This window comes from Neomonachus schauinslandi, chromosome 9 (assembly GCF_002201575.2).
Source record: "Neomonachus schauinslandi chromosome 9, ASM220157v2, whole genome shotgun sequence".
In the NCBI taxonomy this organism is placed as follows: Eukaryota; Metazoa; Chordata; class Mammalia; order Carnivora; family Phocidae; genus Neomonachus; species Neomonachus schauinslandi.
Window position 1 is genome coordinate 73,286,935 of NC_058411.1, and position 68,673 is coordinate 73,355,607.

A 68,673-nucleotide genomic window follows, 5' to 3' on the forward strand; every position below is an offset into this window, starting at 1 on the left:
AGAAAGGGGAAAACATTCAGAATCTGTAGTAAGACATACTGATAAGTAAGACATATGCAGACCTTCTTGAATTCATACTGATCTTCTCAGGTGAGATACTGTGTTATGTAGGAGAATGTCCTTATTCTTAGAAATGCATGCTGATGGGGGCACCTGGGTGGCTCAGTCGGTTAAGCGTCAGACTCTTGGTTTTGGCTCAGGTCATGATCCCAGGGTCCTGGGATCGAGCCCCGCATCGGGCTCCCTGCTCGGCGGGAAGCCTGCTTCTCCCTCTCCCACTCCCCTTGCTTGTGTTCCCTCTCTCGCTGTGTCTCTCTCTGTCAAATAAATAAATAAAATCTTAAAAAAAAAAAAACAAAAAACAATTGATGGTAGAAGGTACACTAGTTTTCATCACATTGTTCTTTCGACTTCTCTACAGGTTTGAAGGTTTTCAAAGTAAAAAGTTAGGGACAAAGTAGTCGTTAAAATTTCCAAAAAATATACCAAATCCATTGTAATATACCAAACTGATAACAGTGCCTATCTTGGCTGAAGGGTTCTTTTTTTTTCTTTCTTTCTTGTTGCTCTTTATATTGTCCAATTGTTCTACATAAATATGTATTGTTTTGGTAATCATGTAAGATTTTTATTTTATTTATTTTTATCTAAAATTTATTTTTAGGGCGCCTGGGTGGCTCAGTTGGTTAAGCAACTGCCTTCGGCTCAGGTCATGATCCTGGAGTCCCTGGATGGAGTCCCTCATCGGGCTCCCTGCTCGGCGGGGAGCCTGCTTCTCCCTCTGACCCTCCCCCCTCTCATGTACTCTCTCTCATTCTCACTCTCTCAAATAAATAAATAAATCTTTAAAAAAAAATAAAATAAAATTTATTTTTAGGGGTACCTGGGTGGCTTGGTTGGCTGAGCGGCGGACTTTTGATTTCAGCTCAGGTCATGATCTCAGGGTCCTGGGATCGAGCCCTGCAATGGGCTCCACACTCAGTGCAAAGTCTGCTTGTCCCTCCCTTGCGTCTCTCTCTCTCTCCCTCTCTAATAAATAAATAAAATCTTCATAAAATTTATTTTCAATAATAAAGATTAAAAATAAAATAAATTTATTTTAAAACTGTATCTGTTTTTGTTGTTTTTTACACAGGGCTTGAACTCATGACCCCATGATCAAGACCTGAGCTGAGGTCAAGAGCTTCACACTCGGAGCGCCTGGGTGGCTCAGTCGTTAAGCGTCAGCCTTCGGCTCAGGTCATGGTCCCAGGGTCCTGTATGGAGCCCCACATCAGGCTCTCTGTTTGGCAGGAAGACTGCTTCTCCTTCTCCCCACCCCCCGCCCCCCTCTTGTGTTCCCTCTCTCGCTATGTCTCTCTCTGTCAAATAAATAAATAAAATCTTAAAAAAAAAAAAAAAAAGAGCTCACACTCAACCGACTGAGCCACCCAGGTGCCCCAGAACTGTCTATTTGTAAAGGCCACAGCAAGGACTCTTCCTTCTGCCCCTGTGGCCCCTCTCACTGCCCCAGACCCCCGGCTCAGCCGCCCCAAACCCAGACCCAGCCAAGCAAGCTCCCTACAAACCATGTTTCTCACTAGTGCTCCCATGCATATCACTAGCTCCATAACCTTCTTCCCCACAAACACTTTACCTCATAAGCGAAGGCCCACACAAACAAAATCTCTCTAAATTGCTCTCCTGGAACAAATAGCTTCTTTCTCCTCTGACGGCTCCTCTACCCATAAACCAGTCCATCCCCAAGGTTCCTGTGTCACCCTTCCCCCACCTATCCTCTCTGAGTCAGGCCCCTGGTGAATTCCTCCCGCTGTGTTGCCAAGGGTTTCTCAATTGCTGAGACAAAGAGTTGCCCTTCCCTGCCCAGAGCAGTGAATTGCTTCCACTTTTGTCTGGGATCAGTCACAGCTCCCTCCTCTTCCTGAGCTAGCCTCCCAACTGCTCAGCTCCCATCCCAATTGGGAGTAGGTCAAGCAGAAATGGACATGCGTGGTGTATACTTATTGCAGCATGAAGGCACAGTGTAACATCCCATCTTCCTTTCAGGGAACTGGAGTGTTGGGAAAGCGTACTACTGTTACTCAAGCTTTTTGCAAACAAGCCCTAAATGTTTCCAGAGACTTCATTTGAATAGAATGTTAGAGGTTGTAACGTCAAAGAGTTCCCTCTGCAGCCTTGTCAAATAGTCTGCTAGCCCCTGCTTCAACACTTCAAGAATACAACTCGACAATTTCTTTTTTATGGAGGTCCTCACAAACTGAGTGGAATCTCTCTCTCTGTTCTAGTCTTAACTCTCCAAAGCTGCACAGAAAAAATTTGATTCTTCTACATCGGTATCAACAACCCTATTCAGACAGAGGACTGCTCCTCACTGCCCCATTTCATCTCCATTTGCCATCAAGCTTAAGCCCCTTCATACCTTTCATATTCGATCTAAACATGTGATGTGTTTCCACACAATAACCCCCACAAGTCACTCTCTGTAGATGCAAAGGTACAGAGATGAAAGTCCTGAATCTGAGCCCTGGATTAGCCATTCCTTAGCTGTGTGATGGTGGAAAAGTCAGGTGACCTTTCTCTAAGCCTCTCCTTTTTCATCCGAAAAGTGAAAATGAGAATAACATCAGTGATATTTACTCAATGGTCTCTATAAATATCAAATGGAAAAAAGACAAAGACTGTGAAATCTTTTGTGGGCTGGAAGATCCTGTGTACATGTTCCAGGCTGTGGTTATTCACATTCAAGGTCAGTCAGAGCTGGGTGTCTTCCTCCCTCCACCATAATTAGGTCTTTCTCTACTTGGCTTTTTTTTTCTTTTCTTAAAATTTGGCCACACAGGGGCGCCTGGGTGGCTCAGTTGGTTAAGCGACTGCCTTCGGCTCAGGTCATGATCCTGGAGTCCCGGGATCGAGTCCCGCATCGGGCTCCCTGCTCGGCAGGGAGTCTGCTTCTCCCTCTGACCCTCCCCCCTCTTATGCTCGCTCTATCTCATTCTCTCTCTCAAATAAATAAAGAAAATCTTTAAAAAAAAAATTTGGCCACACATTTTGTACATCAGCATCAGTGTTTCTTTTGGAATGATTGTGGCAGTGATTACTCCAGGGGAATCAGTCTATTTCTAATAACGATGGTCCAGCCTCAATTTATAAAAAAATGCTTCACCATAATAGCTACAACTTCCCTCTGTACTGGCCATTCTTCCACGCTCAGTCAGCTTTATCATTGCTTCCTTCCCTCCACATCTCAAAGCCTGGCCACATTTTTCTCAAGTATGCCCCAAAGTCTGGAGACTGTGGGGTCTCTAAACTGGATTTGAGTGTTGAGGTTCCGAGGAGGACAGGTTGCATTCCCTTGAGTATCTTTGAAGACTATGTGACAGAGTCATTACCTTCCAGGGACCACCTTGCAGAACCTTCTCTGCTGCCCTCTTATGGACAGCTATGAAGTCAAGCCAAGCTCCCAGGGTGGACTCGTTTCCTTTCACTATCAAGGGACCCTATTGTACAATCCAGTTGTAACTGTACTGTCGTGTAACTGTAGCAAGTCATAAGGCACTGTATCAATAATCAAGTAAAGGTCCCATTTAACTCCCAGACAATAGTACAACCCATCTTGTTGCCTCCCTCATCATACCCAAGGCCCATTGGGTTCTTTCCATTTCAAGATGTCTCCCATCATTAAAAATATAATTTAAAAAAAAATTTTAAGCCCCTTGCCTTGACCCCCACATCCTTCCTCCAGCTAACCACTTCCCTACATTGCAAAATTTCTCAAAGGGGTTGTACATGTTGTCTCTACTTCCTCATCTCTCATTCTTTCTGATGGCCCCTCCAACCAAGATGTCATCCTTGTTGCTGCACTGAGACTACTTGTCAAGCAGTGACCTTGACCACTCTCTTCACTTGCCCTCTAAGATATCCTGCTTCTGATTTTCCTACTACCTCACTAATGGTCATTCTCAGCTCCTTTGCTGGATCCTTCCCCTCATCCTGATTTCTGTCCCTATATGATATCCAGATCATTTGCTTTAATGCCATCTATATGCTAATGACTTCCAAGTTTATATGTCTAGCTTACATCTTTCTTTGATTCCAGACTCATTTATCCAACTGCATACTCCTCATGTCCACCTGGAGGTCTAGACTTTTCAAACTTCACAGCCGTAAAAACAAATTCTGCCTAATATAGCAGGCCAAAAATTTAGGAGCAATTCTTGATTCTTCTCTTTGTATCACACCCAATTCCCAATAAACTAGCAAGTCCTATCTGCTCCATCTCCAAAATATCTCCAGAATCTGACCTCTTCTTACCACCTTCATCATTACCACTGGCACAAGCCCAAACTAACTTTTGGCCTTGTCTACTGCAGTTAGTCCCCTATCTGATCTCCCTACTTCCATTTTTGCCCCATACAATTGATTTTTTAAAAAATATTTTATTTATTTATTTGAGAGAGAGAGCATGAGCTGAGAGGAGGGGCAGACGGAGAGGGAGAAGCAGACTCCCCACTGAGCAGAGAGCCCAACCAGCACTGAAGGCAGTTGCTTAGCTGACTGAGCCACCCAGGCACCCCTTAATGGTCATTGATTTTCTTTTCTTTTTTTTTTTTTTAAAGATTTTATTTATTTATTTGAGAGAGAGAATGAGAGAGAGAGAGCATGAGAAGGGGGAGGGTCAAAGGGAGAAGCAGACTCCCTGCTGAGCAGGGAGCCCGATGCAGGACTTGATCCCGGGACTCCAGGATCATGACCTGAGCTGAAGGCAGTGGCTTAACCAACTGAGCCACCCAGGCGCCCTCATTGATTTTCTACAAAGTAGGCAGTGAGGGTTTTGTTTTTGTTTTTTAAGGTAAACCAGTTAAAAATCCTTTCGGTAGACTTCATGCTCAAAATAAAACCCAAACTTCTTACCATGCCCTACAACACCTGCTTACATCTTCAACCTTACTTCCCACAATTTTGTTGTTCACTCCACTTTAATACCATGGCCTTCTTGATGCTCCTAAATTGCTAAGTCTCTTTGGATCTTTATGCTAGTTGTACTTTCTGCTTCTACACTCTTCCCTAATCATTGCATTGCTCACTCCCTCATTCATCCAGGCCTCTGGTCAAATGCCAGCTCCTCAGGAAGGCCTTCCCTGCACTAACCCACTTGAAATATCTCGCCCTTTTATTACTTTCTTTTTTTAAAAAAAAAATAACCTTCTGAGTTTATTTGACATATCATAAAATTCACCCATTTCAAGCGTACAATTCAATGACTTTTAGTAAGTCATTGTAGTAACTCAGTGATGCACCCATCACCATAAATCAGTTCTGGAATATTTTCACCCCCTAAATAAGATCCCTTATGCCCATTTCATTTCCATTTTCACTCTGAGCCCCAGGAAACCACGATCTACTTTCTGTCTCTACAAGTCTGTCTTTTCTGGACATTTCATATAAATAGAATCATAGAATACATGTTCTTTTGTATCTGAATTATTTTACTCAGTAGGTTCTTGAGGTTCATCCATGACATAACAGTGTTTGTAGTTTGTTTCTTTTTATAGCTGAATAGTATTCCATTGTATGGATATATATATTTTGTTCACCATTTGTTTCATTTTTTGGTTATTGTAAGTAATGTTGCTGTGAACATTTGTGTGTAAGTCTTTGTGTGGATACAGTTTTTTTTTTTAACATTTTATCTTATTTTATTTAAAGATTTCATTTATTTATTTGACACAGAAAGAGACAATGAGAGAGGGAACACAAGCAGAGGGAGTGGGAGAGGGAGAAGCAGGCTTCCCGCTGAGCCGGGAGCCCGATGCAGGGCTCGATCCCAGGACCCTGGTATCATGACCTGAGCCGAAGGCAGATGCCTAACGACTGAGCCACCCAGGTGCCCCTTGGATATAGGGTTTTTTTTTTTTAATTTCTTAAGATTTTATTTTTAAGGAATCTCTACACTCAACGTGGGGTTTGAAGTCACAACCCCAAGATCAACCTCTACCGACTGAGCCAGCCAGGCATCCCTGGGTGGATATGTTTTTATTTCTCTTTGGTAGATACCTAGAAGTGAAATTGCTGGGTCATATGGTAGTTTTATGCTCAACTTTTTGAGAAACTGCCAAACTGTTTATTTAAAGTGGCAACACCATTTTACGTTCCCACCAGCGATGCATGAGGTTTCTTGTTTCTCTGCCTCCTTGCCAACATTGGTTAACATCTGCCTTATTATAGACATTCTGCTGAGTGTGAAATGGTATCTCACTGTAGTTTTAACTTGCCTTTCCTTCCTCTATTGCTATCCATTCCCTTACTTTATTTTTTCTTAACACTTACCATTTCCTTAGATTTTTTTACATTTGTATTTATTTGTAAATTGACTCCCCCAATTTAATGTGAACTCCATGAAGACAGGAACATTGTCTTGTTTTTCTCTGTTCCCCAATTCCTGGAACATTTATTAAGTGAATGAATAAACATACCTTCCTCATGTGTTCATCTTTTCCCCTGCTGAACAGCCCAGAAAAATACATTTGAAGAGTGCCCTGTCTGAGACAGTGGAAAGCTTCAAGCTTCTTCAAGGTTTCATGGGCAGACAAGAGTTTATAAGTTGATAATTTTGGTTTTTTGCAGACATATGCATATATGCACACACGTGCACACATGCACACACACACATGCATATCCCAGCATCTCTGGCTTAATACATCTGATTATAAAGGGACAAAGTTCCAAATAAATGGAGAAAAAATGGACAAACAAATGCAATCCAGGGTTGTCAGGTAAAAGTTATGGTTATCTGAGTGGCCATTACGTTGATACATGTCAAACCTAGATGCAGATTAATGACAAGACCGGACACAGACATCCCTTGAATAAAAACCAAGCAGGATTATTTATCCAAAGGGCACGAAATAGCTCAATCAGAGAGATGAACACATTCTCCAACTCAGACAGGACCACAAACATCTTGACTCCAATTCCTTTACCAGAAGAGTGCATTGTTACTGAAAACTCTAAGTAAGTGAGGGTCACATGGGAGTCTATAGAAATATAGCAGTCTCTCAGTCCAGCCTAGTTGTATGCATAAACAAGTGTGACTATGCCCAGAGCCCCTCCTTGGATGGAGGCAGCTCATGTGTCTAAGGGTTATACAATACACAATACTGCTGCAGGACATGGTTTGGTTCTGTAAAGCATCTCTCAGATTCTCCAAACTAGTAGATCCTGGTCTAAGAACATTTCTGAATCGAGTATTGTGGAACCATAACGGGATCAGTTTCCTAGATCTTTGGGAATCCTGCTATCAAGTCCTTAGACCAGCCATAGAGGTATCTTGAAGTGGAGAGTCACTAGGTAGGAGATATTTTAAAAGCTGGACAACCAGGGCGCCTGGGTGGCTCAGTTGGTTAAGCGACTGCCTTCGGCTCAGGTCATGATCCTGGAGTCCCGGGATCGAGTCCCGCATCGGGCTCCCTGCTCGGCAGGGAGTCTGCTTCTCCCTCTGACCCTCCTCCCTCTCATGCTGTCTCTCATTCTCGCTCTCAAAAAAAAAAAAATAAATAAAATCTTTAAAAAAAAAAAAAAATAAAATAAAAGCTGGACAACCATAAAGAATGACAGATTAGCAGAAAATATCCAGAATTACTCCTACCATAATTCCATTCTTGTTTTTTTAAACACTAGTGGTTCTTTTTTTTTTTTTCAGAAACAGACTCTTTTTTTTTTATTCTTATGTTAATCCCCATACATTACATCATTAGTTTTAGATGAAGTGTTCCATGATTCATTGTTTGTGCATAACACCCAGTGCTCCATGCAGAATGTGCCCTCCTCAATACCCACCACCAGGCTAACCCATCCTCCCACCCCCCTCCCCTCCAGAACCCTGTTTGTTTTTCAGAGTCCATCGTCTCTCATGGTTCGTCTACCCCTCCGATTTCCCCCGCTTCATTCTTCCCCTCCCGCTACCTTCTTCTTCTTCTTTTTTTTTTTCTTCACATATATTGCATTATTTGTTTCAGAGGTACAGATCTGAGATTCAACAGTCTTGCACAATTCACAGCGCTTACCAGAGCACATACCCTCCCCAGTGTCTATCACCCAGTCACCCCATCCTTCCCACCCCACCCCCCACTCCAGCAACCCTCAGTTTGTTTCCTGCGATTAAGAATTCCTCATATCAGTGAGGTCATATGATACATGTCTTTCTCTGTTTGACTTATTTCACTCAACATAATACCCTCCAGTTCCATCCACGTCGTTGTAAATGGCAAGATCTCATTCCTTTTGATGGCTGCATAATATTCCATTGTATATATATACCACATCTTCTTTATCCATTCATCTGTTGATGGACATCTTGGCTCTTTCCACAGTTTGGCTATTGTGGACATTGCTGCTATAAACATCGGGGTGCACGTACCCTTTCGGATCCCTACTTTTGTATCTTTGGGGTAAATACCCAGTAGTAAACACTAGTGGTTCTTATCCATTTGTGAGGGAGGTGAGAGAGTTGGCAGAGTAAGCATCCAAGGAAATGACTTTCTCCTGGGCCCCAAATTCAGATGCTCACATAATTTTGCATTTCCAGGGCTTCGCGGGCTCCCTCAGATCCTATCCATGGATGTCCAGAGTGAGAACTTTTCCACTCCAAAACACGTTTATCAAAAACAACCACTGTGCTAAGTATCAAACTTTATCCGTGACAGTAATTCAATTATTTTCATACTTTGCTTGATGGGCTTGGTGGAATACTAACAATGATGGTAACTGTATATTATTATGGGGGGGGGAGGGGAGCAGTGAGATATTGTGAGCTGGAATTGACCTTAAACAACTTTTGATGGTTGCACTGATAGAACTAGAACAGGTCAGGCTGCACATAGAGTAGTACTATGTTCCTACTAATGTTTTGTGGGGGTTTTTTTGAGGGGGGGGGGGGCAGAGGGAGAGAGGAAATCTTAAGCAGGCTCCCTGCCTCGCACAGAGCCCAACACAGGGCTTGATCTCACAACCCTGAGATCATGACCTGAGCCAAAATCAAGAGTCAGACGCTTAACGGACTGAGCCACCCAGGCACCCCAATTCCTACTAATCTTTTATTGTAAAATTATTAGCAGGAGTTCAGATAGAAATAGTCCAAAATAAAATAGGAAAATGGAAGGCTAAGGCCAAAATCAAATAGCCAACAGACAAAATGGTATAAAAAACATGAATAACAGAGAAGACAAAGAAAAAAGAAAAAAAGAGAGATTGGCAGTTGAGACAGTAAGCTTCCTATAATGAAAAAACTCAGAATGGAAGTGAATATGAAAACGAAATGGAAGGGGTGGGGGAGATCTTTGACCTAAATACCAGGGAATAAGGATTCCTTCCAAACAATATCAAATCTAATTGAGTCCAAAACTAAAAATCTGGGGAAAAGGTTAAGGACTGGAAATTTTCCATTTTCATTAAAGTCCAAATCTACAATAACAGAAACACCAGGTAGAGAGCCAGTGTTTTTTCAAAAGATATCCTTTAGAAACACAAAGTAGTTATGAAAAGCAGATGCGGGTTTACAAAGAAAAAAGGAATGCAAATCAAAACCAAATCAGATTTAGACAGAGGGCACAGCACAGAAAGAACAGTTCTGTTCTCCCCCACCTTCTTGTTTTAAAGGGATGTCAGGTGGTGTTATCTCTGGCTCCTAATGGCAATCAACAAATGGATTGGGCAGTGGCTAAAGAACATCAAGGCCATGGTCTTCCTTTGCTTCTAAAAAACTTGAGGTGACAGATGTGTATCCTTGACAGAGCTGACCTAAGTCATCAAGAAAGCACACTAATATATGATGCAAAACGTCTCCAAGACATAAAAGAAAGTCACAATCTCTCTCTCTGACAAATAAATAAAATCTTAAGAAAAAAAAAGAAAATGGCAAGATGCAGGATAACACATTTAATGCATTAACTTCCATGAATAATAAGAGGCAAAAATAAGAACATGTATTTGCATTTATTTTTTTTTTATAAATCCTGGAGGAATGCACAAGAAACTATTAAGTGGTTGCCAGTGAGGTGGGGAAGGAAAGACGGACAGATGGAGGACAGGATGCGAGGGGAACTTCACTGTACGCATCTTACGGTGCTTACGTTTTTAACTATGTGCTCAAAGTTTTGCTTCTACCATCAGAACAGCCCTTTCTGCTTCCAGTTTGGTTTCTATCCATCAAAACAGTAGCATGATTTTCACCCATCAGTCCCTACTTAAAAAGCCTTCAATGGCTGGCCATTTTGCCTAAAGAAGGTTCTCACTCCTCAGCTTGGGATCAGACCCTTGAACAATCTAGCCCCGTTCCACCCTGTCTCCCACGGCTCCCATTCAAGATTTCTTCAATTTTGCCATTTTGTTCTGTTCAGTGATCAAACATTCCTCAATTTGCCTGCATGGAGTGCCTTCCGCTGTATCCCCTTTACCTATTTTTGCTGTGAGGCCTAACTCAAGTCTCACCGCCCCTGCCCACTCCCCATCCCCTGCTGGTTCTCTTTGAATCCCTGTAGCACGTTTTATCATTGGCACTTAGCATATGCTACTTTTCACACATTATTCCTTTTTCAAAAATGTTCCAAACGGTGACAACATAGGAAAAGACTAAAAGCAGGTGTAGAGGGCACAACTGATTCACCTTTTCTTTTATGCATGTATCCTGTCTCCCATTTAGATTGGAAGCCGTTTGTCTTTTTAATAATTTATTTTATGGTTTTTAGGACAATACAAAGTCTAGGATATACAAAGTACATGACTAATAAACATTATTGGCATTGATAAAGATGACCATGATAAGGCCAGGGCAGAAAGCCTGCCTTGAAGTGTATGTTTTGACACCTATCCTGAGATCAAAGAGAATCCATTTTTGGGGGGTGCCTGGGTGGCTCAGTCGGTTAAGCATCTGCCTCCGGCTCAGGTCATGATCCCAGGTCCTGGGATTCCTGGTATCGGGCCCTGTGTCTGCGAGCCCCGTATCTGGGTTCCTTGCTCAGCAGGGAGTCTGCTTCTCCCTCTCCCTCTGCCCCCCACCCACTTCTGCTCTCTCTCTCAAATAAATAAATAAATAAAGTCTTTTTTTTTTTTTTTTTTATCCATTTTGCAGGACCCTCTAGAGAGCAATAGTCTCATCACAGGCTGTTTTCAAGAATTACCCTTCTCTGGGTACTCTTCCCAGACCTATCTCCTTTGACTTGCTTTTATTTTCTTGCTCACCTAAACTGATACATTCAGTTTGGGTTGAGTTGGTTGGCATTTTGAAGATACTTGATAAAATGCAGTATATCCATGCAATGGAATATTACGTGGTTATAAAAAGAAACAAAGTACTGATACACGCTACAACTTGGATGAACCTTGACAACATGCTAAGGGAAAGAAGCCAGATACAAAGTCCTGGGGCTAGGGAGTGTTGGGGGCAGAGTAACTAAAAGGTACAAGGTTTCCTTTTGAGTTGATGAAAATATTCTAAAATTTACTGTGGGGATGATTACACTTACTGTGAAAATACTGAAAGCCATTGAATTATTTACTTTAAATGGATAGATGTTATTGTACGGAAATTATCTCAATAAAGCTGCTTTTATTCTTCTTTTAAGATGTTATTTATTTGAGAGATGGGGGCGGGCAGCAGAGGGAGAGGGAGAAGCAGGCTCCCCACTGAGCAGGGAGCCTAATAGGAGGGAGGTGGTCTCGATACCAGGACTGGGATTATGACCTGAGCCCAAGGCAGACACTTAACCTACAGAGCCACCCAGGTGCCCCAATAAAGCTGCTTTTAAAAAAGAAACTGAAGGCATTTTGTGTTCATGTTTTCTCCCTCCAACCCATACACCTTGAACTTAGTACTCTAGTGAATTTAGAATACTCATTATATGTGATTAAATAGTACTTGCCGATAGTATAGCTAACTATCCTTATCGTACCTTAGTCTTACTATAAAGAATGTACAGTTTTGTTTTGTTACCATGAGGGTATATTTAAAGGCCCAACATGAATATAATAAACACTTGTATAAAGTCAGCAAATCCTGTTTTTCATACTTTGACTTAGAACTGAAAAATTAAGATTCTTGAATTAGGATGCCAAATGCATTCTTCTTGAATCTAGTATTCTATCATGAATAGGGCAAATGGGCAAACGGACTACTAAATCTAAAAAGCTAGAGATGTGTTTAAATATTCCACTTGAGTCTTTCTGGGACCTATTTTTCAGATGGCACCATTCTCATTCCTGAGACATCTCACCATGAGGCAAATCAGGGCTAAGAAAGCCGAACACCAAATGTGTTCTCCTTCTAACCTCCAAATATGTTTGCCCGTGTCTCATTAGAGCCTTCATGTCCTCTGTTCTCATCACACCTGTTGGGACAGTGACCCATGAACATGTCTAGTGCTTTTTATAGCTCTGTGCTTTGGCTCACCTGGTGTGAAATCCTTTTCTTCCCTTCCATTCTTTAGGACTGAACTCAAAGTTTTCTATGAAACTTTCCTTCAACAACCCAATCCTCAAGGTCCTGTGTATGCAATTGGTCTATCTGTTAGGCTCCCATTCTATGTAACCTGTACATATTTTCTACCATCTTCTATTAACAGTTAATGGCTTCACAAATGCATCTTTCTTAAGACTGAAGGGCAGTTAAGAGGACCATTGTTATATTCTCAATTTAACATTTTCTTGGCTGAGTGTGTTATAGAGGTAATTCAATAACTTGATTAAAAAAAACGCTTATAAACCATCTCATTAAATGAACAAGTTAGAGTCCATATATATCTGAAGGACACACAGTACTTCCCTCTAAACCAGCTCTCATGGACACATGGCAAATGCTAGCAGAGCGCCTAAAGATCCAGGGAGGGTTTTAGAGCTGCCGGAGGTACAAAGAACTGACGAGATAGAGAGTGGGGATAGGGCCACTCCAGAACGCTTTTTCTTTGTGCTGGACTCAGGTAGGTAGGTCAGTTACCAAATAAAGGATGATTTCAGAGGTTTTTTAAAGTTTTCAATGGACAACTGACATATCACTACTATTAGTGGCTCATCCAACTCGATCTTTTCTCAAAAGGCAAAGGGGTCTGGGAGAGTAGCGTGGTTTTGCGACACACGGGCCAGCTGCATGCAAATTGGTAAGTGCATAGAATAGTGCAGCGAGCCAGCAAAGGGCAATGCCTGGATGCTGTGTCACAGGTGGGTTCTGACCAAGCAAAAGTGAAGAGAAAGATTAGAACCCAGAAATAAAGCAGTAGGATGGAAGGAGGGGCTCAAAGAGAAGCGAAGCATGAGCCAACTTCACAGGTCTGCCTGGGCCTGGCAGGACTCTAATCTGCAGCGGGGTGACTGTAGTGGAGAAAGAGGTATTCGCCACTGCATAGCCAGAATGCAGAGAAGGAATGCAGGGTTGCCGTTAATTATGGCAGAAGTTAGAGTAGGGGAGAAGAAAGAAACCAACAGGAAATATCATCAGGCCTTAGGAAGAAAACAGCACCTGTGGAACAGCTGAGACCAGTGAAGCAGTTCAGATACTCATGAGAGTATAGACAGGCGTGAAACAATCAGAAGGCAAAGGACAGAGGCAAGACTGGTCTGAGGAAAGGGGCCCTCTTGTGCCAGTCGTTAGCCCTTCTTTCTTTATCTTCTAACATCTGTATCTTTCCTCCTTCCGTGCATTCACACACCACCTCATCAGTTCCTAGCTGCTTGTCTCAGAAGCAGATAGTCACACAAGACATGGGATCTCAGTCTTTCATGCCAAACTCGGCCTGTGCCCCTACCCTCATCCCAAACTGCACAAAAAATATATGATTTCATCTTTCTTTTTATTCTTAAAATAGGGTAATACAAAACTCCAAGGGTATTGGACTGGGCCAGCCTCCGTGTAGGCTCTAGTGCTTTGGAGGAGGCAGAACCGAGTCCCCAGGAATGTGAAAGCGTTACAGCAAAAGGACAGCAGTAGCTACCGTGCCAAGTTCAACAGCCAAGTTACACCCAGGGCATAGACACAGCAGGGCTTGGGTTCCAGCTCTTGGCGGGGAGGAGGGGGAAGGAGATGATTAACTGCTTTGAGATAACTGAGCAAAAGAGCCAGTGCAGAAGGGTCTGGTGGGAGAAATGGGGGAGGTGAAGGATAGGGATCTTCCTCTCTCTTCTCCTACTACTGAAGGGCAGAGGCACGTGACCCCAGCAAGAGGCCGAAGTATGTAGTAGCTACTTGGATCCCATTATGGAGAGGCCAGACCACTCCAGGGCTGGTTAGCTGGCTTTGGCAGGTGGTGGAATACTGGTCATAAGAAGAGAGACAAAGCGTTCCAGTTTTTGTGCTGCTTGTCTCCCAGCCTCTAGTACTTCCTCATGATTGGCCTTCTCCTGGGCTTCATAATCCAAGACGACTTTGTTAGTGATGAGGGAGAAGCCAAAGACTCGAAGTCCACAGTGCCTTGCAACTATAACTTCTGGTACTGTGCTCATGCCTGATGAGGAGAAAGAGGAAATCAACCGTCAGGATCCTCAAAGGACTCTTTTCTTCACCCTTTGGCCTCATCTCCATTCATTACCTCACTGACAATTTAACATCTCAAAAAATCATCCAAAGAGGGGCACCTGGGCAGCTCAGTTGTTAAGCATCTGCCTTCGGCTCAGGTCACGATCCCAGGGTCCTGGGATCGAGCCCCGCATTGGGCTCCCTGCTCAGCGGGAAGCCTGCGTCTCCCTCTCCCACTCCCCCTGCTTGTGTTCCCTCTCTCGCTATCTCTGTCTGTCAAATAAATAAATAAAATCTTAAAAAAAAAAAAATCCAAAGAAGCAGCTAATTTCCTGTCTAGCTTAGGTTGTTCTGTATTGCTTCAAAGACTGGGGCCTCAGAGGGCCTTACACATTACTTACAAATATTATCATTACTTCTACATCTGTTTCTGGTCATTTTGAAGTCAGTTCTAAGGATGCGGCTCCATCTTGCAGCCAGAGGTACACAAAGTGGCTATAATACTATTTCTTAGAATAATCCTTAGAACTAGTATGGAATCGTGGATGGGTCATCAGCATTACAGCTATTAAAGCCCTAAGGGCTGGGTGGGGAGGTTTGATGCTGACAACACACTAAATCTCAACACCTTTCAAATCAGTTTAACTCAATCTTCCCTTAAGTTAGATCCTCTCTCAACTTACCATCCAGGTCTATAATCTTTGACCCCTTTCCATCCCTACTTTTACCACGTCCCTCCCTCTTCAAGCCTCCAGCCAAGTTCCCCTTCTCACCAACAGCATCCGCCCCCAGCTTCTGAAGCAGCCAAGATTCAGCCACAGTCTCAAAAGACGGGCCTGCCACCATCACGTAGGTGCCTTCCTTCAGCTCCCTCTGCTCCCCCATCTGTTGCCAGGCCCTGTGAGCCTTCTGCCGCATATCCCGGTCATAGGCATCGGACATGGCAGGAAAACGAAGTCCAAACCTAGGGCACAGGTTGGAATCTCAGATTACTGCAACCACATGAGCCCTCTCCTGACTCCCAGACAAGTCTTTGAACCCTACCCAGCTATAAAAAAAAAAATTAAAAGGCAAGATACATACCTTCCGTCATTGGGCCCTATGAGAGGGTTCACACCACTGAAGCCAGGTAAGTTGATGTGATCACGGATGAGCATGATATCTCCGACCTCAAACTCAGGGTTGAGTCCTCCAGCAGCATTGGTGACCACTAGGGTGTCCACGCCCATAAGGAAGAAAACCCTCACCGGGAATGTCACCTTACGAGCCCAAGATAAAAGATCAGAAAGTGTTCTTTAAAATTTCATCAATCCACCCACACAGATATGCAAGATATAGATCAGGAAAGAGGAGAAAGGAGGGGACCAAAATCTATCTAGCTTAGGCAGCTAGGCAATAAAATAGGATTGAGAACTCTCTCCCCCTTCTTCCAGATCCATCCAGGCTATGCCCCTGATTTACCTTCCAGATCGAGTAGCCTTCATACATGTGGAACCTGCCCTGCATCATCACACAGGCCCTGCCATTCAGGAACCCAAACACCAGTCGACCAGCATGACCAGGCACTGTATGTAAAATAGAAAGGAGAAAGAATGGGGTGATGCTTTCACAGAACACATATCCACTGAGCACCCACTACCAGCCAACTCATTGCGCTCAACATGTGAGGCCATAATTAAGCCCAAGAAACATTATTACCTCTGCTTTCAGAAAGCTGGAGTCTGGTGGAGACAGAAATAAATCAATCATAAGCCTACAAATAAGTATATAAGTACATCCTGAGATTGGGGCTATGTGAAGGTAAGGATGTTCAATGTGAACCATACATCAAGGCAAAGGAAGGAGAGGTTTTTTTAAAGAAACTTCAAAAGAATGAGGAAGCCATACTACAAGAGAATGAAAGTGAGTAAAAAATAGAATAAGTGGGTAATAATAATTGCAGTGAATGTAGTCATTACAGATCACTTTTCCAAAAATTTTAAAATTCTCAAAATGTATAATCTTATTTCTTACCCTAACTAAACCATGTGCCTCCTCACTCTTGAAAGGGAGCTCATGGTATATTCTGGCTTCCCAAAGAGGCTACTGAACGGCAGGGCAAAAGGGCTGAGTTTGGACCCATCTAAGTCTCCTCCATTATGACCCACAAAACAGTCCTGTAGGAATACATGCCCCTCATGGGGCCTGCAGGGATGTGGGAGGGCAAAATAACTCTCCACACAGGACATAAGAACAACTATTACCATTTCCCTTCTCTGGCATTTCTCCTCTAATGGACTGGACCACCTATCCTGGAGGGAATGTGTGGTGTGAGAGAGGGACCCAAATCAAGAGGAAGAGTTGAGGGATGGTCAGAGATAAAAGAGCTTGTAAAAAAAAACTGCCAGTAATAGAGCAGAGATAACAGAGTTAGGAAACCGAAAAGTATAAGCAAATAGGTCGATAGATAAAGTCTAAAAATTAATCCACTAATCACTTAGTGCAGCACCCTTCTTGGGGTGGGAGAGAAGGACAGGCGGAGCCAATGTCATTGTTATCTCCCTCAGAAAACTTTGCCCTCCGGGGCACCTGGGTGGCTCAGTCGGTTAAGCGTCTGCCTTCAGCTCAGATCATGATCCCAGGGTCCTGGGATCGAGGCCCGCATCGGGCTCTCCGCTCAGCGGGAGGCCTGCTTCTCCCTCTCCCACTCCCCCTGCTTGTGTTCCCTCTCTCCCTGTCTCTCTCTCTGTGTCAAATAAATAAATAAAATCTTTAAAAAAATTTTGGAAAAAAAAAAAAAGAAAACTTTGCCCTCCCTCTCTCTTTCTTTTTAAAGATTTATTTATTTGAAAGAGAGAGCGCGCACAGGGGGAGAGTCAGAGGGAGAAGGAGTCTTAAGCAGACTCCCTACTGAGCGCCAACAGGATTCTGGGCTCCATCTTACAACTCTTGAGATCAGACCTGAGCTGAAACCAAGAGTCAAGGGCTCTGAGCCACCCAGACGCCCCGCCCTCCCCCTCTTTTTAATACTTCTTTCCCCAACCCCCACTCCCACCTCCCTGCTCTGGTGGGTCTCCCAATCTTGCTCCATAGGGTTTGAAAAATATCTGTGCAAAGTCTTAATTCTCTGGACAAAAAGGGAAGGAAGGTAGAAATTTATAACATTAATAAATAAACCAATGGATGTTAGTTATTTGAGAATTAATAAGCAAATCAAATAAACTACCCTTGCCCTTATTTTATCTGGCCTCTCCGCCCCTCCCTCTCTTTTCCTCAGAGAACTGGCTAAGGTCACTAACCTAAGGTTCATGAACCATAGATAAAAATAGAGTTTCACAGGTGGTAAAATAGAAAAATGTTGGTAAATTAAGAGATTCAGCCAACATGGGAGAGTAGTGAAGGGAAGTGCGGGCCGCTCCGGGGGTTGCCCACAGGGGGCCCATAAACCCCGGAGTTAACCCAGTTTATTACTTATAGGAAATAGGCACTTCCCAACCTCTGGGAGTCGCGATCTGCTCCTGCTCGACCCCTTTCACACAGGGGGATGAGCCTTGCGACTCCCAGGCATCTTGCAAAGTAGGCGCGTCACCTTAGGGGCAATCTTTACTCGCTCAAAAATTCATCTCACATTAGCATTGAGGATTCGGGCATCACCCCAATTTGTTATTTTCCTTAGTCATAAATTGAAGATATGGCTTCCCCCCCTTTTTAAGTAAACTCTACCCCAAACATGAGATTTGAAGTCCCAACCCTGAGACCAAGAGTTGCATACTCTACCCACTGAGCCCACCAGGTACTCCCTACCTGCCTCTTTTCTAAGGGGTAGCCTTAGAGTTTTCTAGCTGCTATTAGGTTGCTGGATATGCTATCCTCAGATCCCACAGAGCTCCATGTGCATAGGGGCCATCTGCTGCTTTCCCCCTCCAAAGGGTCAGTGTGAATCAGGTCTACAAGAACATGGCAGTCTGTGTGTTCATTTATTGCTGTGCACTTGTGTGTGCCTTATCCTGGGAGAGGAGCTAGAGCTGGGGAGATTGGGAATGGCAGGAAGACATAGGATAGGGCTCGCCTGACTGTCCTGGGAGGTTACGGGCACTACTTTTTCCATTTAATCTGCAGACTGAAGAAATGAGAGGGGCTGTGTAGATGTGCTGACTACATGGTGTGTGGCGGGGAACAGCATGGGAGTGAGGTGCTGCAAAGCTTTACGGAGTTCAGAATCATTACAGCACCGGAAATATGTCATCATGTGGTACCCCTGCCGCACACATGCCCTGTGTGTTATGAAATTTCTACTGGGGGGATTTCTAAAGTCATTCTGATTCGTGGTGGTCTTTTTTTCCCCTCCCGTAGTAACCAAGTTGTCTTGAGTCAAATGCTGTACAGGCCAAGTGGGTGCAGGCATGAGAGAAGCATGCCTTCTCTTCGGCATCCCATCAGTATCCTTCGGCCCCATCCTTCGCGGCCCCCTGCCAGTACCTGTACTTTGGGGAAAGTTTGGAATCTCGCTGTAGTCAAAGCTCTGGCTGTCAGTTAATTTATCGACCAGATTTCCTAACCCAGAGCCACAGATGACTGCCACTTGAGGTCGGTGCTTGGTGTGGCACAGAAGCCATTCACTCGTGTTCTGATAATCATCATACGTAAATCTAGGAGAAAAGTAAAATCAAGGTAAGTTTCTCTCCCATCCCAAGGGCATCACAGACTAATGACCTTCGGTGCAGAAAGGCTGGGAGGTGTGCCGGGGTGGTAGGGGACACAGAAGCTAGCCAAAGAGCCGCCCCAGAGAGGAGGATCCTTGCTCTCAGGAGGCGCCACACTAAGCTCATCCACCCACCCACTCCTCTTTCGGAATCAGACCCACCGAGAAAAGACTGCCGGGAAACTCCCTCCTCATTCCAGAGCCGGGCAAAAGTTAATGATACCTATGTTTCCACCTCCCAGCCCCAACTGTAGTTTTGCGATCACTGGCAGGTTTAATATCTCTCTTAATGGCAAAGATTTAGAGAGGAAGGGCCTATAGATTCTACAGAGAAGTACAGTGAAATAATCAAATCAAGGAGGTTAAAAAGGCCGGGTTTCAGGATTAGACCTTCTTTAGGGCAATGACAAGCCCAATGCAATCCTCCTACCCTATCTATCACAAAGGATACTAAAAATGTGATTAAGACTACCCTGAGGGCAGGAATAAACCCAATTTCCTTTTGGACCCTTACCCTCCACATCCTCCCTCAGACAAATACTTTTTTTGGTTAACCTCCCCCGCCGCCGAAAAAAAAACAAAAAAAGGAAATGGGAACACTCCTGGTAGAAATCTATGTGCCAGTTAGTTCCCCCACATCCATATTTCTGGTACACCCAGACCAATACAGACCCTGTCATATGTAACTGCAAAGGGTAATTCAAGACCAGCGACCAGGTAAGCACAAAAAAGCAGAATTTGTCGTCAATGGCTGAAACAGAACTGACCGCCTCAAGTTTCTCAGCAGCAGCTGGTTAAAAATACAAATTCTGGAGCCCACCCCTAGAGATCCAGAATTCTGGGGAGAGTCCCGAGGATCTGTATTTTTTACAGAAGTGTTAGGTAATTCTGATTCAAAAACCAGATTTAGTTATTTCTGGTCTAGAGGAAAGCAGAACTCAATCTGGATTCTAGTCTCAATTTTGTCTTTTTAAGCAAATAACCTGTGTTTCAAAGTCTTTCCTCAAGTATAAAGCAAAGGATCGCCATCATCCCCACCTATTTTATAGGTGCAGTTTGAAAATGAATTAGAGGGGTGCCTGGGTGGCTCAGTCGTTAAGCGTCTGCCTTCGGCTCGGGTCATGGTCCCAGGGTCCTGGGATCAAGCCCTGCATCGGGCTCCCTGCTCAGCGGGAAGCCTGCTTCTCCCTCTCCCACTCGCCCTGCTTGTGTTCCCTCTCTTGCTGGGTCTCTCTCTGTCAAATAAATAAATAAAATCTTAAAAAAAAAAAAAAGAAAATGAATTAGAAACTTATCTGTAAGTTCCAAAGGCCCTAGACTCCATTAATCAGGGTTCAGGTCCATAGTACTTGAACCTTTCTCTCACTTTCGCCCCTGCCAGTGTGCTCCATCCTGCTCTCTTTATCTCCTTTCTCCTTCAAGGTTCTTTGCTCTTTAGAGACCTAACCACTGATGCTTACCCAGAACCCATACGTCCCCAAGAACCAACTCAGAATTTTTCTCACAATCCAATCCAATTCTCAAACACCCATCTGGAAAAACCAAAGACTGGGGGAGAGGGGAGTGGGACTGAGGTGTGACAAGAGCTGAAGACAGCTAACCAAACCTCCAAAGGAAATCCTTTTCTTCAAAAGCAGAGGCCTTGAAACTAGATGACTCTACAGTACAACAGGCTACCCTCAGGGAAGTAGCTGGGTAAAGGGACGGGGGTGGGGACAATGGAGCTGGGGCCACAGGATGATGCAGAGAAGCAACGAAATGGTAAAAAGTTAATCAAATAGCATCCCCAAGAGATGCAAAGGAAATGAAAGAAGTGAGAAGCCCTGGACACCTAGCATATCTAGCAACAGCTTATTCAAACTTCTTCATGGGCCATCAGTCTCCCAAGAACACCCTGGATCCCGGTGCATCCAAGAGTTACCACGATCCCTAAAGCCAGTGACTTGGAATGGGATTTCTGGGACCAAAGCAGACGGAAGAGTTTTCAAAGGTGTGAAGTGAGAGGAATGCACAATCTTTTGCTCAGTTCAATAAATAAGGATTTCCTTCTCTCCTTGGAGACTCCATCCCCAACTTATTAAAAAAAAAAAATTGGGGGGTCGGTGGGCGCCTGGGTGGCTCAGTCGGTTAAGCGGCTCACTTCGGATCATGGGGCTCAGGTCATGATCTCCGGGTCCCCTAATCGAGTCCGCCCTTGAGCTCCTTACTCAGCAGGAAGTCAGCTTCTCCCTGTCGCTCTCCCCTCCGCCCGCCTCCTGCGCGCATTCTCTCTCAAATAAATAACTAAAATCTTAAAAAAATTTTTTTTTTAAATTTTAAGTAGGCTCCACGCCCAAGGTGGGGCTTGAACTTACGACTCTGAGATTAAGAGTCACATACTCTACGGACTGAGCCAGCCAGACGCCCCGACTCCAACTTATTTTAATTGAATCTCCAATTCGGAAGGAAGGGAAGGTGTTGTGTGGGACTTGAGCTATCTCTCCTCTGAATGCAGGCACCAGAAGAATCTCGCCGCTTTACCTAGATTCTACAACGGGAATCTGTGACAAGCACACGGGGTGGGAAGACCTCTTCTCTGTATGCGTGTCGGGGTGGCTGGGGGATACGGAGTAAGCCTCCCCGCGACACCTGCACCTCAGTGCGCGCGCGCACGCACAAACACACCGGCTCCTTTCCCAAGTAGACTACACCGTACTACACGGGTCCCCTTCCTGCTCCCGTGACGCCAGCCCTGCTCGATTCCTGCCGCCCCACTGCTCTGCCGCCCTGCCCCGACACCTGGCTCCCCGCCAGGCCTCTCTGCCTCTCCCGGGCATTCGTGCCCCCCCCTTGGCCCCCTGGGGGCCCGGTATCGGGCTTCCAGGTCTCGGTGACAACCATTCCCCGCCCTCCCCCCCAAGTTCCCCGGGCCTGGTGGCCGCCTCACCGCTTCTCCATGGTGCCGCCTCCGCCCTCTCGAGGAGCCCGCCCTTGGCCTCTGGGATCCGGTCCGCTGAGCAGCGCCGCGCTGAGCTGTACTCGCCGGGAGCGCTGTGCACAGTGTATGCAGTTACTCGCGGCTGGCTTCTATCCCAGCCCGGAGTCCCCAGCCAATGGCAGCCGAACACGCAAGCCGGCCCCCATCTCCATGGTGACACACCCAGATTCAACTGCCCAAGGCTGGGCTAACAACTTAATCTGAGTTCTTTCCAACGCTGGAACCTGACTTGAGCCCCACCCCACCCCCTGGAGGCTTCTAGCACTGCATCCCTGCCCTCACTTCCGTTTGCAAGGCCAAAGTTTCCCTCAAGGAAGCCTCTGTGAGAAGAGGGCTAGAAGCCCGAGGAGAGCCCCGAAACCTTTTATCTGTAACCCCATTCCCGGTTGTGTCTAGAGCAAACTGCGAGAGATTTGAAAAGACAAAAATTTAAACCTTACATCTTGCAACTGCAGAATAAAATTAAGTGAGCCCGTGTCTGAGTCGTGTCACACAAAATTTGCAGTGAGGCTGCAAGGCAAACACAAATTTATTTGGGGTCTTAGGAACTACAGTTTGGGAGACTTGGATTCCGGAGGAAAACCAAATTGTTTTCCCCTCCGCTGAGGGGAAAAGGGTAAAAAAAGGCCGGGGGTGGGGGGAGATTCCAAGAAGACTTACGTAAGTTGTTTTGCAAAATTATGATTGGCCCAAAGAGTCTAATTCCCGTTGAATTTCCAGTTTGCCTTCTGGGACTGCAAGAAGCCAAGATGTTGCAGTTTGGCAATGAACTGTAAAGTTTATGCTCTGTTCGGAGGTGCACTACATAAGCCCCACTTCCTTAATAGCTTCCTGGCTCCATTTTTCCTGACAGGAATGATTCCATTTCAGATTTTTCGCTTCATATTTTCCCCTTTTTAAGATTTTTTAAATTTATTTATTTGAGAGAGAGAGAGTGAGAGAGAGAGTGCAAGAGGGGGTAGGGTTAGAGGGAGAAGCAGACTCCCTGCCAAGCAGGGAGCCTGATGCGGGACTCCATCCCGGGACTCCGGGATCATGACCTGAGCCAAAGGCAGTCGCTTAACCAACTGAGCCACCCAGGCGCCCCATATTTTTCCCTTTTGACCAAGATCTTTCCTTGGAAAGCACTGATGATCAACCATAGGATCATCTGTTGTCCACCTAGCTCAGAAGGTTCATTCCTAAAAGGTCATGTCCCACAGAGGAGGGAAAGTGAAATGTTATAGATGATGAATGTCAGGGAGAGCATATAGTCGCAGCAACAAAGAGGTTTTCAGGAAGCAAGTCTTAGACATTGTCCTCATCTTAAAAGCCCATGGAGTTGACTTGTCTTCAGGGATTGCCAATGGATAGCTGTGGTTGATCATTTTAAGCCTTTGTGTGACCATAATTTTGACATCTTGGATGGCCAAACAACAGCGAGATATACAAAGCATCAGTAATTTAATTATAATTTAAAAGGAGCACGTAAGTACAATAATAAATATGATTATTTGTAATCCAGATCTTAGAAGGGCTTCAAGTCCTATGGGGAGTCCATTGAAAAGGTCTGAAAACTTAAAATTAAACCGACTTAGAGGGCTGAAAGAAACTCCTTTTAACGATGGCAATATAAGTATTTTGGTGGTTTTCAACTGAGCCTGTTTGTGAGGTGCAGCAGGAAGTCTTAGGGATGGCACAGACTCCTTGAGCAGCCCCAAGTAATCCAAAGCTCTTCTGTTGTCTAGTACAACTCAAGCAAGGGAATCTAGAGACCTTTGCGCTTTAATGGCCCTAGCAGTGGATCTGGCTATTCTATTAACAGTCCAGGACAGATTCCATATCATGACCTCATTTGCAACAGATCCTGCCAGAAAAAAGTTCCAAGGAGATCCATTCCTTCATTAGGATTGTATCCTGTGGGAGGTCACAGTCCTGAGAATGTCTATAGCGATTGTCTTCTGATTTGGAGGAGTCATCATCTGGGTGGTCATTTATAATGGATAGAGCTCTCTTGTTTCTTTTTCTTTTTCTTTTTTAAAGATTTTATTTATTTATTTGACAGAGAGAGAGAGAGATCACAAGTAGGCAGACAGGCAGGCAGGCAGAGGGAGGGGGAGAACCAGGCTCCCTGCTGAGCACGGAGCCCGATGCGGGGCTGGATCCTGGGAGCTAGGAATCATGACCTGAGCCGAAGGCAGACGCTTAACAGACTGAACCACCCAGGCGCCCTGAGCTCTCTTGTTTCTATGGTGTCTTTAGGGCAGGAGAGATCCCTGAGACCAATTGAAATACAGTGAAGGGAGAAACTGCATATTCTAGGAGACACTGTCCTGTCATTCTCTGACTATCTATGATGAGGGAGCAGAAGGCAAGCTGAGGACAAAGCACATGTTGACACCCCACAATGCACACCCCTCGCCCCCAGGTGGGATCTGTGTGATGTTCCTCAGGCACTCCTGGCTGCCCTAAAACTAAGCAAAGGGAAAAACAAATGGCTAACTAATAGAGAATACAGTCCTGCAAGACATGAGTCTCTATCAGTTTACCAATGTCTTAGCAATTTACAAGATAAAAGCATTCTTATCAATAACCTAACTTCCAGAGACCCATAGACTCAATTTCCTGGAGCCCTAACATCACCCTCCCTTCCTTGAGTGATGTAGGAAGCTGAGGCAGAAGGGAAAGTAAACTAAATTTCTTCGTGACCTGCAGCCCACTGACAAGGACCTGAGAAGGGCAAAGTATGACGTTCCTCCAGGAAGCTCCCAACTGTCTTAAGGTTGATGCCTTACTAGAAGGAAAAACAACCCTAGCTTGACAGTAGCAAGGCCTGTGGCATCCTGAGAGTCTTCTTTAGCAGATCAAAGTCCTTTTGGACACCTCCCTTTTTCCTTACCTCCCCCAACTGCCAAATATATAATCAGCCACTCCTCAGAACCCCGGGGCAGTAGATCTTTCTGCCCATGGATCCTGTCCCCGTGCTTTCATAAAATCACCTTTTTTTGCACCAAAGGCATCTCAAGAATTCTTTCCTGGCCATTGGCTTCAGACCTCACCAACATTCAAAGACTACATCATCTAGGCAGTCAGATGTCCAAGGTTGCCCCTTGTAGGCATGGACAAAAATATATCCTGTGGGAGCGCAAAATATTTCTTTTCAAGTCTGATTATTTACAGACTCATCTGTAGGTATGGAGGGTAAGACAGGAGAAAACCAGGTCTATTTTGTTCAAGCAGCCAGATAACTGCTTCTTTTGATATCAAAGCTTAGTTGACTCTTTTGCAAAGGAGGGTCTTACAGCCGGAAATGTCTATTGGAAAACCAATTGGGCTCCCACGTGTTTTTACGAGCCAAGTATAAGTGGCATGTAATTCTTGATGAAATTTAGAACAGGGATGGAGTGTGACTTTATCAGTGGGTTAGGCCAGTAAAATGAGATCCCCAATCACTATGAAGTTCAGAGGGGACTCCCCAGGCAGGAATAGTCTTTTCTAACAATGTCTAGCTTACGGCTGTAGTGGTGGCTCTCCAACATGGAAATGACTCAGCCTGGTGAGAAAACAGACAAATCATTACTTATATCCTTGGGAGGGAGGCAACTGGCTGAAGTCCATTTGCTATACCACGAAAGGTCCAGAAGGCAAAGGAAAATATCCCATATAAGTATGAATAAGCTTTCTGGGTTATGCTTTGGGCAAATCTGACAACTCAGGTATACCTGTGAGGTAATTTTTTTAAAGATTTTATTTATTTATTTATTTGACACAGAGAGAGAGAGTGTGTGTGGCAGGCAGAGAGAATGGGAGAAGCGGCTCCCTGCTGAGCAGAGAGCCGGACATGTGCCTCAATCCCAGGACCCTGGGATCATGACCTGAGCCGAAGGGATGCTTAACCTACTGAGCCACGCAGGCACCCCTGATAATTTTTGGTGATGACTTCTAGTAGTATTGTTTACCCCATGAGACCACCTAATCAGTTTTCTAATGTGTCAAATCATGTATATATTACAGGACCTATCTCTGTAGGCAATCAGGGAGAATGAGCTGATTGTTAGGACCTATCCATAGATTTCATCTGGGGTCAAATTTACAACCTTGTTCTGCCTATTTCTTTCTAGTTTGCCAGTTAACTGTGGGGCTTCTGTTATTTTATCTTTTTGATAGCAAATTCAGGAGACATGGAAGTTGCAGGTGGTAAGTAATAAGATAGGGACTGACTTAAAGCAGCTGGGTTAGTAGCTGCATCAGCCAAATGATTTCCTTTGCTTTTCTCCATGTTTGCCATAGAGTGTCCTGGAATTTTAATGACCACCAAAGATTTGGGCAGTTGGATAGCATTTAGAAGATCTAATACATAAGAACAATTTTTTATTTTCTGTTCAGAAGTCAAGAACCCTCCTTTATTTCCAGAGCATACCAAAAACATGAGTAACCCCAGAGGCCATCTCCTATTGGTATAGATGTTAGCAGCCTTATCTTTACCTAGAAAATAGGCTGTAGTTAGTGCCAGAGGGTTCTGCCTGCTGAGCAGAAGTGGCCGCTGGTATGGGTTTAGCCTCAGTGGTTTCAGTTAAGGATATTATAGCATCATTGGCTCAGTAGTGACTGGTTTCATCCTTTAAGTAGGATCTGTCAGTAAACCAGATTAATTCAGCATTCTTTTTTTTTCTTTTTAAAGATTTTATTTATTTATTTATTTGAGAGGGAGGGAGAGAGAGAGTGAGCGAGGGAGGAGCAGAGGGAGAGGAACAAGCAGACTCAGTGCTGAGTGTGGCGCCCACTCGGGGCTCAGTCTCACGACCCTGAGATCACGCCCTGAGCTGAAATCAAGAGTCACACACTTCACCGAGTGAGCCACACAGGCGCCCCTAATTCAGCATTCTTGAGAGGCATTTCCTGTTTATCAATTCAAGGGGTTAAAAGTTGGTCAGCGTTAAATGATTTTCATCACGTGGCAGGGTGTAAAGTGCTACAGGAAGCAATGGTCATATGGTGGGGGGGAGCGAGAAAGAATTTTGTAGGAGGTTAGCCTGCCAGTAGATAAGAGCTGAGTGTGGGGAGAGTAAAGCAAAGCTTCTGGTGAGCGGGGCACATAGATGGTAAGTGGAGAGAGCCTATCACTGTTCCTGTTACGCGTTGTAGCAAGTTGGCTAGGCAGGAGCGGCAGTTGCCCTTACTCAAGGAGGGAAGCCCCTAGCTACTGGATCTAATTGTTGGCTGTAATATCCTATGGACCTGTGTTGATCCCCATGGCATTGAGTAAGTGCCTCTAAGGCATTTCCCTTTCTTTTGTGGACAAAAAGGAAAAAAGGCAACTTGTAGTTTAGGTGACCCAATGCAAGTAAGTCACGAAGGCTGTCTTTGATAAGGCTTCTTGGGTCTCTTTTGACCAGATGAGAGATTTGGTCTGATTAGCTATTAGAAGAAAGTATAACCACTGGGCTATGGGGAAAAAAACACAAAATTTAGAATCCAGTCCCTGAAATCCTCTGAGCTGTCCTGAGGCATAACAGTCCAGCTAAATTTGTGATTTTTTTTTTATAATAGAGCTGTACTTAGATTTTATTTATTTATTTGACACAGAGAGGAAGGATGGGGGTATTACAAGGGCTTGTATATAGAACAATTAGGCCTTGTTTTTTTGTTTGTTTGTTTGGGGTTTTTTTGGCATTGTTTAATATATTCCTCAAGTATGGGGCTTGATTCTTTGCATAGCCTCTGTATTTAATGGATATTGGTAAATATTTGGCAGAGGCTATCTTTCATCCACTAGAATTTTTGTAGGTGGTGCAGAGTGGATGTGGCCTTGGTCGGTGGCATTTTTTTTGCTCAAAGTTCCTCAGGGATAGAATCTGGGAGCCTGTTAGGTATATGAGCTATGTTATTAAAGAACACAGGGACAGGGGGCGCCTGGCTGGCTCAGTCGGTGGAGGTAGAGCATGTGACTCTTGATCTCAGGGTTTTAAGTTCGAGCCCCACACTGGGTATAGAGATTACTTAAAAATAAAAAGAATCTTTAAAAAAAAAAAAAGGGATAAAGAACACAGGGACAGTAACCAAGATATCTTCTTGAGGTTTTTTCATCAGGTTCAAATGTAAAAATATTTCCCTCCTTTGGGAAAAAAATATATGTGCCTCATGGAAATCTTTTTTTTTTTAAAGATTTTATTTATTTATTTGAGAGAGAGCACATGAGAGGGGGGAGGGTCAGAGGCAGAAGCAGGCTCCCTGCCGAGCAGGGAGCCCGATGCGGGACTCCATCCCAGGACTCCAGGATCATGACCTGAGCCGAAGGCAGTCACTTAACCAACTGAACCACCCAGGCACCCGGGCCTCAAGGAAATCTCATCTTAAAGGATGAACAGCTGCTGAGGGACTAAAAGGAATTGGCGAGTCCCTTGGATGAGTCCCATCTGAAAAGGGACTGGTAATGATTTTAAAACAGTTATAGGTATATTAAAAACTCCCACTATTTGAGTAGTTCCAGTACTCTGGGGAAGAGTGTAGGGGAGGCGGGTGGGGTTAAGGACAGACAGCGTTGCCCACTGTCTACAAGCTCTGGTCACCTCATCTCCTGCAGTGAAATCTATCTCCTCCAAAGGACTGATCTGGAGAGTGGGAGAATAAACAAACCAGAACCTGTGGGGCCCCAGAGCAGCCCTAATGTTGAAATTTGGCTTGTCTTCCTGGGAAAGTTGCAGTGAAATTTGAGGACGAAATCACCTTGTCATAGCCTCTCAAGTTTGAGACAGTTCTTCCAATGCCTAGGCTTTCTGCAGTACTGGCAATCCCTTAGGGGTGATTTGCCTGGAGGGTTTTGGTAAGAAGGTTTAGTCAATTGCTGTTAATTGCAGGCTCATAACCTGGGTTGCTTATATTTGAGTATTTAGGGCTTGTGTGGGTTTCCTTTTTGTAATGTTTTGAATAGCCTGCCAGAGCTTCCCAACAGTAATTAACTGGATCATGGGGTTGGTTGCATAACAGCCCAGATAAATTGCAGTTTTTAAAAATTTGATTTGCAAGTTCCTCTTACAAACCTTCAGTAAAAGCAGAATTTAACAGAGTGGAAGTATGATGGTCAACTTTTTCAATGCCAGATAGTTGTTCAAAATTTTTCTCAAATCTTTCAAAATAATAAAGATCCCATTCATCAGATCTTTGGACACATATTTGAATTTTTTTTTTTCAGTCAGTAGTATGGGGGAAACCATTAGGAATCTTTTTGTGGAGTCTTTTAGTTAATTTTGAGGCTTCTTTCATGCCTCAGGCCTTTTTGTGGGGAAGTCCAATAAAGACTCGTTCAATCCCCCTTTTGCATCCATTCTCTGGCAAGTTTTTCGCCTACTAACATGTGAAAGAGCTGATAAGAGAAAGAGAATCCTGGCTTGTAAATTTGGACTACGATCAAGAATTCTCTAGCAAACCCAACAGGGTTTTCTTTAGGGTTGGGGAACTGCTTGGTAATAGCTCAGAGTTCAGCTTTAGTCCAAGGAGAATCAGAGACCTGGGGCCCTAAAATGTCATCTCCTGGCTTAACTTTAAAAGGGGTACATCGTGGCCCACCTGTACATCGTGGGACACCTCTGTGGCTCAGTTGGTTAAGCGTCCGCCTTTGGCTCAGGTCCTCAGGTCACGATCCTGGGATCAAGTCCTGCCTTGGGCGCCCAGCTCAGCAGGGAGCCTGCTGCTCCTTCTGCTTATCTCTCTCTCTCTCTCTGACAAATAAATAAGTAAAATCTTTTTTTTTTTTTTAAGATTTTATTTATTTGACAGAGGGAGACACAGCAAGAGAGGGAACACAAGCAGGGGGAGTGGGAGAGGGAGAAGCAGGCTCCCCGTTGAGCGGGGAGCCTGATGCGGCGCTCGATCCCAGGACCCTGGGATCATGACCTGAGCCGAAGGCAGACGCCCAACGACTGAGCCACCCAGGCGCCCAAATAAGTAAAATCTTAAAAAAAAAAAAAAAAGGGTGTACCTCCTGAAGAGCCTCCAGATAATCATTATAGAAAGGAAGTTCAGCCAGCAAGGGAGATGGATGGTGGATAGATAAGCAGGGGTGGAGCTGATGGAGGGCGGGACGGAGCCGCATAGGATTCTTCTATTTAGTAGGTCTCTGAGACAATTCAGAATTTGTCTTAGTTTAGAATTAGTATCATGGAAAGAAGCAATTTTTGAGTCATTAACACATTTTGAGACCTTGAAATACTAATTAGAATAAGCTTCCCATTTGGGTTGTTGTTGCCTTATATCCTTTCTCTAATTGATTGCGCAGATAAACTAAATTAGGAATCTCGAAAGAGCCCCAAGTTGACCAATTAAGTTTTAAATCATTCCAGGTAATCATTGTCCAGACAGACAGGAATTTGCAGGATGAGGGCCCATAATTCTGACACATAAAACCAGCAGGATTTCCAGAAGGCTGCCCAGCAGCCTATGCCTCAGAAAGCCAACTTCCCATTTTTAAGGGAAACTGAGTACTCACTCAGACCGCAAACAGAAGTGAGGTCCTAAGAACAACAGCTGGCCACAGAAGATGCTCCAATAAAGCAGAACCTCAAACTGGGAAGTTCAGATTACAAGAGGACTCAGCAGACTCTGACTGGGAGCACTGGGGAGATAACGGGGCACAACGGACTATGTAAGTACCTTATTCGAATCCATAGTAGAGTCAGAGAAGGGAGGTGAGATACTGCAGGCCCACTTCTGACACCATGTAATATCAAACAAAATTTGCAATGAAGCTGCAAGGCAAACAAAAAATTTCTTTGGGTAACATCCCCGTATGATGTGAAAAGGATATTCAATCATTCTCTTGCTTTGTTTCCAAGTTTGGGATAATTTTTCTTAAGAGCTCTCTTTCATTCTCCCAACACGTCCCAGTTCTGACAATAAATTACATGGCGACCAAACGTATAGCACATCGCGGACATATTCTCCACCTTCCTGGCTACCCTTCTCTTGACATATTCTTTTTTTTTTTTTTTTTTAAGATTTTTTTTTTTTATTTATTTGCGAGAGAGAGAATGAGACAGAGAGCATGAGAGGTGGAGGGTCAGAGGGAGAAGCAGACTCCCTGCCGAGCAGGGAGCCCGATGTGGGACTCGATCCAGGGACTCGATCCAGGGACTCCAGGATCATGACCTGAGCCGAAGGCAGTCGCTTAACCAACTGAGCCACCCAGGCGCCCTCTCTTGACATATTCTTATACAGGTTTATCCTTTAGGATGTGGCACCCAGAACCAAAAACTAAAAATCTCCACATATGCCTTGAACCATGCAGGCTACAAAGTAATTCGGACCTCCCATAATTTCAACACTATCTCAGCACCACGCATGGAATGAACAAAGATCACATTAGGAGCCACATGGTATCATTGGCTTATGTTGAACAACTGAAATCTTCAAAGTCTTCTTTATCTAGAATGCTCCTTTTGTAAATATATTTTCCACTGATGATGATCATTGGATGATCCCGTTCCTCTGTAACATAAAGTATGGATCCTAAATTTGTAAACTCTTAGAACCATAGCAATTATCACATCCTACCTACCCCCCAACCCAGGCAAACTGTACCATAGCCACCTAAAGAGTAGCCTCATCGGGTGCTCAGCACCTGGGCCATGAGTCTCCAGTTGCCCCACAGCCCTCTGCTTCTGGCACACTTTTGTTGGTTTTGCCTCCTAGCTCTGATGCTCAGTTATTTGCTCCTTGTTCCTGGCCTCTGATCCACTTCTCCTCTCTTGAATAATATTCCATCCCTCTTATAGATCCATGGATAATGAGCCCTTCTTCCTTCAGACCCCAGATACTTCTTTCTGAGTCCTGCCCTTTCATGCCTGTGGACAAGCTTGGTGTGTCCCCAGCTGTGCTCTACTCTTGATAATCCAAGAATAGTTGAGGCAGGAAGAGGATTGCCAGAACCTGTATCAGTTGAAATTCAAGGTCATGAAAACTACTCCCACCTTCTGCCAATTTCCTTTGTGAGAACTTCACCATCACATTCTGAAACAACTTCATCCCGCCCCCATCTCCCAACCTCTGTATCCTTTAGTTCATCCTCCAGATCAGGGATTGGCAAACTGAAGCCCACCGGCCACATCCAGCCACTGCTTGATTTTGTTAATAAAGTTTTGTTGAGGGGCACCTGGGTGGCTCACTCGGTTAAGCATCTGCCTTTGGCTCAGGTCATGATCTCAAGGTCCTGGGATCAAGCCAGGCCCCACATCAGGCTCCTTGCTTGGTGGGGAGTCTGCTTCTCCCTTTCCCTCTACCCCTCCCCGCTCCTTGTACACACACACTCTCTCTCTGTGTCTCAAATAAATAAATAAAATCTTTTTTAAAAAGTTCGATTGGACTATGCCAACACCCCCCAAAAATTTATTTGGGGTCTTAGGAATTGCAATTTGGGAGACACAGATGGGAGAAAATCCAAATAGTGCTCTGCTGATGGGTAAAAGCACAGGGTATCTAAAGGCAAAAAAAAGGAGGGTGCCTGGGTGGCTCAGTCGTTAAGCATCTGCCTTCAGCTCGGGTCATGGTCCCAGAGTCTTGGGATCGAGCCCCGCGTCGGGCTCCCTGCTCTGTGGGAAGCCTGCTTCTCCCTCTCCCACTCCCCCTGCTTGTGTTCCTTCTCTCGCTGTGTCTTTCTCTGTCAAATAAATAAATAAAATCATAAAAAAATAAAATAAAATAAAGGCAAAAAAAGGAATTCCAAGAAGGCTTACATAAGTGGTTTTGAAAAATTATGATTGGTTAAAGAATCTAATTTCTGTTGAATTTGCAGCTTGCCATCTGGGGCTATAAGAAGCAGAATACTGCAGTTTGGCAGTGAACTATATTTAAAGTTCATGTTCTGTGCAGGGGTAGACCTGCATAAGCCCCACTTTCCTAGTGGCCTCATGATTCCAGATGTGCTTTCTTGACAGGATTGATTTCATTTCAGGTTTTTACCTTCCGAGTTGCTTCCTGGACAAAAGAAATGGTCAACCCTAGAAACAGTGTTGACCTGGAGGTTACAAAATTTGGGAGAACATCAGATCTAAACCCAGGCCCATATGGGGAGAAGAAAGAGTCTCAGGGAAAGAATTCCTGGATCCTTAAAACAGAGAAAGGATGGGATGAGATGGGGATGCGGTAGGGATGGAAGGGGGAAACGCAGACAATCTGTACATTGACAGCATGATTTTAAATGATGGATAAGATCAGTCATAAGTAAAAATCAGCCCAAGGAAATATTTATCTATATTTGATTGCTGAAAGTGTTCTTTAAATGCCCCAAATCCATTCCAATTTACAGAAAAGACAAGATTATAACATGATCATATTTAAGAAAGTGCAAACTTAATCAATTTTATGGACTCTGTCTAAAGTAAGTGTATGTAAACCAAAAGATGGTCTGCAATAAATCTACAAAAAGGCAATCGGGGATAAGGCTCAATCTTCTGTAGCATTTCTTCAGTGTCATGTGGGGAAGAGTCTGCAGTATACAAATATAAATAAACATTTTGGGCACCAAAGAAATGTACTGTTATGTGACAGGCAAGGAGAGTTTACCAGACTGCTCCTTGGCCAGGGTGACATAATGTTTAGAACTTCACAACATACTTTATTCTGAATTCAAGTTCAGCAACCAACCCCCAGTATAATCACTTAGACCCCCAATCTCATTGGATTCACCAATGGCCCGGAGAGAAGTTTACCCTGTGAGATTCAGCAGGCCTCCTGAGACCAATCTTTATCTTGGGTCTATCCAACAAGAGGGCCCAGGTTCCGGGTCACATCAAACCCTACCTTGAATCCCAACCTGCCCCTAACCTTGGTTGGTTTATAGCCCTTACTGCTTTCCTCACAGGTTTTTGACCTTTAAAGGGTATAGACTCAGGCATTTTTAGTGTGTATATCTGCTGCACTGTGAATATTGTTGTACAGTAGATACTTAATGGTTGAATATATGAAATGTCTGGTATTTCTCTTTAAGCCATCTCAAGCCAACTCCCCACACTCTATTCCTTTATGACCATTCTGATCTGCTTTCAACATCCCAGTCCAGACATTCCCAGTTTCTCTGTTTATAGTGCACTTAGTATCTCAGCAATTTTTTTTTTTTAATTTTTTTTTTATTCTTATGTTAATCCCCTCTCAGCAATTTTTTACAGCACCTGTAGGTCAAAATAAATACCTAACACATATACATTTTAAGTACCTCATTGCTAACAACTTAGCAACCACTTAGAAAAAAATAATACACACAAGTTGAAGGAAAAAATATAGAAACAAATACTTGTTTCTATTTTTTTTCCTTAATAACCACAAATAATGATTAAGGGGATGTGTGTGCCTGTTGGACACTGCACAACTTCTCAAACCTTGGAATCCAACACTGCTACCCTCATTTCCTCTTCGGGGCTGATTTCCACACAGTACTTACTTTTTTATCAGAGGGACCTCCTAAAACCCAGCTTCACAAAAATATTTTGTCATCAAAAGGACTGTTGCAACAAACTAATGTTCATATTATGAATTAGTTTGAGCCAGTAGTTTGCATAGTATACAAGAGATATTGAATGTGGTTGTGTTTTCCTTAAAATTTTAAAACATCCCAGGGCGCCTGGGTGGCTCAGTCGGTTGAGCATCCAGCTCTTGGTTTTGGCTCTGGTCAGGATCCTGGGGTTGGGATCCTGGGGACCTGGGATCTAGCCCCATGTCTGTGCTCACCCCAGAGTCTGCTTCTCCCTCCCCCTTTCCTCCTCCACATGCTCTCTCTTTCCCCCTCAAATTATAAAATCTTAAAAAAAATTTTTTTTTTTTTAAATATCCATGGTATCCCTGAGAATTTGCACCTTGGCACAGTTTGGGAATTATGGCCCCAGTCACCTCATGCCCACCTATATTACTGAGTCTATATAGTGTAGATGAGTGGACTGTGTAATCAAAAAAAAAAAAAAAAAAAAGTGTGGTAGGAATGAAGTTGTGCTAATGCTGCAGCCTAGGCCTAAAGATGTCTTACAACTTCTCCTTTCACCCTCTTGGACCATTGCCTTAAGTAACACCATGCTATAAAGAAGCCCTGTCATTGGGACGTCTGGGTGGCTCAATCGGTTTAGCATCTGCTTTCGGCTCAGGTCATGATTCCAGGGTCCTGGGATGGAGCCCTGTGTCTGGCTCAGCAGGGAGGCTGCTTCTCCCTCTCCCCCCTGCTCATGCTCTCTCTCACTATCTCTCTCTCAAATAAATAAATAAAATCTTTAAAAAAAAAGAAGCCCCATCAAGCCAGCACATACTGTTGCTAGACATGTGAGTAAGGCCATCTTGGGCCATTCAGTTATTTCCAGTCACCCACTGTGTATTCACAAATGAGCCCAGGTGAGACCAGTGAAAGAACCATCCAGCCAATATGCAAAAACACAAGGAAAAAACACATATCACTTTGTTTGGGGGTTATTCATTATGTAGCAATAGACAACTGAAGAGCAGAAGAAGTATTCCTCTCCTCCATGCTGGTAGGGTTTTTTCCTACCTCTTTTATGGCCCTTCTCACAAATTACTACCTTGCTTTCTGGGTATGTGTCTTCTGACTGCTACCAGACTGTAATGTTACTGAGGGTGAAACAATTTATTGGCCTTAGATTTCTCCTACAGTACTACACTCAGAACTGTAGGTAGTAGATGATGAGTCCGTTTGCAGAATAAGTAATGGCTCCTTGGAATTCAAGTCCCAGAGGAATTTATTATAAGGCAGTTTTCATTGTGAGAGCACTTAGAGAGCCACTGTCCTTCCTTAGCTCTGTCCCACATGTATATGGGTGGAGGTGAGTCCAGCATTGAAAGGCATCTCTAACAGGACATATTCAGGGATTATTCCATCACACCTTCCGTCAGTGCCTCACATTCCTGTCTAACAGAACATGCTTCTTATTGGTTAATATTTACGTCTCCTTTTGCTTCTCTAGCCACACATTCCTATATATAACCTAAAATGAAAATATCACCAAGAGCCCAAACTACTAAAAACATGAGCCATTCTACTCATCCATCCCTTTAGCATCCTTAGTACTGTATCCCCCTCTCCTTTTCTCTCACATTTTTATAAAGATAAAACTAGATTTAAATAGACACCAAGGAAGGGCCATATGCACCCCAATGTTCATAGCAGCAATGTCCACAATAGCCAAACTGTGGAAGGAGCCGAGATGCCCTTCAACAGATGAATGGATAAAGAAGATGTGGTCCATATATACAACGGAATATTACTCAGCCATCAGAAAGGATGAATACCCACCATTTGCATCGATATGGATGGAACTGGAGGGGATTATACTAAGTGAAATAAGTCAATCAGAGAACGACAATTATCATATGGTTTCACTCATATGTGGAACATAAGGAATAGCATGGAGGACCATACGGGAAGGGAGGGAAAACTGAATGGGAAGAAATCAGAGAGGGAGACAAACCATGAGAGACTCTGGACTCCAGGAAACAAACTGAGGGTTACAGTAGGGAGGGGGGTGGGTGGATGCGGTAACTGGGTGAGGGATATTAAGGAGGGCACGTGCTGTGATGAGCACTGAGTGTTATACGCAACTAATGAATCATTGAACACTCCATCAAAAACTAATGATGTATTATATGTTGGCTAACTGAACATAATAAAAAAATAAAATAAATAGACACCAAATATGGCTTTGGGGAAGGTGGAGAGAGTCATAAAAGGACAGGTTTTGGAATGTAAGTGTAACCAAGGTACAAATAATGATTGCTGCTCCACTCTAGAGTGAACATTTGCATTTGTGTGCCAGAAAGACCAGAAAGAGCTGCAGACTGGCCTGTCCCCCTGTAGAGCTGCAAACCCATCCCCATTTTGTATCCAGAGGTTCCTTAGTTCATTAGGTGTCTGTGGGACGTAGCTGGTGGAGGGATAACAGCATCTAAGTAGAAGCTGCCCCGGGGAAAGTTGTCTAACAATCAGAACCCAGGGGAAGTCTCCAGCTCCTGTAGCAGCCACAAGTGCTAGACAACAGCAAGTCCTTTATCATTGTATATTTGGGGTGGGTTGTACTTCCTTCAATGTTAGGCTCAGTGGAGAGGCTTCTGGCTAAACTGGCCATGGTCCTTGGAGTTGTCTTTTCATTTCCTTGTCGCCTCCCAGATGTAAAGCAGTTACAGTTTGAGCTATGACCTGGGGAAACCCCAGGTGTGGTTTAGGCTTCCACAGAGACCACATGAGATTGGAAAAGGAGGCTGGTGGGGACACTGTCTGCAAAGGTTGGGCTCGGAGGTTACTAGTAGACATCAGAGTTCTCCTTTGGTTTCTGGGGAGGGGGTAAGGTAGAACCCTCATCTGAAGGGTTCTTCAGGAAAAGGCAGCCATTCCAGCATTATTTTCAGTTGAGGAGCCTCTACATTTAATAGACCTGAGCTAAAATGGCCCGTCTGTCTCAATCAGATATTTACCATGACCATGAGCTGGAACCATCTCCCTGGACCTCCCAGTAGTTCTTTTTCCTATGACAGTGGGGTCCTTCCCATCTGTACTTGTTTAACTAGAGGAAATTACTTCAGTAACATCCAAAACAAAGACGATCTCTTTAAGGTGACTCACTTTTATTCTATCATCCATCATTAATCCCAGAATAATAGTCTACTCATCCTACACTTACATAATTAAGGAAATCCTCCTACATTATTCTTTACATAACAAGGGGTCATTCACCTTGACTTCTGACCCTGCCCAACTTGAAACACCCAACAAAGTTGAAAGAACAAAGTTCCCTAAGTGGGGGGATCCTACACATTTTATCTCTGTCTGGGTACCCATTTAGTAGAGCACTTTGGTAGACTTGAAAATTGCAGGTATCCCCTACTTTCTGCAAGTTCAAGTTATGCCACTTTGGTTTTATGAAAGACCTACATTAGTACAAGTATACCTCAGAAATATTGCGGGTTCAGTTCCAGACCACTGAAACAATGAGAATATCACAATAAAGTGATTCAAGTGAATTTTTTGGTTTCCCAATGCATATAAAAGTTATGTTTACACAATACTGTAGTCTTTTAAGTGTGCAATAGCATTATATCTGAAAAAAGTACTTACCTTAATTAAATACTGCTAAAAAATGCTAACCATTAATAAAAAATTTAAAAAAACCCAAAGATACATACCTTGTCATCACTGTCTACAAAAGAAAATACAGATGGACATAAATATTTAAATGTAATATATTTTTGGAACAACATGGCCTAGTTGGACATAGAAAGATATAATCCAAAGGAGGTGAAGCCAACTCAAACGTGCATTCAAGAAGGAGCATAAAGAAATAATTTAATATTCCTAGGATCTGTTTCTACCTAACAAGTAGCTGAGAAGGGAAAAGCCCTTGGTATACTGACCCAAAACATTTCCGTAATGAGGCTTACTCATTTGTTAACAAGTAACTCATATTTTTGAAAATTTCAAAATGTCATAATTTATTAGTGTTGCTTTTGGAAGGATGGATTTCATGAGGCATCCAATTATGAAATAAAATTTCCCACCTGGTGAGAAAAAGGCTAACCCATCATCTGCGCTTTCAGCAACTTATCATCACAGATCACAGATCACCACAACCAATATAATAATAATGGAAAAATTTGAAATATTGAAGAATTACCAAAAGGTGACTCAGACATGAAGTGAACAAATGCTGTTGGAAAAATGGCGCTGATAAAGTTGCTTGACACAGGATTGCCACACCTCCAATTTGTAAAAACCGCAATACTTGCAAGGAGTAATAAAGCCAAGCGCACTAAAACGAGGTATGCCTGTAAATAGTTCCCTAAGAAATCTGAAGAGGATTTTCGCTTAAAAAAAAAAAAAAAGGCAAAATAGCTTTCACTGTTTTGCCCCGAGCTCCGGTGGAGGTAGTACGCCTAGGAGAAGGGAAAGTGGCACCACCCAGCTCCTTCCCTGGGAACTACAGTCAGCATGAAGCCGCCGTAGATTTGAATTGTGTCTTTGAACATCTGTGCCTTTTTTCTCCATGTATTTTGTTCATCTCTTAACAAGATGTGTCCTAAGGTATGAGAAAAGCCTAAGAGAGATTATTTTTCGGGTTTGGGACCACTGAAAAAATTTTCCATAATAATTAACGGTAATTGTTTCTTCCCTTTATTCACTTCAGCTGAGGAAAGACTTCATAGGACTCTCTCCATTCGGATCTGGGTGTATGGGGGGGGGCGGAACTTGTAGTCTTATCAGCTATGCAAGTTGAGTATGGAGGAATAGGGATGAACAGGAGGGTCAGTAGGATTGGCTCTATGTTTAAACGCCCGAGCTGCTCATGAGCTTTTCCAGTACTTGTCAGAATAATCTCCATTAGCAGTATCCTGGTTGGGGCAAAGTTGTGACTAGTCTAAAAACTGTCTCCCATCCAAGTACTAAACAGCCCCACCCTGCTTAGCTTCCGAGATCAGACGAGATCGGGAGCGTTCAGGGTGGTATGGCCGTCTCGTCAAAGTAATTAAAATATCCTTACACTTAATTGGTTAACTCAATCAAAAAACATTTATGCATACGTATTTAGGATTGGGACGGGTCAAGAAATTAAGTGAAACGTGAGATATCCTTGTAGTGGTAGATCCAGACTCATTAAAAAGGTAATTTCATAACCAGGGATGGGAGTGGGAAGGTGGAGTCTCCCAGGCAGGTTCCTGGAGAAGCCAGGCTTGGGTTCTGTTCCAGAAGTGACTCCAGCGAGAAAGGTTGGGTGATAACCTTAACGTTTCAATCCATTTCCTACTGGTACACCTTTACTCCAACTTTTTACAGGTTTTTTTTGTTTTTGTTTTTTTACAGGTTGGTTACACGCCGCCAACCTTCCTCCTTTAGCTACTCCGCCCCAAGCTCCGGCACTTTCACGGCTCGCTCCTTCACCCACGCCCCCTGCTTCTGGACCTAAGTTCGGACCAATACAGTTGCACCCCACGGGTCACGGGACCAGAGAGGCCAGCCAATTGGAGACCAACTATAACCGCAAAGAGGAGATGTCTTTTAGTGGTACCTTTGGACCAATGAGGAGCAATGACTATGCACCTGCTCTGGGCGCGTAACGGAGGACGCGCGCCTTCCTGAAACACGTGACCAGTGAGCAGAAGCAGCCTAGCCCCACCTCCTGGTCTGGAGGTAACGCGATGGGCCACGCTTCCAATGGCTCGCAGAACCTCTCGTCACGTGCAGTTTTTGCAGGCCCAGCGGCCTCCGGGAAGTCATGTGACAGTTGACGTTACCGCGGCGCTCCCCAATGGAAAAAAAGAGCTGCCTTGGCAGGACCAAGAATTGATTTGTCGCCACTAATAACAGCACGGCCGGGGCGGGGATAACCTATCACGTGCTTGCGGGACGGAATCGGGCGGGGTACGCCACTGGTTGCGGGGCGAGCTGGGCGCGAGGCGCGCAGGCGCCCTGGGCACCCGGTAGCGGCGGCGGCGGCGGTGGCTGCGGAGACGGCAGCGGCGAAGAGAGCCGGATCCTTGGCTGGAGCAGGAGGCGGTGGTGGGGGCCATGGCGGCAGACGGAGAGCGATCCCCGCTGCTCTCCGAGCCCATCGACGGTGGCGCCGGCGGCAACGGATTAGTGGGGCCGGGCGGGAGTGGGGCTGGGCCCGGGGGAGGCCTGACCCCATCCGCACCACCGTACGGAGCCGGTAAACATGCCCCGCCCCAGGGTAAGCCGGGGTGGGTCCGAGGTGTTCCCGGGGGTACTCTGAGACGCGGGAGGGGGCGGGGCCCAGGGCGGAGGCGGGGCCCAGGCGTCAGGTGCGGAGTAGTTGCACCTGTGACTGGGTGAAGCTCTCTTCCTTTCGCAATTGCCACGGAGCTTGGGAAAGGAAGGGGCTTCTGGGGAAGTTGATCGAAGCACGGATTATAAGCCCGCCGAGCTAGGTCAGAAGGGTTGAGGACCAAAAAGAGTTCCCTGACCCTTTGGAGCATTAGTGGGGGTGTCTGCAAGTGATGCCACCCTCTTTTATACTTTCCAGCATTTCCCCCGTTCCCTGAGGGACACCCAGCCGTGTTGCCTGGGGAGGACCCGCCCCCCTACTCACCCCTGACCAGCCCGGACAGTGGGAGTGCCCCCATGATCACCTGCCGAGTCTGCCAGTCTCTCATCAACGTGGAAGGCAAGATGCATCAGCATGTAGTCAAATGTGGCGTCTGCAATGAAGCCACTGTGAGTTATACAGATCTGTGAAATGGGCCCTGTTTCCTAGATCCTCTTTCTGATCCCTCGATTCTAGACCCTTGACCTTCAGGTGTTAGCTAAGTGATAGTCATGAAACCCCGGTTTCAGTTCCAGGAGTCTCACACCACCATTTCCCCAGAAGCCACTCACCAAAGCTAATGTTTACCGTCCTGCATCTTCACACCTATCCTGGATACTTAAGCCTAGTCTTTATTTGCAAATCTCATGCTATATGCTTTTCTTTCATCTCTCTGTCCTGGCTAAGACCTTATCTCTCTGATCTCTCCTCAGAAGGTGTTTTTGGAGGAAATGGAAGGGATTGGAATTAGAGGTTTGCTTACCGATGTCCTCATTATTCTCTAGCCAATCAAGAATGCACCTCCAGGGAAAAAATATGTTCGGTGCCCCTGTAACTGTCTCCTTATCTGCAAAGTGACTTCCCAGCGGATTGCCTGCCCTCGGCCCTACTGGTAAGAGGCATAAGGTGGGGAAGGGCATCAGTGGGAAAAATTGGAAAGCCGTAAAAGGGATGAATGTTTGCAGAGAATGTAAAGGTGAGAGAGCCTGGTGTTTATTTAGAAGGAAAAAAGACTGCGGACCATTGTACCTTTAGAATGCTATAGCTATCTTACTCATCTCACAATAAAAAGATTGGGATGAAATGGTGTCTTATAGGAAATAGAGAGTCTAAGGGGCTGGGTGAATTAGCATGAGATAAAAGGGAAATTAGAGACCTGAAGTTTAAGCAGTGTTATTCCTCAATTCCCTGGGGGTAGTGTTGGGGTGGGGCGGGGTACATTACATGTACAGAGAAGTAGAGGAACTTAGGCAGGGAGTGGGGGATGTGAAGGAGGGATAGTGTGGAAACCTTTAGGATTAAAAATTATTTAAACATAGTCATTTTCTCCTTTATAGCAAAAGAATCATCAACCTGGGGCCCGTGCATCCAGGACCTCTGAGTCCAGAACCACAACCTATGGGTGTCAGGGTCATCTGTGGACATTGCAAGAATACTTTCCTGGTGAGGAGGAGTATTGGGAAGCCTTGAGAAGGAGGGGGAGAAACAGAAGTAATCATAAATGTATTTCTGAGTTATGATAATGAATCCTAAGAAGGCTTGTTCTAATTTCCCTTATGTTCCATTTCCTACCTTCCCCTGCCCCAGGGCCTTCACTGGACATGACCCTGCTTCTGTTAATTGGTTTCTTCCTTTTTTGTTCTCCATAGTGGACAGAGTTCACAGACCGAACTTTGGCCCGTTGCCCTCACTGCCGGAAAGTGTAAGTGATTGGAGAGTGGCATTGTTGAGCTGGTAATTGTTAACATGTGCAGGAAAACCTATAGGGCCATTGCAAACATCCATCCGTTTGCCTCCCCACAGGTCATCTATTGGGCGCAGATATCCACGAAAGAGATGTATCTGCTGCTTCTTGCTTGGCTTACTCTTGGCCGTCACTGCCACTGGCCTTGCTGTGAGTAACCTTGATCCAACCCCTCTCGTTCTTCAGCCTCATCTCCATAGCCTAAGATTGGGGAAATGGCTACCCTAAAAACAGTGAAAGAAACTGAGGGATTTTTGTTTATTTTGTCTTGTTTTAATACCTAGGTGAGCTGAAGTCGAAGGTAACGGATAATCTTCATTGTTACTATGGGAGTAAAAAACAGCCATCTTCTTTATGCAGAAGATAGGGCAATGGAGAAGTGGGTTAAATTAAGAGTTGCTGTTAGGAAATCTGTCAGACACTAAGAAAAACTGACAGATGTGTGGGATTGTATGACTAATGTACCTGCCTAGGGGAAGGGAGCAGAACTGGGCCTTTAAGAAGGTCCCTGAAAGTGGATACACATGGATAGGGGACCAGGGATTGAAGCTTCCATTCTGTTACTGGGGTTTCTAGAAAGTGGTCAGAGCTCAACAGTAACGCCGTCTTTCTTCCTTCATCAGTTTGGCACCTGGAAGCATGCACGGCGATATGGAGGCATCTATGCAGCCTGGGCACTTGTCATCTTACTGGCTGTGCTGTGTTTGGGCCGGGCCCTTTACTGGGCCTGTATGAAGGTCAGCCACCCTGTCCAGAACTTCTCCTGAGCTCCACGAGGACCCACAGACTGTGCCTGGCCCCTCCCTGGTGGGGACAGTGACACTACAAAGGGAACTGTGGTAAAAGGCTCCCTAGGCTTCTGTAAGGAGAGCCAAGCAGCTGCCTTCCTTTTCCCTGGGGAGAGGTAGGAAGGAACCAGGCCCTCACCTAGGTTTGGAGGGGTAGAGACCACTGCTGGCCATCTGCTTTCCTCCAAGGGCTGCTGTGTTTAGGGTGAAATAGGCAGAATGTTGCCCCTAAACCTGGGTCCTAAAAGAGGGTTCTAGCCTTGTCCTTCCTGATATGCTCCCTGAGAGCCATTCCTGTCCCTTAAACATTCCAGGGCAGGGTGGCCATGGGTAGCCCTGGGGGTTCCCTCCCTCTTGTGCACCATTAGGACCTTGCTGCTGCTATTGCACTTCACCAGGGGCTGGCTCTGGCCTCAGTACCCTCAGTCTCCTCTCCCCCCATTCCGTGTCCTGGGGGGGGTGGGGTCAGCCGCTGCTCTGTACAGAACCACAGGAACTGATGTGTATATAACTATTTAATGTGGGGTATGTTCCCTTAGTCCTGTATTTCCCTTAATTCCTCCTTCCAACCTTACCCCCTAGTTGCAGTATTTAACTGGGCTGGGTAGGGTTGCTCTGTCTTGGGGGAGGCTAGGGATCCATCCTGTGCTTGTAAATAAATAAGGTCATGACTATCCTTTTCCAGTTGTTTATGTGTGAAAAAACGAGGGGAATTTGTAGCCCCACAAAGGGGTAGAATACAAAGACAGCAAGGCTGGAACTATGGCTCTTTATTTTCATGTGGACAATTCAAAATCATCAGTAGCTTTTGTTTAATGTAAAAAAAAAAAAAAAAATTAGGGGTTTAAAGAAAAGCATCAGTAGGAGACTGGCTGAAGGATTCGTATTTTTAGAAGGGAAATACAGTGCAGATATCTCTAGAGAGCAGTTTTTAAAGAAGTTTGGGGAGGTTAAGTTTTAAAGCTAGCTTGGGGGGGGCTTATTTCCCAGGTTTAAAGTAATTTGGGGGCGGTGTCACAGTGCTAAGTATAAGGTGATAGGACAGTGGTCACTGCCCAGGGCCTTGGAACGGATCTTGCTGTCACACAATGCAGGTAACAGAGAGTGAGACAACAAAAAGTAATCAAGGCGCCAACCGACATTTTTGGATCGAGCATTCATCATGTAGGTCCAAAAGGTATAGGCATAGGCCGTGTTGGGGTAGAGGTGCCGGAAGCTGTCAGCCAGTGGCACGGCCTGTAGTAATTCCCCAAAGCCTTGACGCTCTTGTGGAGTGAAGCCCGCATTCTTTTTGTTTCCCTTGGGGTTGCGAAGGTCGATTTCTTCATGAGCCACATTGAGGTCCCCACACAGCACAAGGGGCTTGCGGGAAGCCAAACCCTTCAGGAACTTGCGAAAGGCTTCATCCCAGCGCTGCCGGTACTCCAAGCGTACCAGACCTCGGCCTGCATTAGGTACATAGGCTGTTACTAGCACAAACGTGTCAAATTCAGCCACGATCACTCGGCCTTCCTGATCATGTTCCTCCTCACCTACAGAAACGATGAAACAAAATCAGCATAAAAAAGTGTAAGGGGTGGCTCAGTCGTTAAGTGTCTGCCTTCAGCTCAGGTCATGATCCTAGGGCGGTCCTGGGATCGAGCAACGCGGGAGGCCTGCTTCTCCTCCTCCCACTCCCCCTGCTTGTGTTCCCTCTCTTGCTGTGTCTCTGTCAAATAAAATCTTTTGAAAAAAGTGTAAGAAAAGGGAAAGTAAAGAAACATTAGGGGCTGGAGTGGGGTATTAGCAATTGGTTTGGAAGAGTTCAGGGATTAGGAATCAACAGGGTCTCACCAATGCCATAGGAGACTTTGAGGGGGCACTGGCGGGAGAGCAGGCCCACACCACTGTACCCTTCCTTGTCTGAAGGAGCTGACCAGTACTGATGGGATAGTCCAGGTAACTCTTGAAGTTCAGCTGGTAGTTTCTTCTCTGAACATTTGGTCTCTTGGAGGCAGAGGATATCTGGGGCTTCTTCCTTTACCCACTGTGAGTGAAATGAGAAGTAGGAAAAGTACTGTCAATTCAGACATTTACTGAAGACTGTGCCAAATACTAGAGCTACACTGCTTAGACACAGTCACTGCTTAAGTTTAAGAGTCTAGTAAGCATTGGGGCGTCTGGGTGGCTCAGTCGGTTAAACGTCTGCCTTCAGCTCAGGTCATGATTTCAGGGTCCTGGGTGAGCCCTGGGTTGGGCTCCTTGCTCAGTGGGGAGTCTGCTTCTCCCTCTCCGTTTGCCCCCCCACCCTCCCCCACCCCCCGCCTTGTGCACTCTCTCATAAAGTATTAAGAAGAAAGTCTGGTAAGCACAACATCTAAACAACTGGAAAAAGATAAAATGAGTGTTACATTCAATATTGAAGAGATTGTATTTTTTCATAGGCAATGGATGACACGTAAGACTTTTAAGCAGTATTTTTACAATTTTAAGTAAACTCTGGGCCACATGTGGGGCTCCAACTCACCATGCCCCAACTGAACCAGCCAGGCACCCCTAAACAGTAATTATTTAAATGAAAGATATACTGGAAATGAAATGAAGCAAGTCCAATAACAAGATTTTTGTAACATGCTGGGAAAGAGATGAAGCCATTAATTAAAACAATGGAAATGGAGTTGAAAAAATGGACACGAGAAATACAGTAGTTCTGGGGCGCCTGGGTGGCTCAGTCGTTAAGCGTCTGCCTTCGGCTCAGGTCATGATCCCAGAGTCCTGGGATCGAGCCCTGCATCGGGCTCCCTGCTCCCCGGGAAGCCTGCTTCTCCCTCTCCCACTACCCCTCTCGCTGTGTCGCTTTCTATCAAATAAATAAAATATTTAAAAAAAGAAAGAAATACAGCAGTTATAACTTGGTGAAGCCCCCTCCTTTTAACTCACACAAAAAAACACACACAAAGGAAAAATAAAACCTACATGTTGGGACTAAAATGGGAAAAGGTGGTTAAATCCCAAGATCATGCAATATTAAACAATGTCCCTTCCCACTCCCTGTATTCCACTCACATCTAAACCTTTCTTCTTAATCCAGGCCCGAAGCCCATCCACATTCCAGGAGCAGATCTTGAGGGTGGCCGATTTACCATTGGGCGAGGTTTTCTGATCTGGGGGGTCCTCATACAGGACTGGCCCCTCTCCTGCCTCTTTTTCGTTTTTCTTTGTTCCCACCTTACTCTTCTTGGCTTCTGGCTCTATAAAATAATATACATTTATAAAAAGTTGTCAGAAAGCAACTTTGATCCGATTTACTATAGACCCACTGAGAGCCTACAGTTGCTGCGACTTTACAAACTGCCAAGAACAGAGTAGGTTCCCACTTCCCGTTCACCGAAGGAATCGGAAACCCCCCCACGGCAGTCTCTAGGGAGAGGGGCTCATTTCGTTCTCTTACCAATCTTAGGTTCTTCCCCGTCTTCTGCCACAGCTCCCTTTTTCCCACGCTTCGGCATCACTGTAACGAACGCCCTCCTGAACTTGTACCACGTCGCCCACCGAAGCAGTATTTTTACCCCGTTACCTGCACACGAGAGGTCGTGAAACCAGCTAAGGCTGGGGAAAGACTCTTCCCTCGGGCGCCCCCGAACTAGGTACCACCTTTCAAACCATATTATCTCTGAACCCTTTCCCCGCCTCCAGGCACCACAGGCCCTCCAGCCCCTCACCCACAAGACTAGATCATTTCAGGGTGCCTTGAGCCGTCCTCGCGAGATCTGTCCTCCGGCCAATCGAGGGCCTTAATTTAGGCTTCTGACTTAGGCTTGCGGATCAGACGTCCAAGAAGCCCCTCTGCTGGGCAAACAAGAGCAACCCTGTATCTGACCTGCTCGGGACTCAGCCTGGCTCCTCCTTACCCGAACACAAAGAGTCGTGCACGCTGTGCCCCACGTGGGTAACTGGAGTGGTCACGTGACACGAGGCGCGCCGCCTCAGGCGGAGGAATGCGAGTGACTGGCCTGTCTGTGACCACGTGACAGAGAGGCTCGGCCTTCCCCGCTCCCCGCCTCCAAGTCTCCAAGGGACTGAAGGCCCCAGCCTTTCATTCTTGGGCTGTTTATCGGCGTGCCAGATGCACGACTCATTCTGCCACCCCGACCGAAGATTCCCAGTGCTGGGCAAGAGGGAAAAAAGTCAGTGAAGATGTCTGGGCTGAACCACGGGAGAGAAGTAAGGGAATGGATAGGAATATAAGGAGCAGATGCCGGCTCAGCGTCCCTGGCAGTTAGGAGGACAGGTTTTGAAGGGGCCTTGACGGGGGCGGGGCTGGCGCGAACGCGCGACCCGCGGGAGTTCTTTGGGGTTAGCCCGGGGCGCGCTGGGTGCCCGGCACCTGGGGCCTGTAGTCTTCTTGTGCGTTCCGGAATCTGCGGCCCCGCGCGGCCTGGTGAGGGCTCCCGGGCTCCAGTGGTAGCTAGCCCTCCCGTTGTTTTCTCCCAGGCTCGGCCATGCCGACGGTGCTGGGGTTTGAAGGCAGCGCTAACAAGATTGGCGTGGGAGTGGTCCGGGATGGCACGGTGCTGGCGAACCCGCGGCGGACTTACGTCACGCCTCCGGGCACAGGTGCGTGTGTGGGGAACTTAGAGTTCAGCGCGCGCTTCTCCGCACGGCAGCACCTTCCATCTGCCTAAACGCTAGCAAAGTAGGGCGTGGAGCGCATTGTCCCCTCGTAGAATTTTTGATCCGAGTCTCTGAGATTTATGTGACAGTATTAACATCACAAGGCTGATGGTTAGAAGAGTCGTAGGCATTTGGACCTGTATCTTCTGGGTTTGTTTTGCTTTTATTGAGCGCCTTTTATATGCTAATCGGCTGCTGGATACAAAAGTAGATGTTACGAACTGCTATAGAGTCGGACATATAAGCAAAACTTTACAGTATGAACAGTATAATGTAGATGCAATCACAATTATCTAGAATGAGAAGAAGTGTAAAGACTTCCACCTTGGGTGTTAGGAACAGCAATATTTGTGTTCAGTATTTGGTTTTGGACTTACGTTCCTTACTCTTTAAATGGAAATAATAATACCTGCATTATTGGGTCTTGAGAAATAAATGAAATTACCAAACATATTACAGCTTTTAACAAATATTATTTCTAAGTTATTATGTTGTATTTTGTCTACCCTCCCCTAAAATTCCTGTATATAAAGGAGAAGAGAACTGACTAGGTTATACCTGAAAAACCTCCCTGAACAGGTGATGTTGTGACGGGTTACTCGTTAGAAAAAATATGTATCTTATGTTTAGCACTCACTTTTCTGGCATTTTGGCACCAGGAATACAAAGATAAATAAAATAGCCAGTGCTTTATGATACTCATGGTAACTGGGAAGCTACAAATAATTCTCTAATTCTTATATATCTAATTCAGTGTTTAAAGTATAATCGTGTGGGCGCCTGGGTGGCTCAGTTGGTTAAGCGACTGCCTTCGGCTCAGGTCATGATCCTGGAGTCCCGGGATCGAGTCCTGCATCGGGCTACCTGCTCAGCAGGGAGTCTGCTTCTCCCTCTCCTGCTCCCCCCTTTTGTGCTCTCTCTCTCACTCTCTCTCTCAAATAAATAAATAAAATCTTAAAAAAAAAAAAAAGTATAATCGTGTGATCGTGCATGGGGTTTGTAGGGTCACAGAGATCACCAAAGGGTATTAGGTAGGTATCACTCGAATTGAGTCCTGAAGGCTGAGTTGGATTTGGGTATGAAGAAGAGCATTTCTGAGAGCTGATAAGCCTAGCTAAACAGGCTAGAAAGAGTGTATCTGAAAACCTGGAAGACAAGATGCTTGAGGAGAGTGAGAGGGACTCTTCTACACTGTGTAAATGTTAAAAACAAAATAGCCAGTTGTTTTACCAGTAAAATGGGTTTATTCAGGAATAGTAGAGAATTGCAATTTGGTCAGGGAATCTATGGCAAAACCGTAGACGAGTCTGGAGAACAAGCAAAAGGGGTAGTTGGGAGGGGCTCTAATTTAAAAAAGTCCATTGATGGGGTGCCAGGTTGGCTCAGTCAGAAGAACATGTGACTCTTGATCTCGGAGTTGTGAGTTTAAGCCCCATGTTGGGTGTGGAGATGACTTAAATAAGACAAAAAAAAAAAAAATCTTAAAAAGTCCATTAAAGTAAACCGAGAATTCCAAGTGTAGTGGCTTTTCATTGGCTGGAAAATCTCTTCCTCTTGCTGGGGTGGTAAGTTATAGGCTTCTTCCTGTTGGGAATGCAAGGTATGTTCTCTTCCCATTGGGGTCTGCAATTGAGAAGGAGTGGTAGGGTGTGAAAGCTTCCCCTTCTGGCCTCCTGACTCCATTTTAAATGAGATTTCTTTTACTCTGTTTCACAGCTACTTAAACAGCTGCTTTTGACTTCTACCTACCTTTGCTATAGAAAAACCCTATGATCTCTGACCTGTGTCCATCTCCTAGGATTCCTTCCAGGTGATACTGCTAGGCATCACCGAGCTGTTATCCTGGACCTGCTACAGGAGGCACTGACAGAGGCTGGATTAACCTCCCAGGATATTGATTGCATTGCCTACACGAAAGGTATAACTGGGAGAGTGGTTGACAATGGAAGAATATACCTGGAGCTTGGCTAGGTTAGAATAGCCCGCTGTTCTCCTCTCCTACCACCAGTACCCCTACCTCACCTCTCACATCCCTTACTTTCCCCAGCCTTGGTTTTCCCATTGTCCATAGGATTATCCATAGGATTCTAACTCCCATTTCTGTCCCCCCTAGGCCCTGGCATGGGTGCCCCACTGGTTTCTGTGGCTGTTGTGGCCCGCACTGTGGCCCAGCTGTGGAATAAGCCATTGCTGGGTGTGAACCACTGTATAGGCCACATTGAGATGGGCCGCCTTATCACTGGAGCCACCAGCCCAACTGTGCTGTATGTCAGTGGAGGAAATACACAGGTATTTGGAGTACTCCATCATTCCCTCTTGATTTCTAAGGCACTGTACCAGCAACTTTCATGTGGTACCTCAGTGGTGGTAACTGCAAGAACAAAGCTGGGCTCATCTGAACCTAAAATGTTATACGCTAGAAAACTCACAAGAAAGTTTGCAGTATTGCAGATTTGGGCAGGATGATCACAACGTTGGATGGCATTCATTCATTTTTTCATTTATTTATTTATAAGATTGTATGCATTTATTTGAGAGAGAGAGCATGAGCAGGGGAGAGAGGCAGAGGGAGAGGAATCTGCTCTGGGAATCCTCAGGGTACATATAGGCTTCTGAGATAAGAGCTATGAGAAAGTACCTATTCAGGGTTTGGGTGAGTTCTTTTGTTCCCTTTTTTATTGGAAGCTGCAGCGGCCATATTGATCCTCTGCTATGTTCTTCCCCAAAGCCAAATACTCCTCTTTACAGACTTGAGGTTTCATGGACATCCTCATCACCCTTAGGTGATTGCATATTCAGAACGTCGTTACCGCATCTTTGGGGAAACCATCGATATTGCTGTGGGTAATTGTCTGGATCGTTTTGCTCGAGTGCTGAAGGTAAGCCACGGGGGCTAGAGAAAACATAAGGTGTGGATAAATTCTGGGGAGCCATGGAAATGGAAGTAGAAAGTAGTAAATTAGCTTCTTTTGCTTCCTAGATATCTGACTCCATCCTCTTTTTCCTTCTGCTAGATTTCCAATGACCCAAGTCCAGGCTACAATATTGAACAGATGGCAAAGCGGTAAGGGGACATAAGGTGGAAGGAGGCTGACTGGTGGGGCTTCCGGGATTTCCCTGTATATACAGTAAGGAGGTTTGGGAGGGCTTTGGAGGGTGAGCAGCCAGCTGACTAGAGGCTTAGTGCCTTGTACACTCACTCCCACGTAGAGGCAAGAAGCTAGTTGAGCTGCCATATACAGTAAAGGGGATGGACGTCTCATTCTCGGGGATCCTGTCTTTCATTGAGGTGAGTGTGGGACCGGTGAGGAGAGAGCACTGTCATGCTTTTCAATGAGGCATATCTGTTTTGTTCACCACTGTATTTCCTGCCTATAGTTTAGTTCTGGTCTATGTTAGATGCTGAATAAATTCATTTAGCAGATACTTATTAAACAGTTTCTGTGTGCCAGCCACTGTTTTAGGCAGTGGCAATACAGGATAGAGCAAAATAAAAATCCCTGTGTACTTGGAGCTTACATTCTAATGAGGGAGGGGGGTGACAAATAAAGAAATAAGCCGGGGGAAATAATAAAATAAAAAGGGTCAGCTAGTGATAAGCGTTATGGAGAAAGTTAAGCCGAGTAAGGGGTTGGGGGATTGTGGGTGCCAGGGCAGGCATTTATAATTATTGAATCCCGAACGAATGTTGCCCGTTCTATAGCTCAGTGCCAGTGAAGAGCAAAGTGTGATGTAGACAGACTGGTAAGTTGAACTGTGGTGAGACACGGTGATCCTCCAGGTGCACTAATTTTTGCTCTCATGTCATCCCCAAACCACAACTCCTTGTTTTATTTATTTTTTTCATCTTTAATTATAGGATGTAGCCCAGCGGATGCTGGCCACAGACGAATGTACTCCTGAGGATTTATGTTTCTCTCTGCAGGTAATGGGATAAAAAGCTGGGAGAGAAAGTTGGGACTGGAGGAGCTTTTATATAGTAGAGCAGAACTAAGCTGGGCTCTCCTCTGGTGTTCTCATTTTATCTGTCGCCCACAGGAAACCGTGTTTGCAATGCTGGTAGAGATCACAGAGCGAGCCATGGCACATTGTGGCTCTCAGGAGGCCCTCATCGTGGGAGGTGTGGGGTGTATGTATCTTTGAACTGTGCCCCTCTTTTCCTGTTCTTGGACATTAGTGTCTCCCTCCTACTAGTCTAAATCTCTTAAGGGTTTGGGGAAATTAGAAGTTTCTTCTTCCCAACCCTTGCCCCTTAAACCCCTACTTCATTTTTGTAAGTAAACACACATGAGGTGTGTTTGAGGTGTACAGCTGAATCATGCGGAAAGGGCTAAAACCAAGGCAACCCAACCCCCTACCTCTTCATAGGTAATTTGAGGCTACAGGAAATGATGGAGACAATGTGCCAGGAACGTGGAGCCCGGCTTTTTGCCACAGATGAGAGGTAAAGGTCCTTTCCCTTTCTTGATTTCTTCTTTTTTTCTCCAACGACTATGATTCTCCACCCGTGAATCCCAAATTTATTATCTTTTTTCTTCCCAGATTCTGCATTGACAATGGAGCCATGATAGCTCAGGCTGGCTGGGAGATGTTTCGGGCAGGGCACAGGACCCCCCTCAGTGATTCTGGGATCACACAGAGGTGTGTACCCTTCTGGAGGGGGTAGATAGGATTATATGGGAGGTAGGCAAAAATCAGCAGGGAAGAGGGTCCAGAATCATGAGGGCAAAGAGGAATGGAAGAAACTAAGGGGTAGCTGTCCACCAAGTTTTCCGTGTTTTTTCACAGGTATCGGACAGATGAAGTAGAAGTGACCTGGAGGGACTAACGAGGTTAACAGGATCAGAGTAGATAGTGCCCTAAGTGGAGCCTCCAGGAACTTGGGCCTTAATCTCTGTCCTGACCTGGGTGTCCTGGCAAGGCTGTGGACTCCTGTCTCCCATCCTTTGAAACTCAAGTTGACTCAGCAATAAAATATTTTTGGTTTGGTATGTTGGTAATTGGTTTGTGTTACTCAAGAATGATACAAAGTTGGCCCTGGATAAATTCCTGTTGATGGGGTGAGTGGATGAGGAGGCAGGGGTCAGAGCAGGGTCTTGGCTGACCAGGGCTGCTGCTCTGAGCTAAGATGGAAGGGGCATCTTAGATGCTTGCCTAACATCCCCTTAATAATAGTGTTCGCATTACTAATACTGTTTTAGTGTCCTGCTTTGTGCCAACTGCGTTGTGTTTGTCATCTCATTTACTTTCTCTGAAGTAGGTTCTCAGGACTTGCCTCAAAATAGCCTGGAGCCAGGTCTTATTCTGTACTGATTTGTAACTGAAGAGTAAAACTTCCTTCTCCGTGCACTTACTCGTGCATACTCCTCTGTACACTTCCAGGGCAGGCTCGTGAGGGTGCCCCGATCCTTCCTGGTCACAGCTGCCGGAACTAATGTCGTCATGGCCTTTCTCTTGTTTGTCAGTCACCAGCAGAAGTCCCAAACTACCAAGTCGCCTCCCAGCTTTGCACTCTAATAACCATTACTCTCCACCCCTTTTTTGTTCCTTCTCAAATTCTTTTGTGCTCTCTGGAACTAATAGCTGGTTATTAGTAAAATTACCTATGTCCTCACCCTCTCTTCTGAATGTTCTCTTTACATTCCTGCTCAGAGCCCCGGTGTCTCCTGGGGACTCTGCTTCTCCTACCACCTCTAGTGGTGCTGTTTTCTCTCCCCCACATCCTCTGTACCCCTGGCCCTGGAGATGGTACGGGTGTCCTCATTTTTCCTCACACTGTGTTCAGTCGATTCTTTTTCATCCCTACCACACCTTAGCTTTGAAACTCATACCATTCTTAAGATTATACCATGCCGCAACCGCTCCTGTCAGATTTCGATTTTAGGGGCGCCTAGATGGCTTAGTTGGTTAAGCATCTGCCTTCGGCTCAGGTCATGATCCCAGGGTCTCGGGGATTAAGCCCCATGTTGGGCTCCCTGCTCAGTGGGGAGTCTGCTCCCTCTCCGTCCCTCCCCCTCGCTTGTGGTCTCCCTCTCTCTCAAATAAATAAAATCTTAAAAAACCCCCAAATCTCAATTTTAGTACCTGTATGGATCATCCTTCTAACACTGGTCTCAGCCCTGTGCTCCTCTGGTGATCTTGTCCTCCACCCCCACTGCAGCTACTCATTCCCTTGGTCCTAGTCTAGACCTACAGCTCCTCCGTATCTCGATCTCAGACATCCCTCCTGTCTTTCCAGTTCATTCCCTTTAGTGCACTGAACCTAACAGTTCTCTTTATCAGGCCCTGCCGTCTGTTGATCTTCCTTTCCCCTGACCTCATCCCCTATGTGTCTTCATTGCCCTCCAGCTAAACTCCAGTCATGAGCACTTCACTACAAACGCCTCACCTCCTTTGCCTTTCTTGCTTTTGTCATGCTTCAACTCTTCACATACTTGATTCCTAGAGCCACGCAGCTGAAAGGGCTAGTGAAAAACAGGCTGACTCGTCTTAAGTTAAATCCATCATCCTAAAACTTAGGCCACCTTGCAATATTCCCTAGTCCTTTCACTTGCTCTCTTTCCAATAACCGTTTTATACCTTCTGGCCCCTCAAATCTATGTCTCCTCTGCTTCTCACTCTTACTTTGGCTCCTATTTTAGTGAGAAAGATAGAAGCAGAGAACATTCACGAGCTCCCACCACTACATCTAACCACCTTCCAGTATTTATTCCAATGTACTCTGCTTTCCTTTTTGTTCCTGTATTAACGTTAATACCTGTTACTGTATACTCAGTTGGGATTGATTTTGCTCCCCAGAGGACATTTGATTGTCACAACTGGGAGACAGGGCTACTGGGTAGAGGCCAGTGATGCTGCAGAATACCCTGCAATGCACAGAACAGCTCCCCACACAAAGAATTCCCTAGGCTAAAATGTCATTGGTGTCAAGGTTGAGAAACTGCGCCATAAACAAACTGTCCGTGCTCCTGTCCAACTACTTCTAAGGTCCATCCCATCCTCTAGCCTTTCAGGGCATCTCTCAACAGTTCTTTCTCCTCTTCTGTAGAGTCCATATTTCCCTTTCTTTCCTAGATCTTCTCAGCACACAGTTATGCTTTCATTTTCCTCATCTTAAAACACATGATTACCTCTTGAGCCCATTTTCCCCTTTTAGTTGCTTCCCATTTTTCTGCTCCATTTTGTAGCAAAACATCTTAAAAGAGTTGTTCCCAATTCCTCTCAACCAACTCCCTATGAAGTCCACTCCACCAAGGCTATTCTTTTTTTTTTTTTAAGATTGTATTTATTTATTTGAGAGGGAGAGAGAGCACACATGTGTACATGAGCAGGGGGAGGGGCAAAGGGAGAGGGAGAAGCAAACTCCCCGCTGAGCAGGGGCTCCATCCCAGGACCCGGAGATCATGACCTGAGCCACCCACCAAGGCTGTTCTTATCACGGTCACCAATGATTTCACATAGCTGACTCTAATGGCAGATTCAGCTTCATCCCATGTAGGCGATCAGCAGCATTTGACACTCCCTCTTTGAAATATTTTCTTTACTTGGCTTTAGGACACGTTCTCTGGTTTGCCTCCTAGCTTACTAACTGCTCTTTGTCTCCTTTGCTGGTTTCTCCTCATTTCCACAAGCTAGTAACTCTAGGGTTCAGTCCTTGGACCGCTTCTCTATTTTCACACACCTTCAAGTGATTTCGTCCAGTCTTATACATTAAAATCATTTCTTTTTCAAGGTTTTATTTATTTGACAGAGAGATAGCGAGAGAGGGAACACAAGTGGGGGAGTGGGAGAGGGAGAAGCAGGCTTCCTGTGGAGCAAGGAGCCTGATGCGGGGCTCGATCCCAGGACCTTGGGATCATGACCTGAGCCGAAGGCAGACGCTTAACGACTGAGCCACCCAGACGTTCCACATTAAAATCATTTCAATGTGGATGACTCCCGATATTTTAGCCCCAACCTGGACTTCTGTTCTGAATATCTAGCTGCCGATTGGCATCTCAACTTGGATGGCTGATAGGCATCTCAAATTTGGCATACACAAAACTGAGCTTTTTTTCTCCCCATCTTCATGCTGCAGACTTCCCTATTTCAGTGAATGACAACCCCATCCTTCTAGTTGTTCATGTCAAAGCGCGCTGGCACCTCTTTTTCATCTCATCCAATTCATCAAATCACACCGACTTTACCTTCAGAATATATCCAGAATCCTGTTTCTTACTTCCACTTCTGCTACCCTGGACCAAGCTAGAATTCTGTCTCTGAGATTATTGCAGTAGCTGGTGTTATCTGCTTCTACCACTGTCCATCCACTTAAGGTCCATTTTCAACGCAGCACCCAGAGTGAATAGTGTTACCGTAGAAGCCAAATTATGTCACACTGCTGCTCAAAACCCTCTGTGTCTTCCTATATTGGAGTAAAAACTAGAGTCCTTCAAAGGCCTGTGAGACCCTCCATGATCTGCCCTGCCTCCACTTACTGTTTTGACCTCATTTCCTGCTACTCACCTTGTTGACTCTGCTCCAGCAACAGTGGTCTTTTTGTTTTTCCTTAAACACTGAAGACGTGCCAGCCCCTCAAGGTCTTCGTACTTGTTGCTCCCTCTGCTTCGAAAGCTCTTCCTCAGCTAGAGCTTGTTCCAGCAGTCTCATAATCTTTGTCTTTTCTCAAAGTTTTTCCTGTTTCTAGTGAGGCCTTCCTGACAACCCTACTTAAAATTACACTTCTCCAGCACTTTCTAGCCCCTTCCCTGTTTTATTTCACTTCTTAGCACTTACCATCTTCTAATCTAATAGTTTTATTTGGTTTGTTGTTTGACTCCTCCCATTAAAATACAAACTCCATGAGACAAGAGATTTTTGTTTTATTCATTGCCATGTAATCTCCCAGTACTTAGAATAGGGTGGATATTCAGTTACCATTTGCTGAATGAATGGATAAATTGATGTGGAGGTAAACCAGAGATAAAGACTATCAAGTAAGAATTGGGCCAAAAGATAAAAAGAATTAGGATTATATGCACTTGGGAAAAGAGTAAGTTTCTGGTTACATACTCTTTTTGGTTAAGTAGAAAGTGCTGATAAACACTTTTTTCAAAAAAAACAAAACAAAAAACCACTTTTTTCATTGACAAAGGATAGACCCATAAATGGGTTGAAAATACACTAAGACATGGACGTTTACAATCACATTTTGGAGTGGAAGATAGAGTGTTTGGGATACAGGTAAAAAGATAAATTCTTCTTGAATATATTTGAGAACAAGAATGATCTCTGCCTCTCTAGGCTTGGGGAGTTAATTTTATAAATGGGAATCAAGCATGTTATTATGTATTAGCCTCGGGTATTTATTTGTAAGTTTTTTTTTAATATTATGGGATGGAATGGATCTTGGAGGGAGGACCTTCTTTAGCACTGTAGACCCAGCTGGTACTGCTTAGCAGGAGACTTCTTTCTTTAGGGAGCTTTGGGCTCTTGGCTGAGGCTTCTCAAGATAGCCTCACAGTTTTGTAAAATCAAGAGACTAAAAGCATGGCTCCTTGAGTCCTAAATGGTGGACTTCTCCTAGCTCAGTCTCTCCCGAGTCTCTTATTGGCAGTACAGGGTCAGTGTGTTCTGCTGATTTCCACGAGTGAAGGCACTGGGGGATTGTCAGGCCCCTGGACAGCATGCAACTGAGTCATATATAGGGCCCCAGGGCAGGCTGATTAAAGGATCTGAGGTAGGCTCCTGTTACAGAAGGCAGTGTGAGGAAGGGAGCCTGTTCTTCAGTTTACCTAGCCATTGGACTAGCTGTACCCCTGGGATCTTTGCTCTGTAGTTTGGATTTCCTCAAATTCATGACTACGAGGGCAGCATCCTGGGAATATTGCCATAGGACTTCATGAAGATACATGCCACTCAGACTACACGATTAGGAAGAATGAGCAGAGGAGAGGTGAGCACCATGGTCAGTTCCTACTCTGGGACAATTTCCCCACTTGCTGGCACTGTTCCTGAATACCTACTTTTGATTTGCCTGTAAGTCCTGCTCAGGGATGTAGCCTGAAGGAACAGGAATGTTGAAAGAAGTACATTTAGGGTTTCCCCTTTGGTGGTTCTTCTGCTTCTCTGGTATAAGGCCACCGTATCTTCAAAAGCCTTTTGGCTGCAGAAAAAAGAAACCCCAGATTCAGCAAGCAACAGAGATCAGCTCTTCCCCACCTATTGGGGGATTTTAGAGAGGATTTTAGGGAGAAACCAAGAATATTAGGCTTCTCCATCTCACAGCACAATGAGGGAGGCTGGGAACACCCTGATTCCTGTGGCATCTGCTCTGCCATGGAGCATCCTTCCCCAGGGAGGCCTACTCTGTCTACCCTGCCCCTCCTGGATTTGGGGGAGCTAGTTTCCTTTTATGGCTAGAGCAGGGATTGAAAACTCAAAAGCCTGTAAGAACCAGACATACAATATCAAAGACTAAAGTGGACCAGGTGGGAACTTGTGGCGAACGGAAGAATACGTGCCCTGTCCTATGGAACAGCAACTTAATTCGCTCCAGCTGAGTGTGTCCTGTGGGATGGAGGCCCCAAACTACCAGATGCATGTTAAATATTGGCAGTTAATTTTAAAAATTGTAAATTCTGTACAATCTGAACTAAACTTGTGCAGGTAAGATCCAGTCCAGCGGCCACCAGTGTTCAACCTCTGGTCTAGAGACTCCCTCACCAGAAGTTCTTGACATGGTCCTGCACATTGATCAAGCTTACTGAATCAGATAGCGCCACGTGGTAGATGCCCACCTGGACCGAAGAGCTCCAGTTCACATCTGCTGAGGAAGGGGGTGCAGAATGACTAGAGGTGGGGCCTCATTTCTCAGGCAGGAGAGGAAATGAATTACTGTTGGTAGTTCCGGGTTTCTTATGGGTGTTGGCCTTGTGCTGTATCTCATGTCCTCATTCCCTTACCTGCCTGCCCACTTACCAGGTTTCTTACAGAATGTGTAGAGCAGCAACAGAAGGATAAGCAACATAGCAATGAGTGCTGCCCACCAAGTGAGAAGGAACACGGTGAGCGGGCAGAGCAGAGAGCCCACGAGGGAGAGCCAGGGCCTGTACCAGTGGAAGGAAGGACACCAGACGGCAGGGGAGAGTGAATGCAGCCTATCTCTTGTCCAAGCCTCAGTACCATCCACTCCTGCACCGCAAGGGTACTCCTCCAACTCTCCCACGTCCTCCCAATCCAGAGGCTGACCCCATGCTAATACATGCCCACACTAACCAGGGAACCACGTAAGGGAGGCGTGGAAACAACCAAAGTTGACAAGGGCATAGGAGCAGAGGAAAAAGTTGGAGATGACGGGGGTGGTGTTCAGATCAGCTTTGGGAGAGATGAAAGGTCAGAAGGTCGGTCTCCAAATGAGTCATGGGTTTGAGGTCTAGAGAGACAAGGACAGCAGATTCTGGCTTCCTTCCCCCATACCCTAAAGCCCTAAAAGTCAGAGGTAGGGCAGTGAGGGGCACTGTAGCCTGGGAAAGGTGATTCATGAGGGCCTGTGTAGGGGTGGAGGAGGAGTGCTCACTGATAAGGATGAAGGAGCAATAAGGAATGTGAGCGGAGGGCCTCACATAGGTTCATGCTTCTTGTCTTAGCTTTTCCCAAAAGAGCCCATGACGGTACAGTTTGTTCTGGCACAGCAACTCTAAGAGGGCATGGCAATCACTGGGGAACGGTCCCAGGAAGAGGGAGAATGATTGCTCCCTCCTCCTCTCGAGAGGCAGGAGGGAGTGAGGAGCACAGGGGAAAGAGCTGAGGGAGCTTAGGGGTATTAACGGGAAGAACGGATGACAGTAGAGTGCAGTGGGACGCCTGGTAATATGGGATGGGAAAACAGGGGAGGCAGGTGGAAGAGAGATCCCCTCCCCAAACTTTGCTTGATGTACAGGCAGACTTTGAATTTTGCTATGTGAGCTTGGACTGTCTCTACACCGGCCAACCAGTCATCTCCACCTCCCTACATCATCATCTAACTCCTGGTTGCTGAGACGGAGCCCTCTTGTACTCCTCCTCCTCCTCCAAAAATTATACTCTTAGGATGGCCCTAGACTCTACCTACATTTTCTCCTTTTCCCCCCAAGCCTCTTGGTAAGATACCAACTAACCTGGAAGACTTTGGGGGTTGAAACAAAGCAAGAAAGGGCAGAGGACAGAATGGCACTGAAGATTCTGGGCAGACATCAGGGGGCTAGAGGCAGACACCATGCTCAGTGCATTCCACTCATATTTTTACCTAGCTTTCCCACAGGTTGCTAGACATATTAAATTTTATCTTGTCTTTGCAGGTTTTACCCCACCCATATGAATCCCCTTAGGTCATTATTGGTTTTTGAGCATCTACTCTGTGCCAGGCAATGGGCTAGGTAGGGTTTACCCCTCTCATCTTCCCCTCTGGTTCACTCACCTGGTGGTAATCAGAGAGGGCATATAAGCAGGACCCTTGTTCTGGACAACTGTGGAAATCCTAGCTGTACTGATACTCTGGCCCCAGGCAGCTCCCATTCCGCACACCCACGTTAGTCCTATTTCCTGGATCTTCTCCAATCATACAGGAGCCTGGGAATGAGATTGGGAACACACGTTCCTTCGTGGGGAGAGAACCACATCGCAGAGCAGTAGGACTGTCTAGGTACCATCAGTGCCAAAGGGCGGAATGGAAGTTTGTATGTAAGATGGGAGTGGGGGGAATACAATTTTTTTTCCTTTTTTTTTTTCCAAAAGATTTTATTTATTTATTTGAGAGAGAGAATGAGAGACAGCACGAGAGGGAAGAGGGTCAGAGGGAGAAGCAGACCCCCCGCCGAGCAGGGAGCCCGAAGTGGGACTTGATCCCGGGACTCCAGGATCATGACCCGAGCCGAAGGCAGTCGCTTAACCAACTGAGCCGCCCAGGTGCCCCTTTTTTTCCTTTTTTAAAAAAGATTTTTATATGGGCGCCTGGGTGGCTCAGTTGGTTAAGCGACTGCCTTCGGCTCAGGTCATGATCCTGGAGTCCTGGGATCGAGTCCCACATCGGGCTCCCTGCTCGGCGGGGAGCCTGCTTCTGCCTCTGACCCTCCCCCCTCTCATGTGCTCTCTCTATCTCATTCTCTCTCTCAAATAAATAAATAAAATCTTAAAAAAAAAAGATTTTTATGTATTTATTTGAGAGAGGGAGAAAGCCTACGAGGAGGGGGGAGGGGCAGAGGGAGAAGCAGGCTGTCCACTGAGCAGGGAGCCCCACGCAGGGCTTGATCCCAGAAGCCTGGGACCATGACCCAACCTGAAGGCAGATGCTCAACCCACTGAGCCACCCAGATGCCCCAGGAATACCAAATTTGATAATCAAAGAACACCACACAATTTTTTAGTGAAATGAGGGATGGGGAGAAATGGTGAAGGGAGGTGAGGGGCTACCTGCATGTAAACTACTTCTAATGTGATTGATGAAGTCTCTTGCTCATTTCATCACCTATATCCTCAGTGCTCAGAGAGGCAGAAAGCAGGGTTCCAGGTCATTCTGCACAGAAGGCTGGAGTGGAGGGCCTTACCACTTGTGGCAGAGATCCCCAGGTAGGAAAGTGTCCACATGATGGCAAGGATAGCTGTAGCAGGGTCCTGGAAACAAAAGTGGAATCATTAGTGGTGAGAGAAGGGGGCAGATGACGAGTATGCTCCATACCTTGGTGTGGTTCTCACTCTGAGGTCTCCAGAGATATTGGTCCCTGTGAGTACCCCAGTGGCTAAGGAGAAGAAGATGGAAAACATACCAAAGAAACTGCCCTCTGGACCTCATCACTGTGGGACCATATTTTCCAAGAAAATTTGTATTTATGTAAAAGAACAGAGAGAAAAACTGGGTTTTTGAGGGGGCAATTCCTGGCTTCCCTTCATTCAGCCAAGATCATAACCCCTGTACCCAGTTTACTGTCAGTGACTTAGGTTATGCTAGGACAAATAAGGCAAGATTGTAAACTAGCCAGCCCAGGGACTTGTAGGACTCTGAGTGTTCTGATGGTTAACTTGCAAATGACATACAGAATCAGAAGTCACGGGGTCTTTTCTGGGGAGGCTTGGGCTAATGAGGTACCCTGCTCCGAGGAGAGGTAACATTCTGAGGCATGCATCCCCTTAATACATTTCTCAGCCAGCTTCCCATTGTCTCACCTGGGTACTCAAAGAAGCAAGTGGCTTGTCAGCTGGGGTTTGTGAGGAGGAATGTTCTAGCAGATAGTCGATAAAAGAGAGGATCGGGGGGGTGCCTAGGTGGCTCAGTCGGTTAAGCATCTGCCTTGTGTTCAGGTCATGATCCCAGAGTCCTGGGACCCACCAGGAGAGTCTGCTTCTCCCCCTGTTCCTCCCCCTGCCCCTGCTTGTGCTTGCGCACTCTCTCAATCTCAAATAAATAAATAAAATCTTAAAAAAAAAGAGAGAGGGGGGATCAGGAAGATCATTTGGAGGAATACCATGGGTGACAAAAAAAAAAAAAAAATGAGTGGAAGGGGAGAAAGAACTCCTCCTCCTCACTCTCCTCTCCCATCCTCTAAGTTCCCTTCCCATCAGCCTCTTCCCAGAAAGGAGTCTGGCTAAATGGGTGTCCTTTTCCTTCTTGCCTCAAATTGTAAAGTTTCCCTTCCCTTGCCAGAGGGGTAGATCTCAAGATTGTAAATATCTGGGAGCAGGAAACGGCATTTCTCATCTGGTAGTCTTGTCTAGTGCTCATCCCAGTAGATCCCTAGAATGAGTCCTTATTTTTCCCTTAAAGAGTTGGCATATGGAGTCTGTTCCAGCAAATCTGTCCATTTTCAGGTTGGGTCCCTGAGAACCTGCTCTGCCAGCTACACACACACACACACACACACACACACACACACACACACACAATTCCACATCTCCCCACGTTTGGCCCTTTCCAGATCTGTCCAGCTCTCACGGCCATCCCCTCAGTTACTCTCACCCCCCACCTTGACTCCCTGGCCACTGCCTTGGACCTCCACTCCACACTGGCCATTGCTAAGCACAAAAGGACAGTCATGGTCACCATGCCGACCAACCCTAACTTATTTTCCAGATCTATGTTAGGTAGGTGCACCCATGCTCCTGGAAGGGCAGAACGCAGAGGTAGTGGATTACAGAGACTTTAGTGACTGATTTGATGCCTCCACCTGATTCTTAAAATGACTTGTCCAGGCTGGAGTCACAAAAAGTGCAGGCTGGTGGTCAGCGGACTTGGGAAAAGGGCGTATCAAAGGAGGGGATGAACATTACCAGGAGCAGGTTTGAAAAGATCTCTGTGAAGCCTGCCTTGTGCCTAGCCAGGACTTGTTAGCCAAGCGAAGATGATCCAGATGGAACTGCCAAGTGCTGGACCCAGGCTTCTTGAAACAGGAAATAGTGCCACTGAGAGGAGAGGAAAAAGGAACCCGTCTGGTGTCACCCCTCCCCCACATGAACGCCACACTCTCACCCGAGTGTAAGGAACAATCGTGCTTAGATCCCCAGTTAAGTCAGCCTGTTGGGTCAATCTATCCAGCCTGGACCAATCTTTTTTTTTTTTTTTTAAAGATTTTATTTATTTATTTGACAGAGAGAGAGACAGCGAGAGAGGGAACACAAGCAGGGGGAGTGGGAGAGGGAGAAGCAGGCTTCCCGCTGAGCAGGGAGCCCGATGTGGGGCTTGATCCCAGGACCCTGGGATCATGACCTGAGCCAAAGGCAGACACTTTAACTGACTGAGCCACCCAGGTGCCCCTGGACCAGTCTTTTTATTGGCCAGGGAATCCACCCCAGCAGCCCCCAGCCTGTCCTACCTTCCAGGGAGAGGGGAGAAAAGAGGCATTGCTGTCCCAGTCCCTAAATTCCTTTCTCATGAAGATACCTAGAACTGCAGCGAAAACCCCAGATTTAGGGAGTCTCAGAGTAAGAAAGTGGTGTTATCCTGGGTAGAGGGAGCAGCTGTTGGTGTCCTGCCTCAGTGAAAATGTTTATGCCCCCCCAGGACTTTCATCCCCCCAGCAATGGAGATCACCCCACCTTCCACAGTCCTCATCCCAGAGACCTAGGTGAGGGTTAGACTCACCCCGACTCTTTGAACACACAGGGTTGGGCTTCTCTTTCTCACCACTGACCCCGCCCCAGGAGGGAGGAAATACTGAGTTGCCGGGTGGATCACCTGCGGGGTCCTGATCCCTGCCCCTTCACCTTCACCAAAGCCTAGAACTGACCCCAAACACACCCTTCCCTCTTCTGGCCCCATGGTCCCTCTTGTCTGCGCAGACCAGACTGCCTTCCCCTTCCCCCTGCAGACCCATCCGGTGAACGCAGCCTTTCTCGCCAGGCTCACTCCCCCAGTCGCATCCTCCTTGGCTTCTGACTTTGCCTTGCTCAGCACAAGGATGTGACCTACAGGTGGAAGGGAGGAGGTCATCTCGGGACAAGGCCCGGGGATTGGGTGTCAGAGTTTGGGCACCCGGAGCCCAGTCCCCAAGCCCGCCAGCACCGGCTATAATTAGTCAGGTGGGGCCACTGACCTGGTTAAGGGGCAAGTTCCCTCTGCCACACGGTCCGAAGCTGAGAAGGTTCAAGTGAGAGACAGGAGGAACGCTGGTGTCTTCGGAGGGTGACTATCGGGATGGGATGGGGGCAAGCCGGCTGGGATACGCTCAGGGTACTGAGTCCGTACACAGGCGCCTTGTATGCTTCGCCGCGCTTCGTGAATCCCAGAGTTGGGCAGTATAGCCTAGCTGCTCCAGCCTTGGGATGGGGGTGGGGAGTGGGGTTTGAAGTAGGGAGAGGAGCTGTCATGTCGCTGGGCTGGAGGCCGGGGTTCCTCCGGCCTCTCTGGGTCCAGCACTGAACCCCTCCTCTCTTCCCTCTGTTCACCTGCGGCAAAACAGCCAACTGGATGATGAGCATCTCGGACTCCACACATCGTCCCTCCGACCCGGGGAGCGTCTCTCTTCCCGCCCAGAAGGACCGCCTTGACCTCCCTTTACCCGACCAGAGAACGCCCTCCTGGCCTCCTTCCCTGGACGAGGATCCCAGTTTGCCCCCCTTTCCTCTGGAAGAGCCTGTCCCCAGGCCTAAGGCCTCAGGGAACCTTCTGTCACCAGCCTTGTCCCTAGAGGAGGAAGAGAATGAAGACGCGGCGGAGCCGGAGGGACTACGCAGCGAGGAACATCCAAGCCAGTTTTTCGCTGAAGCACAGCGGCTTCGGGAGCAGAGGTTGTTGCTGGACGAAGAGGTGTCAGTTGGGGGGCGAGTATACGGGGTGCATCGGGTAATCTTAGCTGCAATTAGCAGCCTTTTCCGAGACAGGCTGCTGGGCGGCAGAGGTCCACGACCACCCCTCAGCCTCGATGTGGCCGCCGGGGCCTGGGAGGCTGTGCTGACCTTTGCGTATGAGGGGTTGCTGGGCCCTGCCCCGTGGGGAGATGTGCTGGTCGTGGCCGAGGCTCTGGGAGCACCCCGGGTGAAGGCCGCGGCCCAGGGGAGACGCAAGGGGACTGGAAGCGCCAGGGAAGATGAAAAGCAGCCCAGCCAGGCAGAGGAGCTGAGGGAGAACCTGCGTAGCATCGAGCTCCTATACAAAGAAGGCGTTGGGTGTGACCTGGAGCTGGAGGCAGGCGGCTGCCGGCTGCAGGGTGAGGACCTGTGGGGCATTACCTTACTGCAGGTGCAAATATGTGTGTGCAAGGTGCAGGTGGTTTGATCCCTACCACAGCGGTTTTGATCCCTGCCGCAGTCAGAATTTCCATGGGGGTGGCCTTTGGTGCCTTTCCTGACCTACTGAGAGTGAGGCATGCGCAGCTGAGTTGTTTTCCTGGGAGCACTGACAGATTTAAGATGACCCTGTGGCTTTCCCTGGGGCCAGTAACAAGGAATTTCCAGCCAGCTGGCTGGTGTTAGGAGTATAGTCTAAGCCAGGAGAACAAGCAGAAAGTGATTGACTCAAACAGGGATTAACCAAAGGCCCTTCTTGGCATCTTCTATTTAGGATACAGGAAAGCCAGAGGAATATGGTGGAAAAATTCACTGTGTCCTCTCACCTAAGGATGCTTGACACCATGGTAGATACGAGTCCTACAGCTAACGAACAAGGTCTGGTTTTGTTTTGCCACAATCTTAAGACCACCAGGACGTGGCACTTTGAAGTTAACTGTGCTCATCACCAGGAAAACTAACGAGGGTTGAATAAGTTGAATGTTATTCAGATTCTACTAACTTAGTGAGGTACTGGGGTCCAGGAATTTTTACACACCTCATCTCTTTTCATTCTCACTGTAAACTAGTGAGGTGGGTACCATTATTCCTAGGTGCAGGGGAAGAGCGGTAAACTCAGAGATGTTAACTGGTGAGAACCAGGATATAAGCTGTTATTCACTAGCCCAGTCTGCTTTCACTAGGCCATGCATTCCCTCCTAAGCAGCCAAACCAAAGACACAAAGGATCTGACAAATGGGAGTTGGAATGCAGGCACATACAAATTTAAAATTAAAAGGTATTGATTCGGAGATTGTCTACTTCAGCTTGTATACTTTACTGATAAAGAGACCAGACTTTAAGACATGTCCAAAGTCACATAGCTACTGGTCATTAGAATGACTGGAACCCAAAGTGCTTCTGGGACTCCCAGAGGAAAAAGCATCCTGTCTTAGCTTGGACTGCTTTAACAAAACATAGACTGGGTAGTTTCACAACAAATTTATTTCTTACAGTTCTGGAGCCTGGAAGTCCAAGATGAGGGTGCCCCTATGGTCAGGTTCTGGTTAAGGCTCTCTTCCTGGTTTGCAGAGGGCCACCTTCTCACTGTATCCCCACTCAGTGGAGGGAGAGTTATCTCGCTCATGCCTCTTCTTATAAGGGCAGTAATCCCATTCACAAGGGTTCCACTCCCATACCTAATGACCTGCCAAAGACCCCACCTACAAATATCACCACACTGGGGACTATGGCTTCAACATATGATTTGGGGGGAGGGGAGACATAAACATTCAATCCATAGCAGGTCTCTAAAGTGCTTGTTATCATTTCTGATAGTAGCAGATGGAGGGGGGATTTACAATTTCATAGTTATAAAATTCTCTCTAGGGTTTGGAATTTAAACATACTTATATCCCTGCTTTCATTTCCCTAAGAAACATTCCAACTTAATGGTGGAAACCTGCCCAGTAAAATTCTAGGAAATACTGATGAGTAGGAGGGAGAATACAAGTGGCTGTGACCCATTCCTGGTGGCCCTGAGCTGTAGGTTGGTTGATTATATGGGAACTGAAATGGCTTACCTGCTTTGATGAATGCAGATTTTCTCAGGCAATATGTATTTGAAAGCTGTCACTGATTATCACTTCTTGGGAAGCACCGAGGCGCTACCGACTGCTTAAAAAGACAATCACCTGTCCTTTGAGAGAGGCCAATGTGCCACAGTTGGTCAGAGCAGCTGGAGGTTCGTAAGCTTCCCCAGGAGTTCGGCCCTGTTAGCTGCCTGAGAGGACTTCCAGCAGCATTTCCCCCTTTTTGGTTATGAAGCACTTCAAACACACAGCAAATTAAGAAAATATTAATACGAACACTCAAACACCCATTTCCCAGAGTTAACAGTTAACATTTTTATGATATTTGTTTCGTCTCTTTATTTTAGTTATCACTGAAGTTTAAATCTGTGGCATTTTGCTGACAAATACTTGGGTCTGTGTCTCTTTAAAAGAGGACATTACCATAATACCTTCCTCATGTCTAACAAAAGGAACAATAATTCCTTAGTATTACCTAGTCCACGTTGAAATTTTCCCACTTGGCCAAAAAATGTCTTTTAGCGCTGGTTCATTCAACCCAGGACCCACTCAAGGACTATGCTGTGCTCAGATATATGTCTCTTATGCTTCCTTTACTCTTGTATGGTCCTCTCTCTCCCTTTTTATGACTTGACTTAACTGAAGAAACAAGATTAGTTATCTTAGAATGCTCCATTTTCTAGATGTGTATGTGTTTTCTGTCATTGTTTTAACTTGTTCCCTTAGCCTCTCAATTTCCTATAAATTTGAATTGAGAGCTAAAGGTTCAGTTAGATTTGGGTTAAATATTTTGGTCAGAATACTCCATTCTGGATGCCAAATATCTCAAATTCAGTTGCATTGGGAAGCATATTAGTCTAGGGAGTTAGTAGCATTTGTTAACCGGATAGTTTCGGTGTCATGAGGCCATGCAGACAGGAAGGGCACTGATACGAAAGTATGCCCCTTGCAGCCTGACGTTAGTGCCAGTGGGTGGTGAAGATCAGCTCAGACAGCCATGGAATAGAAGATAGATCACTTCCTTTCTCTAGGACTCAGTTTCCTTCTCTTAAAAGGAGTGATTGAACAGGATGATTTTTGAAGGCTTCCAGTTTAAAATTCACGACTCCATGAATTCTACTGAGATCGGGGCCGGCGGGGGGGTTGGTGCAGAGAAAAGCTGCACACGGGAAATCTTAAGCAGGAAATGGCACTTAGAGAAGGTTAGGTCACAGCCATTCCTGAGTGTGGTACCATTTTCTAAGTAAAACTGG

General features: G+C 45.8%; 5 protein-coding genes and 1 non-coding gene across 9 annotated transcripts in view; 3 read left to right on the top strand and 3 right to left on the bottom strand.

The window, feature by feature from the left end:
- Positions 1-13,822: 13,822 nt before the first annotated feature.
- LOC110585186 (purine nucleoside phosphorylase) lies at positions 13,823-22,229 on the bottom strand. The gene is made up of 6 exons (XM_021695364.2): positions 22,105-22,229; positions 18,956-19,125; positions 15,959-16,062; positions 15,581-15,756; positions 15,271-15,461; positions 13,823-14,486 (listed from the first exon to the last, which is right to left on the bottom strand). The coding sequence occupies exons 1-6, from the start codon at positions 22,113-22,115 to the stop codon at positions 14,269-14,271; spliced, it is 870 nt and encodes a 289-aa protein (XP_021551039.1). The 5' UTR covers positions 22,116-22,229; the 3' UTR covers positions 13,823-14,268.
- On the bottom strand, positions 18,022-18,169 carry LOC123325970. Its single transcript, XR_006540797.1, has one exon. It is a non-coding gene; the product is annotated as a U12 minor spliceosomal RNA (small nuclear RNA).
- An 18,278-nt stretch (positions 22,230-40,507) lies between the features above and the next one.
- Positions 40,508-44,137, top strand: PIP4P1 (phosphatidylinositol-4,5-bisphosphate 4-phosphatase 1). Of its 2 annotated transcripts, none has more exons than XM_021695685.1 (7): positions 40,508-40,838; positions 41,151-41,341; positions 41,717-41,823; positions 42,269-42,374; positions 42,581-42,633; positions 42,735-42,825; positions 43,299-44,137. In XM_021695685.1, exons 1-7 carry the CDS (start codon positions 40,676-40,678, stop codon positions 43,440-43,442), a joined length of 855 nt encoding a protein of 284 aa, XP_021551360.1. In that variant the 5' UTR covers positions 40,508-40,675; the 3' UTR covers positions 43,443-44,137. The 2 variants fall into 2 exon arrangements, with proteins under 2 accessions (XP_021551360.1, XP_021551361.1); XM_021695686.1 differs by having other exon boundaries at positions 40,508-40,817.
- An 81-nt stretch (positions 44,138-44,218) lies between these two features.
- On the bottom strand, positions 44,219-47,372 carry APEX1 (apurinic/apyrimidinic endodeoxyribonuclease 1). 3 transcript variants are annotated; one of them, XM_021695682.1, is made up of 5 exons: positions 47,323-47,372; positions 46,894-47,019; positions 46,509-46,693; positions 45,297-45,489; positions 44,219-44,995 (listed from the first exon to the last, which is right to left on the bottom strand). In XM_021695682.1, the coding sequence occupies exons 2-5, from the start codon at positions 46,949-46,951 to the stop codon at positions 44,478-44,480; spliced, it is 954 nt and encodes a 317-aa protein (XP_021551357.1). In that variant the 5' UTR covers positions 46,952-47,019; positions 47,323-47,372; the 3' UTR covers positions 44,219-44,477. The 3 variants fall into 3 exon arrangements, with proteins under 3 accessions (XP_021551357.1, XP_021551358.1, XP_021551356.1); XM_021695683.1 differs by having other exon boundaries at positions 47,169-47,350; XM_021695681.1 differs by having other exon boundaries at positions 47,165-47,350.
- A 395-nt stretch (positions 47,373-47,767) lies between these two features.
- Positions 47,768-53,055, top strand: LOC110585233 (O-sialoglycoprotein endopeptidase). Its single transcript, XM_021695422.2, has 11 exons — positions 47,768-48,059; positions 49,915-50,034; positions 50,230-50,405; positions 50,900-50,995; positions 51,131-51,180; positions 51,327-51,405; positions 51,976-52,041; positions 52,155-52,245; positions 52,485-52,560; positions 52,659-52,757; positions 52,905-53,055. The coding sequence occupies exons 1-11, from the start codon at positions 47,945-47,947 to the stop codon at positions 52,942-52,944; spliced, it is 1,008 nt and encodes a 335-aa protein (XP_021551097.1). The 5' UTR covers positions 47,768-47,944; the 3' UTR covers positions 52,945-53,055.
- An 11,979-nt stretch (positions 53,056-65,034) lies between these two features.
- KLHL33 (kelch like family member 33) overlaps positions 65,035-68,673 on the top strand; it is a 5,995-nt gene continuing 2,356 nt past the window's right edge. Inside the window, exon 1 of the mRNA XM_021695605.1 lies at positions 65,035-65,770. Coding sequence (XP_021551280.1) covers positions 65,035-65,770 — 736 coding nt within the window. The remainder of the gene's footprint in view (positions 65,771-68,673) is intronic.

What these genes read in the sequence shown, in the direction of transcription:
- LOC110585186 (XM_021695364.2), bottom strand. An exon ending in ATAGGGCCCAATGACGGAAG is followed by an intron (nt 15,462 to 15,580) that starts GTATGTATCTTG and finishes CCTGTGCCCTAG; the next exon opens with GTTTGGACTTCGTTTTCCTG. An exon ending in GCTGGGGGCGGATGCTGTTG is followed by an intron (nt 14,487 to 15,270) that starts GTGAGAAGGGGA and finishes TCTCCTCATCAG; the next exon opens with GCATGAGCACAGTACCAGAA.
- PIP4P1 (XM_021695685.1), top strand. Translation starts at nt 40,676, where the DNA reads ATGGCGGCAGACGGAGAGCGATCCCCGCTGCTCTCCGAGCCCATCGAC. An exon ending in GCGTCTGCAATGAAGCCACT is followed by an intron (nt 41,342 to 41,716) that starts GTGAGTTATACA and finishes ATTATTCTCTAG; the next exon opens with CCAATCAAGAATGCACCTCC. An exon ending in ATTGCAAGAATACTTTCCTG is followed by an intron (nt 42,375 to 42,580) that starts GTGAGGAGGAGT and finishes TGTTCTCCATAG; the next exon opens with TGGACAGAGTTCACAGACCG.
- APEX1 (XM_021695682.1), bottom strand. Translation starts at nt 46,951, where the DNA reads ATGCCGAAGCGTGGGAAAAAGGGAGCTGTGGCAGAAGACGGGGAAGAA. An exon ending in CGGGGAAGAACCTAAGATTG is followed by an intron (nt 46,694 to 46,893) that starts GTAAGAGAACGA and finishes ATTATTTTATAG; the next exon opens with AGCCAGAAGCCAAGAAGAGT. An exon ending in TTAAGAAGAAAGGTTTAGAT is followed by an intron (nt 45,490 to 46,508) that starts GTGAGTGGAATA and finishes TTTCACTCACAG; the next exon opens with TGGGTAAAGGAAGAAGCCCC.
- LOC110585233 (XM_021695422.2), top strand. Translation starts at nt 47,945, where the DNA reads ATGCCGACGGTGCTGGGGTTTGAAGGCAGCGCTAACAAGATTGGCGTG. An exon ending in TCAGTGGAGGAAATACACAG is followed by an intron (nt 50,406 to 50,899) that starts GTATTTGGAGTA and finishes CATCACCCTTAG; the next exon opens with GTGATTGCATATTCAGAACG. An exon ending in GATTCTGGGATCACACAGAG is followed by an intron (nt 52,758 to 52,904) that starts GTGTGTACCCTT and finishes GTTTTTTCACAG; the next exon opens with GTATCGGACAGATGAAGTAG.